Source organism: Eptesicus fuscus, chromosome 6 (genome assembly GCF_027574615.1).
Source record: "Eptesicus fuscus isolate TK198812 chromosome 6, DD_ASM_mEF_20220401, whole genome shotgun sequence".
Taxonomy (NCBI): Eukaryota; Metazoa; Chordata; class Mammalia; order Chiroptera; family Vespertilionidae; genus Eptesicus; species Eptesicus fuscus.
The window spans coordinates 37,758,913-37,831,001 of NC_072478.1; the positions used below are offsets into that span (position 1 = coordinate 37,758,913).

Consider the following 72,089-nt stretch of genomic DNA (forward strand, 5'->3'; position numbering starts at 1 on the left):
CAGAAAAATACAGCTGGCCCTTGACCAACACAGATTTGAACTGCCCTGGTCCAGTTATATACAGATTATTTTAACAATACACTAGGCTCTTCATAGCCACACACTGGGGATTCAACCAACCCAGATGGAAAACAATAATTTCATATTCCCAGTCGCAGTTTCCCAACCCAGGATTCCCAAAATGAAATGGAAAAGACTGTTTAAGACTGTTTTCTATCTTCAGTTAGCTGACTCTGCAGATTTGAAGGGTCCCTGTAGATGCAAAAGTTATATGCAGAATCTTCCTTCCTTCCTTCCTTCCTTCCTTCCTTCCTTCCTTCCTTCCTTCCTTCCTTCCTTCCTTCCATTAGTGAGAGAGAGAGAGAGAGAGAGAGAGAGAGAGAGAGAGAGAGAGAGAGACATTAATTTGTTGTTCCAATAATTTATATATTTATTGATGATTCTTGTATGTGCCCTGAAGGGGGGTCAAACCTACAACCTAGGTGTATGGGGACACCTTTCTAACCAATGGAGCTATTTTGCCAAGGCCAGTTAAAGGCCGACTTTTGACCTGTTGGGGTATCAGAGCCCTCAACCCCTATGTTGTTCAAGGGTCAACAGTAAATCAATTCCAGCATTATATAAAACAGCAAAATACATCGATGGTATGTATACTTTATTTCCAGAATGTAAAGCTTGAGTTTAATATCCAAAAATAAATCTATACAAGGGTGGGCAAAAGTGAGTATGAGAAACTCAGTTAGTTCTTATATTATTATTTATTAATTATTGTATTATTTTACATACTAACAACTATAAATTGACTTTTGCCCACCCCTATATAATTTACAGTACCAACAGTCTAAAGAAGAAACATCAATAATTATAAAAATTCATATAGAAAAGGCATTTGGCAAAATTTGATACCTGTTCATCATTAAAACTCTCAACATATTACAGTGCTACAAAATTAATTCAATGAAGTATAGCATTTTCAACAAACTGTTGGAAGAATTGAAATTAAGAGGAAAAGCAGAAAACCAAAACCAAACAAAAACACCTCGAACCTTACAAAATGTAAGTAAAAAAATATAGATCTTATATAAAAAAAGCTATACAATGTAAAAGAGCAAATCAAAAAGTCGTTGCTTTGTGATTTATCAATCTTTAGAATAAGCATTAGTACTTATATTATAGAAACAAATCTTACCACTTTCCCAATATTATTGAAGAGGCATTTCCTCACTGAAGTTTTCCTAACATTATACTATCCTATCTAATAAAAGGGTAATATGCAAATTGACCATCACTCCAACACACAAGATGGCCAACCCCATGTGGTCAAAAATGGCCACCACAAGATGGCCAGCAGGGGAGGGCTGTTGTGGGCAATCAGGCCAGCAGGGAAGGGCAGTTGGGGGTGACTAGGCCAGCAAGGGAGGACAGCTTGGAGGGACCAGGCCTGCAGGGGAGGGCAGTTGGGGGCAACCAGGCCTGCAGGGGAGGGCAGTTAGGGGGGACCAGGCCTGCAGGGGAGAGCAGTTGGGGGTGACTAGGCCAGCAGGGGAGGGAAGTTGGGTGGGACTAGGCCTGCAGGGGAGGGCAGTTAGGGGGGACCAGGCTTGCAGGGGAGGGCAGTTGGGGGCCACCAGGCTGGCAGGGGAAGGCAGTTAGGGGCAATCGGGCCGGCAGGGGAGCAGTTAGGCGTCGATCAGTCTGGCAGGAGAGTGGTTAGGGGGTGATCAGACTGGCAGGCAGAAGCGGTTAGAGGCAATCAAGGCAGGCAGGCAGGCGAGTGGTTGGGAGCCAGCAGTTCTGGATTGTGAGAGGGATATCCCAGATTAGAGAGGGTACAGGCTGGGCTGAGGGACACATACCCCACCCACCCATGCATGAATTTCGTGCACTGGGCCTCTAGTCCTATATATTAAAACCCTAATATGCAAAATCAACGAAAGGCAAAATGATGAGTTACTATGACTCACGTTGACCACTGGGGGCAGAAGCTCAACACAGGAGCTGCCCTCTGGTGCTCAGTACACTCCCACAGCGGGAGTGCTGCTCAGCTAAAAGCCAGGCTCATGGTTGGCAGCTGGTGAGCGCAGTGGCAGTGGCAGGAGCCTCTCCCAGCTCTGCAGCAGCACTAAGGACCCCACGGGAGTCCTGGACTGTGAGAGGGCGCAGCCTGGGCTGAGGGACCCCCCACCCCAGTGCACGAATGTTGTGCACCAGTCCTCTAGTACCAGATATATTCACTTATCTAAATTATTGGTTCAATATACAAAGAATATTTGTGTTTTAAGTTCACAAATATTCCATATCTGTGTGCCGACATCTCTATTTTAATTAGTTTGTCCTCTGAACCATGGTGGGACTGTTGTGCTGTATGTGTTTGTGTGTGTGTGTGTGTGTGTGTGTGTGTGTGTGTTGTGCACATAAATGTGTATTTTGTGTGGTGAAGCTTAACAGAGGGTAAACAAAACCAAAACACTGATGGTGAATAACTAAGAAAAAGGAATTGGTGTTTTCTTTTCACTTTCACAAATATTCTTTTATGGGAAAGACCATTACTGTCTTTTTTATTATTTAAAAAATTGTGCTTTACTCTTTAAGACATAAACTTCCTGATAAGAAAGTCTTTTTCAAACTTGAAAATGTCTGAAGTGTATTACAGACAGTCCTTGAACTTTATGTATGTCATTTCGTGGTTACATCGCCATCTCCCATTTATTTATAAAAAAAAAAAAAAAAAAGTTCCATCATTTCGACGTATATACATGTTTTTTATTATTTGTTTACCACAAGTAAAGGTCAGGAATTGTTATCTTTCTTTTAATTTTTTTTACTGTTTCACTTCATTACTGCTGTGGATGTTCTCCATGTGCGTGACACAGGTGCTTATGTAGGTGGGTTCTGACTTACGGTGAAAATCGCGTTACGTCGCGCGGTAGGAACCTACTGTACTTTGTAAAGACTAGACAGTTGCACTTACAGGGCATTAGCTGTTTTTAGTCAAGCAGCTCACTATCCTGAGAAGCTCAATAATTGCTGAACTCATGGAATAAGTGCTCCTTACATTCTCAGTCATGGAAAATCAAATTTACATCCAAACTACAAGGCATCTTTGACAATATCACCAAATAACATTACAAAGATATGTCTGTTGAAGATATGTTTATTTTCTATTATGTTGAAAAAAAGGTTAATATTTGCACCTGAGAGTAGGATACATTAATTACAGTTCCATGGTTGGTATTTTCTTGCATTCTTTAACAGGGAATAGAAACAAAGGAATGATAGATGTACATAGATAGATAGATAGATAGATAGATAGATAGATAGATAGATAGATAGATGATAGATAGGTAGATACTAGTAGATAGATACAAAATATGAATATATAACAAACTACATATATAGTTTAGTATATATATATATATGTATAGTTTGTTAGTTATATATTTAAGTATATTATATAAATATAGGAAGGAGGGAGGGAGGGAGTGAGGGAGGGAGGGAGAAAGGGAGGGGAAAGGAGAAAGTGAGAGAGAGGTCTTTTATTGCTACCACTAAGGTTTCAGCAGAATGTAGCTTTATAAGCACAACAGCCGAGAGGGAACTATCCTGGACGATTCTTAGATAGTTATTATACAGAATGACCCCCATGTCAGGTCAGTGCAAGTAAGGAAAAGCTTGGCTAGTCTTAACCTAGAAAGCTATAAAATATGTCGAATGGATGCCTCTCAAGTGTGCGATAAAAATGCATCTTCACTGCCGCCAGCAATATTGTCCCTGACCTCAGAGCATTATTGAAGAGACACCCATTGAAGGCTTTAATTTCCACATAAACTGCTGATCATGATGGTTCAGGCATGCCAGATGGCAGCCAGAGTGATAAATGATGTTGATGCCTCAGGAGAAATGAGCTGCTAAAATTATATTATTCTCAGCTGGGATTTTAAAACATGCAATATAATTAAAATTGTTATTCCATAGCAAAATGTTACACTTCTTTATTTAATAGAGTGCTAGATGAGGAGACAAATGTGTGTCTGTTTTTGCAGGCGGCGTTCTTTCCTGCTCCTTGATACCACGGAAGCGTTCCGCACAAAGGGGAAGGTTTTGTCTGTAAAACCTGGAGCAGGCCTGTCACAGCCTGGAGTTGAGAGCAGAGGAGGAAAGGACAAGGAATTATGGGTGTATTCACAGCCTCATTCAAATGCAATAGAAAAACAAATCATAATAAAACCACTTAATAGAGCAAGACACATTCTTTGAGAAATGCTGAGATAATTTCTCCCTGATGGTATTGTGTGATCATGATGTTGACATTAAAGATCTGATTGCTGTGATGAAAAATTCTATCTAACATGCAGATACGCATTTCTCAATGAATGAAATAATATGCTTTATGTGTTTACTTTTGTTTCGATGGAGACATCTCTTTGAAAGCTTATGGTAGTTGGAATGGCCATTTTGTTTGATTCCCATTAAGGGAATGAGTGCAGAATTGCCTTCTTTACTTTTTCCGTTAACCCCCCTCTCCACCCACTCTTTTGTTCCTATTAGAAATAAAAGTGAATATATATCATCCAAACATTTCTGGAACAGCTTTGTTTCCTCTTAGGATTATGAGTAAAGTCTAGCAAATCAATAGCTGGCAGTTTGGAAAACAATTTCTTCTTAGATTCATAAAAACTGGTGGACCAAAATGCTGGCTACATAGTTTTTATGGCCCAATGCAAGAGGAAAACACAGGCCCCTGGTTCATAAAGGAGAAAAACAAAAACGTGTAGTTACAAATGTGCCAGTGAGCTCTGGCTGGTGTGGCTCAGTTGGCTGAGAGTCCTCCCGTGCACTGAAAGGTCTCTGGTTAAATTCCCAGTTGGGGAGCATGCCCAGGTTGAGGAAGCTGATTGTTGATTCTCTCTCTCTCTCCTCTCTCTCTAAAATCAATAAAAACATATATTTTTTAAGCATGCCTTTGAAAGAAATACAAATTTTTTTCCTATATTTCATGGTCTCTTTACGACATGGCATTTGCTATTTAATATTGTTTTCCTTGCCCTACCTGGTTTGGCTCAGTGGATAGAGCATTGGCCTGCGGACTGAAGGGTCCCAGGTTCGATTCCAATCAAGGGCACATGTCCAGGTTATGGGCTCGATCCCCAGTGGGGTAATGCAGGATGCAGCCAATCAATGACTCTCTCTCATCATTGACGTTTCTATCTCTCTCTCCCTCTTCCTTCCTCTCTGAAATCAATAAAAATATATTAATAAAAAAAAAGAAAAAAGAAAAAAAAAAGTATTGTTTTCCTTGGGCATAGGAATTCTCACAGACTCTCACAGATATAATGGGCAGAGATTGTGGGCATGTGGCTTACCAGCTGCCAGGTTCCCCCGCCCACCAGCCTCCAGACCCAGACTGTCCTGTCCAGAGGGCAGGGAGGTCATTGCAGGCTTCTCTGCTCTCCCTCTGCTCTGCTGCTTAACCCACCATGGCCAGATCACCCCCAGGGAATGTGACCTCCCAGCAGGAACTACAGCATAAAGGGCTTAGAGGTGAGCAAAAGTGCTGGAAGCTACCCATTGTCAATACTATCAGGAAAGTGCAAACAAGGAACCCAGAAGGCTGATGGACCTTGAGCTTTGGCAAGGGCTAAAAGCTATGCACCAATTGTTCTGTGGAAACAATGGTGTCTCAAGCAATTTCCTGAGCTTTTAGTCTCAAAGTAAATCTTTACTAATATTTCCTGACCTTTAAGATAGTCTGTCTGCTGTGGGAATTGCCTGCCTGACTAAGGGCAAGATGTGTATCTAAAACTGAATAAAAAGCTGGCAGGGACTGGGCACCAGTGAAGCCTTTCCTCTTGAGAAAGACTCTTGGCCTGGCCCTCTGTAATTTCCAAATTCATATTTCTTGTCTATTCTCTTCATTTGTGCGCAGCCCTTCTCTGGGCCCTGAACCCAAGCCATGCAGGTCGTGGCTATCACAATTTTCACACAAAAGGGTCACCCTTGCTTAATTGCTCATGAATGCCCCTTAGTGATGCCAGCCTCTGGGCAAACAACCACTGCCTTGCACCACCCTGAGCCAACAGGAGGGGGTGGGGCACATCTGCATCCATGTCAGCACCTCCTACACCTGTGCTCAGATTCCCCTAAAAAAAAAAAAAGAGCACAGTGGCAGTTTTCTGCAGGGTCAGGGGAAGGGGCCAACTGGGGTTAGGCCAACTGGGGTGGGTGGGCATCTGAAAACCCTTCACAGGAAGCAGGTAGTGAGGCAGCCTGAGGCAAAGCTCTAAGGCCCAGGGTTAGTATTCTATTGCTCCAATACATAGATATTTCACATGTACATGTATAATTTTTAAAATTTCCAAGGTGATGATCACGGAGCCTTATTATACCTCAGGCAAGTGGCCCTTCCAGCCTGAGATTCTGTGCCACTGCCCTGGTTGGTTGCCTATGTAGCCCAGTGGATACTTGCTTCATTAGAGCTTTGCAATGGTTAATGTGAATTTACCAGATTCAAAATGTTATAAAATGTACTTTTATAACCCTCAAACTTTCAACTTAGCAATAAGATTTCAGACTGTAAGATATCCTATATAATAAAAGAGAAACATGTAAATTGACCGTACCTCCACTACGCTCACCAGCCAATCAGAAGTGAGTATGCAAATTAACCTGCCAAAGATGGCAGGTCAATTTGCATATGCAGGTGCCAGGCAGAGAGCAGAGAGGGAGAGCTGGGGTTTGAAGGACTTGGCAGAGCGGAAGGCCATGGGATGGAGTCAGGGCAGGAAGGGAAAACCCAGAGCGTGGGGAGCACCAGGAATGCTGGGAATCATAGTTCTGGTGGCAGACGGATCTCCTAGACAATAGAGCAAAGTGAAACTGGAGCAAGTTACTGTTGCGGTGGGGGATGGTGGGAAAGCAAAGGTGAGAGACATAAGTAAAATCAGAATGTCTAGAAAAAATTAAAGGGAAGCTATCCTAAAACTTTCAGGAAATCTCGAACAATGAAGCAAAGAAAAAAAATGCCTCTATTATTCTGTGAGCAACAAACCAAACTGGGTTGGGGTCTCAGACAATTCGCTTATATGATTGCAAAGACAGACAGAAACTCCCAGATTGGAGAGGGCTCCCAGATTGGAGAGGGTGCATGTTGGGCTGAGTGACCCACTTCCCATGCATGAATCTTCATGCACTGGGCCCCTAGTAATTTTTATATTTTCGCTGTATTCAACAAATTTAAAATTTCAGACTATTTGGAAAAATTACATCATTCCCATGGTGGATATTACTAGCCTAGAAACTACAACTCAGACACTTTTTGGGGGGATGACAATAATAATAATTAGCATTTAACATCTACCAAATATTAAAGCTCACACTCAGACCTAACACTGTGGTTTCATTCTATTTAGGTAATTAATAAGATATCTTGAGTATGTGAGTCAAAAAAAAAAAAAAAAGAAAAAAAGAAAGAATGAAAAACAGTTAGTTACCTACAAGGGAGCTCCCATACGATATCAGCTAATTTCTCAACAGAAACCATGCAGGCCAGACGGGAGTGGCAATATTCAAAGTGATGAATAGCAGGAACCTACAACCAAGACTACTCTACCCAGCAAAGTTATCATTCAAATTGAAGGGCAGATAAAGAGCATCACAGATAAGAAAAAGCTAAAGGAGTTCATCACCACCAAACCAGCATTATATGAAATGCTGAAAGGTATTCTTTAAAAAGAGGAAAAAGAAGAAGAAAGATAAAAATTATGAACAACAAATACATATATATCAACAAGTGAATCTAAAAGTCAAGGGAATTAAAAATCTGAGGAAGAGAATAAACTGGTGAACTTAATAGAATCAGAGGCATAGAATGGGAGTGGATTGATAATTCTCAGGGGGGAAGGGGTGTCTGTGTGGGGAGTATGGGAAGAGACTGGACAAAAATCATACACCTATGGATAAGGACAGCGCGGGGGGAGGTAAGGGAAGAGGGGAGGTAGGAACTGGGTGGTGGGGAGATATGTGGGGGAAAAGGAGAAACAATTGTAATCTGAACAATAAAGATTCATTAAAAATAAAGAAAAAAAAATTCCATTTATTCAATCTTGACGTTGTTCTATTCTGTTCATCTGGCTGTGACGGAAGATGCGTAAGTACTCTTTCAAATAAAGATTCCTCCTGGCTGTGATCTTCACCTTCACTGCACCACTGCCCAGGTGATATGAATCATATGCAGGAACAATGCAGTGTAACTGAAACGCAATCAAGTTATCTGAAATGCAAAATACTGAGTCCAAAGAAAGGTCACTTAATCATTGAAAGTATCACTTTAAGCTGCTGAGCACACAGCTAATTATAGAACCCCTTCATCTGGAGACCAGTTAATGTGAAGAGCTGGTACTCTCCAACAAGAGTAGAGTAGTTTAACTTTGAATGCTCCTGGAGGTGTCCTTAAGTTATGCATTTCAATAACTAGACAATTTTAAAAAGAAAACAGGCATTGGGGCAGGTATAGAATTAACTCTAATAATCAAATATTGCTTCTGGCAGATTAAAACACATTTAGTTTGTAGCAGCTTCTGCCTTAAAACAAACAAAAAAGTTTCTAAAGAGTAATTTGGTATGATCACTCTTTCTGCTTTAGGATAACATTACACCTATTAATGAAAAAAGTATGTCTATGCTTAAAACTTCAGATATTATTACAATATATGTAATTGATTTATAATAGTTGCAAAAGATAACTATTGTCAGTAAACTTCTAAGTTTATCAGAAGTCCTTGGAAGTAACTGTTTAATTTAGAAATATATTCTTATTAACGAAAATTAAAGATGCCTAAATTTTGTCTTCTAATACCTTAGGCAGGAATAAGAAAAATGACCAGAAATTTTTTTCACTCAGTAATTTTGATCTTTAAGCTAAATACATTATCTTTGTTTTAATATTCAGATGCAATCTTAGCAATTTTTTTTTTTTTGGATATAGGCTAGTGGCCACTCATGGACTAACTTATATATTAATAAATAATTACTAATGTAACTTTTTAAATTTACTTTGTTAATGTTGTAAGTTTTACTGATTTCTGAATGTTAAATCCAAACTTTAATTCCTGGGATAATCCCATTGGTCATAAAGCAGTATCTTTTTATGTATTGCTAAGTTTATTTTGCTAATGTTTAGTTTAGGCTTTTCCATCTATATTTATGAATATTATTATAAGTGATTTCTTGTAATGTTCTTGTCAGATTTTATAAGCATAACTAAAATAAAAGTGCTGAAAACTCTTTCCTCTTATTAATAATATGAGGCAATTAGTGCAAACTGGGAATGAGTTCTTCCTTAAATATTTAGTAATTTTTACTAGAAAAGCCCCACAAATCTGGAGTTTTTATTTTTGTGGAAAGGTTTTTATATATGAATTCAATTCCTTTATTAGACAGAGGAGTAGTCATTTTTTCTGCTTTTACTTTGATCAATTTTGGTACATTGCATCTTTTTAGAAATTAACTCACTTTCTTTATATTTTTAAATTTAAGTGTTTATTTTATTTTTAATATATCTTGAGTATTTAAATTGTCTGATATTAATTTCTAATTGGGATAATTTGTACCTGTCTTGCACTGTATCTTTTTGATCAATATATCCAGGAGTTTGTTAACTTTATTGCTCTTTTTAAGGAATTAAATCCATTTTTACTTTCTCCAACACAAAATGATTTTGGATGCCATCAATTTTTTGCTTTTTCTTACTTTCTTCTCTCTTATTTTGGTTAGACTTTAAATGTTCTTTTATAGCCTTCTTTTTTTAAAAAAAATATATTTTTATTGGTTTCAGAGAAGAAGGGAGAGGGAGGGAGAGATAGAAACATTAATGATGAGAATCATTTCCTCCTGCACACCCCCTAATGAAGATCAAGCCCACAACCAGGGCATGGAATTAAAACCGGGACCCATCAGTCCGCAGGCCAATGCTCTATCTACTGAGCCAAACCAGCTAGGGCTTTTACAGCATTCTTGATTTCTATGGTCAGATCTATGTTTTTAAATCTTTATTCCTTTCAAGTTACACATTTAAAACTACAAATTTTACTGTGAGCACAAATCTAGCTGTTTTATGTGTCTTAATATTTTATATTTTAGTATACAGAAAATATTTCCATTGTAATTTCTTCTTTAATTCATGTCTTATTTTGAAGTATATTATTGATTTTCCTCATGTTGGGATACACTTGTCATTTAAATATATATATTTTTTAAAAATATTTTTTTTTTTTTTACAGAGAGGAAGGGTGAGGGATAGAGAGTTAGAAACATCATTGAAAGATAAACACCGATCAGCTGCCTCCTGCACAACCCCTACTGGAGATATGCCTGAAACCAAGGTACATGCCCCTGACTAGAATCGAACCCAGGACCCTTCACTCTGCAGGCCGATGCTCTATCCGCTGAGCCAAACCAGACAGGGTATAAATAAATATTTACTTTTTACTTAATACCACTGTAGTGAGAGAATATCCTCCACATGGTTTAATTCATTTAAGATTTGTGAGACTTTTTCATGACTCAGTATATGGTCAATTTTCAGAAAAATAAGTGCATGTTAGATTGGAAAGAATATGTATTCTGAAGTTATTGGACATGTGTTTCATACATGTTAATTAAGGAGTATTTGGGGTTTAGTTCAAATGTTTATATTCTTTTCATTTGTTCTTCTGTAAGTTACTAAAAATTTTTCATCATAAATACAGATGTTTCCATTTATACTTATAATTTAAATGTTATTTAGGTGAATACAAATTCAGGATTATTTTATTTTCCTGATGGATTTATCCTCTTATCTATATGCAACATATTCATTTATATATTTTATTTCTTCTATATTACTTTATATATTTTAATTTCAGCATTTAAGTATATTTTTTTCTGTTTTGCCCTTTACTAGACATACATTTTAAGCTGTTTTTTTAAAACAATAATTTATCTGAAAATCCTTGTCTTTAAATTATAATAAATGTAATTAAGAACATTATTTGATATAGATCTTCTATGTACTAGCAAGTATTTGATTTTTATTTGTTCCCTTCTCTTTCTATATACTTACTTTCTTTCACTTGTTTCTTTCCCTTATTTTACTTAGAGTTCTTTCCTATCCCATTTTTAAAAATATATATATTTTATTGATTTTTTTTACAGAGAGGAAGAGAGAGGGATAGAGAGTTAGAAACATTGATGAGAGAGAAACATCGATCAGCTGCCTCCTACACACCCCCCACTGGAGATGTGCCCACAACCAAGGTACATGCCCTTGACTGGAATTGAACCTGGGACCCTTCAGTCCGCAGGCCAATGCTCTATCCACTGAGCCAAACCGGTTTCGGCCCTATCCCATTTTTTAACCTCAACTAGCCTGTAAGTCATATATTCTTTATCCTATTTAATAAAGAGAGAATATGCTAATTGATACTCACATTGTCACAAAGATGGCAGCACCCACAGCCAATAAGGAGGGAATATGCTAATTGACTGCCACACCCTCAAAGATGGTGGTGCCCACAGCCAATAAAAAGGGAATATGCTAATTGACTGTCATGCCCTCAAAGATGGTGGCGCCCACAACCACAAAATGGCGGTGCCCCGTCCCCTCAGCCCCCCAGCTGCCCAGGGCCAGCCTGAGGCACAGGAAAGTCTCGGATATCGGCTGCCCAGCCAATGCCCGAGGTGCAGGCAAGCCTCAGATGGTGGGTGCCCAGCCGCCCAGGGCCACCCAAGGCTCAGGTAACCAGAGCTGGCCAAGGCTTACGCTGCCGGCAGTGGCAGCAGCAGAAGTGTGATGGGGGTATCACCTTCCTCTGATTGCCAGGTTGCCTCCTGCCCCTGAGGGCTTCAGGACTGTGAGAGGGGGCAAGCTGCGCTGAGGGATATTCCCTCCAGTTCATGAATTTTCATGCACCAGGCCTCTAGTTATTTTATAAGTACCCTAGAGATTGGATTAGGCATCTTTGACTTATTGAACCCTAATACATCATTCTTGAAGCATTTTAACTCTATCCCTTAATGCCGTGTTTTTTTTCTCTATTAAAGTTATATATTTTAAAACACAATATTATCAATATTACATATTTATCCACATACATTTTTTCCATTACTTTCTATTCCTCCTCACTTCTCTGTGCTTTCATCTGGTATCATTTTCCTGTTTCATGAAGTTGCTTTATTGTTTCCTTTAGTATTATTTTGCTGTTATCAAATTTTCTCAATTTCTGTTTGACTTAAATGTTTAATTGTGCTTACATTTTAAGGTTTATGGAAGTTGTTGATTTTTCTTAGCACTTTGAAGCTATCATTCAATTTTTTTAGGCCTTCTCTCTATATTCTTTTTTGTCGACGAGTAAGCTGCTAGACGGATTGCTCTTCTTTGTTTGATTTTCTGATTGTTCTCCCCAAGATTTGCTCATTATGCTGTCTCTAGATACGTTGTGTTTTATATTTATCCTGTTTAGGGTTCATACTGCTTCCTGATTTAGTGACTTAAAATTTTGGCAGCATATTGGCCAATATCAGTGATTATATTGCTTCTGCTTTATTTTCTATCTTATCTTCTCCTGGAGTTCTAATTAAATATATTCAAGGATTTTTCACTATGTCCCAAATTTCTCTTAAGCTTTTCCTCTATTTTTTGTCTTGTTGATTCTCTCTGAATGTTTTATTTACAATTTTTTAAATTCCCCATCTGCAGTATTAGACACATCTGAGTTTTAAATTTAAGTTATTGTGTGTTACAGTCTGAACATTTATAGTTGATTTTTTATAGATTTGTACTCTGCTGAAATTCTCCATTTTGCCTGCTGTGGCCACAGGAAATAATTTCTTTAAGGGGCCACACACATAGACTTTCTTAGTCTCTACCCATAACTGGAATTGGGAATTGAGGGCTATACATTTATTTTATTGTTTTCTTCTTTGAGTACCTTTCCCAGGACAAACAGACAGATATTTTAATTTCCATTATTGCTATAGTAATTAAGTGCCACAAGCAATATCTTTCTAGTGGTTTAACATCAATGAGCATGCTGTGCCAAAGCAATATAGCTTATGATTTAAGTAATCACAATGCCACCTCATGTAATGAATTATTAAGGTCCCATTTCTCCTTTACAATGAAGTAATCTTTGAGTTCATAAACTATATTAGAAATGCAACGCCAGAATCTCAATTTGAGGGACTAATTTCTGGTGCTACTCTCATTTCCAATTAGTTAAGCTTAATGGGACATACATGGCCCATTTGAAAAGTTTCATTGAAGACTTTAATAAATGATATATTTTAAGAGCTGTGGGCATGGTTAAGAAAACAAACAAGTAATGATTAAGTACCTAGGTCCAGCAATAATGAAAGACCACTGAGACTGAGGGGGTCAGTAAATGCTGTAACTACAGGTGGATGAAGAAACTGAGGAAAGAATAAGAAAACACATAAAAACTTTTCAGACAAGGTTTGTCAGTGAGTGAGAAGGCACAGAGAACTGGGCTGCAACAAATACCTTAATCTCACTTCTCTCATTCTTAGATATTCCAATACCTACCATTGATACATTTAACAGGGATACAATCAACAAAGCAGGGCAGAAATGGAATGATCTATTTGGGCAAATGAGGACAAACCAGGATATATACCAAAACAGAAAGATAAGGTATTATTATTATTTTTAACCACATCATAACTTTTATCACTTTTAGTGAAAATTAGTTCAGAAATTGCTAAACAGATATTAAAACTATTTTTCTCACTTGCATTTGATTTCCTTCATCTTTGCCATCTCTACTTATCCTCCCCACTTTTTAAATTCCATTGTAGGCACATATGTAAAAAACAAAAAATTACTTAAAATGATGTCACATTTACGCCTACTTCTGGGCTATTTTTTAAAATATATTTTTATTAATTTCAGAGGGGAAGGGAGAGGGAGAGATAGAAATATCAATGATGAGAGAGAATCACTGGTCAGGTGCTTCCTGCATGCCCCCTACTGGGGATTGAGCCCGCAACCTGAGCTTGTGTCCCCAGCAAAAAACAGGAAAAGGACCAGGGACCTCCTGGTTCATAGGTGGCCATTAACCACTGATCCACACCAGCTGGGCACTTCTGGGCTATTTTCTTCCTTTACACATGAAATGTCTTTTTTTTTTTAAGTTAAATTTATTGGGGGTAACATTGGTTAATAAAATTAAATAGGTTTCAAGTGTACCATTTTATATATAACCCTAAACACTCTACCTAAAAACTATTAGAACAAACACACAAACCAAAAAACAAAACAAAACCATAACAAACCTTTTGAAAGCATCATTTATATCACTGTGATCAGCTTCTTACCACATATTAATTTCTGAAATCTCTAGTACTGTGATTACAAATACTGTAGCCACTTTAGGCTACTTATATTTAAATCAATTAAAATAAAATTAGAGTAGGGATTAATTTCCTCAGTGTCACTAGCCACATTTCAATCCCTGAAGAACCACGTGGCTAAGGCTACCGCTGTGTCTATAGTGCACTTCCATCTCCACAGGAAGTTCTATTGGAGAGCTGTTCCAAAATATAATGTCGACCCTTCAATTGCACTAGAGTTTCCCTTGTTTGTTATTAACATTTTCCATATTAATAATTCTATACAGAAACATTATAATTTAAATCTTTATTTTGTTAACCTCTACTATATTTGATAACATAGAGCATTAACCTCTTAAAAGTCCTTACTCCTCTTTCTAACCATGTGCTGTTTCAGTTTTCCTAATATGTCTCTAGAGATATACTTTGGGATCATCCCAAACTCTTAGGGTTCCCTGATATTTATTCTGTAATTTTAACCTTAGTAAGTATATAATTTGGAAGGAAACAATGATATCCCATTTGGTTGTAATGCACCATTTTTGTCTTGAATACCAAAATCAACCTCAAAAACCATATATCTGCCTCATATGTTTTATCTATCAACTAGAGGCCCCATGCACTGGTGGGGTCCCTCAGCCTGGCCTGCGAAGATCAGGCCAAAACCAGCTCTCCAACATCCCCCAAGGGGTTTTGGATTGCAAGAGGGCAGTTCTCGGGTGACGCATCCCAGTATTGGGCTCCCTTCTCTCTGGTTCTGGGTGCGTCACCTGAGAACTGCAGCTGCCAAGTCACAACTCGGCAGCTCCTGCATCGAATGTCTTCCCCCTGGTGGTCAGTGTGCATCATAGCTACCAGTTGGAGCATCGTCCCCTGGTGGTTATTGCACGTCATAGCTACCAGCCAGTCGGCTGGTCGCTTAGGCTTTTATATATAGAGATTTATCATTTATACTGTCATCGTTATAATCTTTTCACTAGAATTCATATTTCAAAAAAATGTATCAGTATTATTTTCAATTAGGAAGAAAGGTATACATAAATATATTTATAATTTTCCTAGAAACAAACAACTATTTAATAAATATTTAACTTATTGTTCCTTCAGCTTATATTTGGTTTTGTCTGAATCTTTTGTGTTACAGCTCATTCTTTGAGAGAAAAAAATAAGAACTATTTGTTCAGATGCTGAAAGACTCAGAAGCAGGTTGTTCACAACTCTACTTTATGTAAATAAAAACTCAAAGCTGTATTTTATGTAGTTGTTCAAAATTATACATATCAGAGGTTAATACATTAAAACAATTTAATGGATATTTTCAGGCTTAAATGACTAATAAAATTAGAGCTTTTTTTGGTGTGTGTTTTTTTTTTTAATTTAAATTTTGTTTTTTAAGTAGTATTCCCCATAATGTAATGTTGGTAATTTCCAAATTCATAATAAAGTTTATCATACTTCATTTAAAAAAATTCTTGCTTTATTAAACTTGGATGATCCAATAAACATTTTACTTCATTTTTGAGATCTGATAGAGAAATAAATGCATATAAAATTAAGTGATTGCAAATAAAGGTTTGAACACTATACAAAATTTTAAAACTATTAGATTCACTGCCTGATATCCTGTTACATATTTAGATTCATGACCCTATAAATCAGCATCAGCTACTCTAAAATTATGATGAAGTTTACCCTTAGAGAAAAATCAAGACTTGATTTTTTGGAACCTTAATAGGGAGTAGATAGAATTGGGAAAAAAACTAAATACATTTCTGTTTTGTACAGGTGATTTTATTATAACAATACTTAAAGAAAAATGTTCACCACTGATATTGGGAGACTCTAAGTCAATATATTCTATTTAGTGTTTAATGAAAAGCACCTCTATTTAAATGACTTCTGTTTATGTTTGACCTTGTAATTTATTTCGATCCTCCTTAATGTGAAAGCAAAATGCAAATATTGGATGACCCCTTTACCATATTTTTACCCTCTCTCTAGATGTGCAGTTTAGCATGGGTAGAGAAAATTATAAGACCTAGAAGACTGACTTAATTATATTCACCAAGATTACATTATGGGAAATATTACTGACAACTGTAGAACATTAATGATGACCCATCTATTTTATTGTTTTTATCTATTAAGTTTCACACCTTCTCAAAATTGTCACACATAGTCCTACTGCATACATCATTGAGAAAATAGAAGCCATAAGATTAGGATTTTATCATCTTTCTATTGTTAAATTTATACACCTACATTTTTCTAGATGAATTCATTTATCTTATTAGAATATGATTTTCCAAATTTGCTGACAAATAAACTAATACCTGGAGAAATCAGTACCCATAACATACTACTTTAAGAGAAATAAGAATTGAACTCACATCTCTTGGAACCTGGAAACCTTGGAACCTCATAATCAAACCACATCATTTTACTGACCTTTGAAACTTCATGTCAACCCTAATATTACGTATATTTTAAAGTTGGTAGGTAGAGCATTAGGTCTGAAAACGATTGACGTGCCTTCTTTTACTTCCTAATATTTTCAAAGAAATTATTGTTTTCTTTAGCTTATTATACATAAGGCCAGGCAAAATTAAGAACTTCTCTCTTTTCTGATAAATGACATGTTTTAGCCCTTTTAATTGCATTAAAATAGAATTTGTAGATAAAAATAGCAGGAAGGAATCTGACAAATTTTGTTATTCTTTTATTCCTTCTCACATACAGTGGCAAAAAATACCTTGGTGACTCCTGAACTGGTCCCTCCTCCTCCCTGAAGGTGGGATACTTTCATTGCCTGAAGGGCACAGGGCCACAGAGCAGGCTCAACTAGGTCAGAATTTGAGGGTGCATACTTGGGAGGTCACCTGCACCCTTCATCTGGACATCAGTGAGCATGATCAGATGTCTGTGTCAAAGGTATCTAGTTTACCTCGCTTGAGGTAGAAAGGCAATATAGCCTTTTAGTTCTGTAGGTCAACCATGATAAATCAGGATTATGAAATGTGGTGTAAATGAGTCAGGTTCTTTCAACACACACAAACACACAGTTATTGTAGCCTCTTTAGACAAGTCAGTGCACTAGGTGTGTAGGTGTGTAATAGTGTACTAGTCTAGTTTTGTCATTCATATTTTGTACAATGAACATATTACTTTGGTTGTTCAGAAAATTTTAATGACTATTGTTTTAAATACTATATGGTACATCATCAAAAATAGAGATTCCACTAATGAGATAGTATTTTAGATTAATCTTAAAGAGTAAATAAGGTTTGGATATGAAAGTAGAAAGAAGGGCATTGTACATAGACAGGAAAGCTAGAGAAAATATATACCAGTAATAGAGCACACAGAGATAACTGTAAATACACCTCTTGGATCAGTAATTACAATTCATCTAAGGAACAAAAAGAAGAACAAAGCACAGCTGTGATGTCATGTGGTTGGCTAAAATTTTATCTATTTGCAAGTAATTGCTTTAGCTCTTTACGATAAATTGTAGTGACTCTTCATAAATTAGACTAGAGGCCCAATGCACGAAATTCGTGCAAGGGGGTTGGCCCTTGCAGCCCCGCTGCCACCTCGGCCCTCGCAGCAGCCCTGGCTGCCTTGTGGCCCCACCCCCCACCCACAGGTCGTTCTGCGTCCGGGCTAATTAGCATATTAGCTTTTCATTAGATAGGATATCTAGAAAGCTGCCTGAAGTGAAAAGCATTGGTTTGCATTCCTAAATTTACCACAAAATAACAAAACAATAACCAAGCATTGATAGATTCCTGCTGCTTGTTCTATTATTAGCTTACATAAGAATTGTTCAAGACCCAATGTAATATAACCTTACTATATTCTGCTCTTTATCTTCATGTCTCTTATAACAAAGACTAGTAGCCCATTTGCAGGAAAATCCTGCAAGCGGCTGTTGCGGCCGCGTGCGCTGCCGCTGCTGCCGCCTTTACGGCCACCGCGCCTGCACCCGCTCGCCACTGCTGCCCGTCCCGCTCCGCCCCGTTCCACCCTGCTCCGCCCAGCCCCGCCTGGGCTTTCCCTCTGGCAGCCACCTTGCTTTCCGCTTTTCCTCCCTCTTCCTTCTAAGTTGTCTTCAGTCTTCACTCCTCCCTCTCTCAGCGTATGCAAATTAACCACCATCTTTGTTGGGTAATTTGCATACTCGTCCTGATTGGCTGGCGGGTGTGGCTTTGGCGGATGGGCGTGGTTTGGGCATAGCAAAGGTGCGGTCAATTTGCATATTACTATTTTATTAGGTAGGATAGATAATATTTATATAGTTCTTTAATACTTTTCCTTTTACTCAACTGCAAGCTTCCTGTAGACAGGGGCCTCATCCATCTTTTTATTGCCATGTCATCTGAGGCTTGTATTGTGCCTAGCATATCATGAATGTGCAATCATTATTTGCTTAATAAAGGAATTTAAATCCTGATCTCTATGTCTGTCTAGAAAAATGTAGTACTACCTGACTTGGTTATATCCTGTTACATCTCCACTCTTGGCACCTTGGTGAGCATGAGCTGCTTTTTGGTATTTTGTTGCCTGCCTGACTTAATTATGAGAGGATTTTTTAGCAACTTCACTCACTGAGACAATGGTATTCCATTGCTGTGAAACAGTTTATTCCATAATCTGGCTTTTATTTTAAAAACATCAAGCACTCCTTAATTTTTAATATTTGGACATCATCTTAGAAACAGTGACTAAAGATTCCCCCCCAACCCCTGTGTTGTGTTTAAACTATTTAAGCTCCCTTAGATAGAGGTCTCTCCGAAAAATGGAACCAAGTCTTTTATAAAAATCCACTGACAATTGATAGAATTATAACGAATCCACTATTGGTGAAAGTTTACAAATTAATTGACTAACTAATGTAAATAAAATAAGGCAATCATGGAAAACAGAATAAGCTAAAAAATAAATCATACTGCCATTTTTGTCATTTCTCATTGTAGTTATCCAGTTTCTTATAAAGATGCCTGTTTTCAGTTGGTTGCTATGGAAATACACACTTTATAAATCATGTACAAAGGCTGTCTTCAGTTCCAGTGTGTCCCACAATAATAACGAAGATTATTAAAGTGGAATCACAAGTGTCTGTAAAAGAGTCTGGTGAGAGTGAAACAAGGAAAGGCGTTAAACGTTAAAAGCAACATTTCAAAAGATCCTATGAAGATCTCATTAAGTATTTGTGGTAGCTGGGGGTCATTGCATCATATTTAGGACAGCTTTCCAAATCTTGCTAAGAGATAAAATGTTGATGATTGATGGTAGAGTGTTCATTGATATCTGACAGCACTGACAGTTTACCTGTGTGATTTGGGATTATTTTCTTTCACAAGAAATGAGTGAGAGAATCTCTGTGTTAGAATTTCAAACATGGTGTATCCCTTAAGGGATTGAGCACTTCTCACATTTTCTCTCAATCTTTACCACTTTGGAGCCTTGCATACACCATGTCTATTTCTTTAAACATAAAAGGAAATGATTTCTACTCTGTTTTACAGTCAAAATTATTCTGACTGACCCCAGGTGGGGAGTAGCCACTCAGAGGTGTTATAAAACATGTCATCACTTCAAAAGTCATTATCCCTTGTATGCACATTTGCCTCAAGATCATGTTTTTGTTTTTCACTGTGATCATTGGGGGAACAAGGTTTCAGACTGCAGCGGTTAGATACATTCAGCTAGGAGCAGCAGGAGAGTCTTTCAAAGGAGATGCTAGAAAATTAATAGCAGGGTTGTCCTCTATCCAAGAGTTTTCATCAGACGGAGCCCCAGTGCAATTAAAATTGCTTCAACTAGGACAGGCGCTCTCTCTGGATAGGCATTTTAATTGGACGGTACTACTATGGCTCTATGATCTATCACCTATCTGTCTACACTATGGAATAAGGGCTGCCAATACATTTGCAGAAACCAGGAGTGTTCACCAAAACATAAATTAGGATCTCACAGGCAGTTCAGGGACAAGGGATTTTAGAAATCCTAGAACTGATCATTTAAGTCGAGGGCCTTTGCATCTCTATTTCAGTGCTGATAAAATCTGTACATGAAAAATCTTATTGGGGGAAAATGGTAGGTACTCAGTTTCCTATTTTTAATACATATATTCAAAAATTCATATTCTCTAGCATATTTTAATTTTATTCTTCCACATATTATATTAGGCAAACTGTTTTTTATATTCACATGTATGTGTTATAAATATATAGATAAGTAAATTAGTATGGTTATTTAATTCTTCCCTATCATTTTAGAAAAAGTGTGCTGCTGTTAACGAACTAATTGTATCTGAGAGAGTTTATCTTTTTATGAATTGTGTGATTTTATATTAATGGGTTTAGTTTTAAGGGTGGTATAAATGTCAAATATGATTATCTATTTGTTGAGATAAAAATATGTGGCAACACATGAAATTCCTTTCTGTACATGTCTTCTTATATATATCAAACATGGATAGGCATCTGAGGCTCTTTTTTAATGGGTTAAAAATGACTCAAAACTTTCCTGGAGAAGTTCTCAAATAAGTGATGTTAAGCACAACCATAAGAGATTGCCCATTTATAGACTCCTAGAGGCCTGGTGCACGAAATGTGTGCACAAGTAAGGTCCCGACATCTGGCCGGCGATCAGGGCCGATTGGGGCCTTCCTTCCCTGGCTGCCAGCCAGGGCCTTCCTTCATTCCATGCTGCCCCCTGGTGGTCAGTGCATGTCATATTGAGTGATCTAACTCCTGGTCTCCTGGTCAAACTCCCAAGGGGACACTGCATATTAGCCTTTTATATATATAGATGATACCACTACCTTGTACTGTCCAGTGCATCTCTAAGTCCATTTGTTCCCTTCTTCTCTTCTTTATATTCAATAAAAAGGTTTTTTTTTCATGAACTGTAAGCAATTCATTATATCAGTAGAATAAATTCCTTGTACTGAGTATTGCATTCAGGCAAATTGTTTTATTTCATTAGAACTGTTTTCTGGAGATCAAATCTGATCCCTTTTGTTCATCAGAATTATAGAGTCCTGCTTTCCCTTCTGAGTTAATTAAATAAAACATTTAAAAGAGTTTTTTAGATTGTTAAAATGTTTTACAGATAGAAGGCAATCATGTGTTGCATAATTGAGGAGGACTGAATTCTTTAGGTTGACAATTCTCTGGTAATTGCACTGTTGCTATTTATATTATCTTAAACCAGAGGCCCGGTGCATGAAATTTGTACACAGGGGTCGTGTCCATCAGAACGGCCTGCACCCTATCCAATCTGTGACCACTGGCTCCTAACTGCTCGCCTGCCTGCCAGCCTGATCACCCCCTAACCATTTCCCTGCCGGCCCGATCACCCCCAACTGCCCTCCCCTCCCAGCCCAATTGCCCACAACTGCCCTGCCCTGCCAGGCTGATCACCCCCAACTGCCCTCCCCTGCTGGCCTGATCGCCCACAACTGCCCTCCCTTGCCATGACCCGCCTCCTCTGCTGGGACCCGCCTCCTCCACGCAAGGCAGCAGAGACGCTGGGACCAGCCTCCTCCATGCTGTGAGGAGCTGCAGGACTCCCAGGCCTCATTGCGTGAAGCAGCCACTGGGCCACGCCTCCACTATGCACGTGGCTATCTTGTGGCAACCATATTGTGATGGCCATCTTGTGACGGCGTCGCACACGAGGTCGTAACACCACCTAGGCTTTTATTAGTATAGATGATTATTAGGTTATCAGATGAAGTTTGATATATAAATTGTCTTTTTTATTTTATTTTATTGATTAAGGTATTGCATATGTGTCCTTATCTCCCCATTGTCCCACCCCCCACTCATGCCCTCACCCCCCTGTGTCCATTGGTTAGGCTTATATGCATGCATACAAGTCCTTTGGTTGATCTCTCCCCCTTACCCCTCCCCTCTCCTACCTTCCCTATGAGGTTTGATGGTCTGAAAGATGCTTCTTTGTCTCTGTATCTGTTTTTGTTCCTTTTTTCTTTTCAGTATTGTTCACCAATAGGATAATTTGCTGATCATCAGAAATTATTTTTATGCTAGCCTCTATGTTTTATTATATTATAATTTTTCTACTCTGATGACTGCTCAGAAATATCACACAAGTTTTAGGGGCTTCTTAGGGGCTGAGCTATTCTCTCATGTACAGGGAACACTTTGGTAGCTGCCAGAGGATATGTTTGCTAGTGATCCAACCATTTCTCACTTGATAACCATTTTCTACACTCCTCCAATACGATGTATTGTCAGGATTGTCTGTACTTCATAATGTTGAAATATTAATTCATGTTGAGCCAAATGACTGATAACACTGCTCTAAACTTTGTAATAATCAGAACTAACTTTTCTTATGCTATCTATTTTTCTCTTTTGGTCTAGCTTAATGGTTTCCCTTGAACTTAATTAATTCCCTTGCAATATGATTCTTACATGAATTTGCATTTTATTATTAAGAAAAAAATAGTTCTCTTTTATGTTCTGTATGGAGAGATGTGAGTCTTGGGTCCTATCTTCAGCCTTCACTCTAACTCGATGAATGTTTTTAGAGGCTTATGTTACCTCTGTGAACGTCCCTTTTCCTTTCATTAAAACCATACTGACAGCATATTTTCATCTCAGAGCTCTTAACAATTCATTATTTATGAATTGCTTTGAGGTATCTGGGAGAAAGGTTTATTATTTGTAGTGCTGTTGAAAATAATATAGACTGTATTATTTAGCACATTTTGAGCTGTCTGCTTTTTATGTATTATATAAAACATATCAAAGTACACATTACCTTGGGCAGATTGGCATGGATTTAGGAAGTGCTAGATTAGCAGGCAAGGGAATAGTAGTGATGCAGGAAAGTTTATTGCACTTTAGAAATGTCTGACCACTTCTTTTTCCCTTCAGGAGTTTATATATCAAGATGACACAATTCGAGGATAACTTATAGTGCCTAACTGAAATTTTGTATGCATTAGAAATATGATAAAATAGAAAGAACTAAATTGCTTTATTATTCTATCAACTAAAGCTTATATACAAACTCTTCTGATAGATTTATCAAATTTTCATAATATCCTGGCACTCAAATAATCAGCTACATGTTCCATTTAATTTGTGGGTAGTATATATCCCATTGACATGTGTAATAAGCTTCAGTGTTGCTGTAATAAAGTAGATTGATAATATATTTTTCCCCTTGTAAGGCACGTGCCCTTTTTTCCTAGGTGCTCCCAAAATATATATGTAATTTAAAAACATTTTTTACTTGTTTTATAGTCAGGATTTTGTAAAAATTACAGATTTTTGTATGTACTCTATTTTCTTGCTTTGGTTTTCTTCTTCTGTGATTCTTATTAACTGTATGTTAATTTCCCTTGTCTATTTTCAGTATCTTTCCAATTTTCCTCTTAAATGTTTTTATCTCTTCAATTTTAATAGTTATTTGAAATGCTTCTATTATTTTACTTATTATTTGACTTAAGACATTATTTTCTTGTTGCTACTGTTTTTGTGTTCTTTCAACTTTAGTATTCCTTTCTGACATAGTTTTTCCTATTATTTCTAATGCTTGAGTTCTGTGACCTCAGTTGTCAGTCTAGTTCTGGTTTACGTAGCTCTTTCAAGCTGTGTATTATAATATTCATGCCTTATGGTTCATTTTAACATAGTAGGCTAGAGTTTAGATTTGTGTGTGGGCATCTCTTCCTGGCTTGCTCTCTTTGTCTGCAGGGATATTATTCTGTTCTTTATTCTCCTAATACCCTTGTATGGGATTTGACATCCAGATTTTCTTCCTCTCACTGTTAGATAAACTTAGTCGTCCTGGACTTGATAATGAAACAGAGTTCAGAAAAGCTTTTCTGTCTTCCCAGAGGTTCTGCTTCCAAAGTTTTGTTTTTGGTACAGTGTTCAGCCATATGGCGACTTGTTTTCTGTGAGGTTCTGGTTCTCTTTCCCTCCCTGACTTTGGTCTGGGACTACTCCTTTGTTCATCTTGGTTCTCCCAACTCTGGTGCAATTTTGACTTCACTGTCAGTAGTTTTTCCTTAGTCAGTTTTGAGAGCTGACCAGCACTGGTGCGCTGCATCTGCTTCAGCCATCTTGCTGCAAGTCCCTCACTGACTTCCTAATGGAGAGGGCAAAAGTCCATGGTTACTTTTATTTTTATACCTTTGATCTTTTTTCTTGTTTAAATATTTTCCTTAAATTATTTCCATAGAGATGGTTCATAGATGTCATGGTTTCTAATTTTGTGCATGTTCCACTATGTCTTTCTATTGTCTCCTAATATGAATATGAATTGGACTCATGTTTGGCTAGTGGATCATAACCCTTTGTTCAAAGCCTATCCATTTTGTTCCCCTATCAAAGATGATCCTGCGATCAGACTGAAAAAAAGATACTCATCTAATTATCTTCGCTTCTAAAATAACTGATTTTTCCACCTTAAAACCTGTGTCATCTTTTTATGAAAACAGCTCAAAAATTTTGCAAAGCTATGTCTAGTTCTCTATTTTTTTTAGTAATTCTGCCTAATTTCTATTTCCCTTTAATCTTTTCTAATCTTCAATTTTCCCGAAAATAAAGTCCTAGTTAAACTAACACATTTTAAAATTTGTGTTTTATTATTTATTTTTTCTCTCCTCTTGCACATTTATTATTCAAATAAATCATCTGGACTAGCATTCATGTATTTTATATTTTCAGCTGTAACAGGTTTCTTCACATATATGGTTTATGTTTTCATGAAGTGATGCGAACAGATAATCAGCGGTATCCAAAATGCAGTATATGCACCCCAGAAGTTGTGCAGATAGTCCTTGGGATGAAGAGAGAAATCAGGCTGAATTTCAGTCACAGACCACACATTAGATGCTTAGTGGGAGTTCTGCAATGTGGAGGGCTGAACAGTGGCATCCTCGATGTCCTGCTCAGTTCCGTGTATTGCACCCCATTTTTAGGTTATGTTTGCACAATTTCAGTTCCTCTATTTCCTTTAATTTCTGATCTGACTGATGACATTCTTCTCCAGAGAGCTCTAACCATAGTAAACATTGTCATTGCCATTTTAGCTCTCTGTGGCTCAATTCTGCGTCAGAATGAATGAATAGTGAGTGGTAAAACTGTCCCTGGAAGATGAGGAGAACATGGCAGCACATCCTGTGTGAATCCAGAAATGATCAGCGCAGTATTTCTGACACCTGCTTGAAAACAGTGCCAGGACTATTAATCCCTAAACTGGACCTGTGTTAGCCCAAAAAGTATAGATCAAATTTGTCAAAATCACAAGCAGAAAATAGAAAATAAACGTATAACTGTTTGAAAGGCAAATTAATTCTGATCTATATCTAATTCCCATTTGTTCATTATGTTAACTAATCATTAGAGTAAAACAACAACAACACAATTTTAAAAGGGAAGAACTTAAACTTAATAAAATGTAGTTTAAAGTAAAAGCATTAATATACATCATTATCTGTGAAGGGTTTCCTTAAATATAATCAAACAAATAATCTTCTACTAGTAAGCCATCACTGGGATCACAGTGCCTACTGCTGACAATCAAGTAACATGAAAATGCTGTGCAAGTTGCGGTGCCTTGCATTATTCCTCTTTCAATAGAAACAAGCCTTCTTGAGGAAGAGGCCGTTTCCCATGTGTGGGAAATAAATGCACAATGGGTTTGGAACATCACATTTTTGCTAAGATTCACTTAGTTTTAGGGACTTCTATGGTTGAGACATATTCTTATTTTAAGGCAGTGCATCCAAACCTAAAACTTAAAAAAAAAAAAAATCACTGCAAATTAGCTTTGCCACGAAAGCCACATGATGAGAGTCAACAGAACAGAGCATCAGGGTTTCAAGGTAAATGCTTTCAAAAAGGCTGAATGAGGGAGAACAGAACAGAAGGTGGGCTAAAGAGATGTTTTGAGAGCTTAAAGCCCCCTTTGAGAGCAATGAGATGCAGTCATAGCCAAACAATTAGACACGGATTCTATTCAAAGAAAAGCAAGGTGTTATCCATAAGGTCACAGAGCTTCAGATAATGGGACCCCCCCAGGAATGGCTGAGGCCAAACACCACAGTCCTGTAATAGCACTTTCAGATACACACATCTTTTCAGAAAATAACACCATTAGCCTCAGCATCTTTAGCTAACAGGCTCAAATCGCATAAACATTTAATGTTTTGAAGCACAGACTAAATCTTATCTACTATGTAATGATTTATACCTAGCTACGGAGGAATCCTATTTACCGATTATCCTTATTATTGCCTGCACTTCTTAGATTATGTTTGTAATGCATTAAAAGTAATTCATACTTTTAGATTTTAAAATGTCTGTACACAGCCTTAACTGGTTTGACTCAGTGGATAGAGTGTCGGCCTGCGGACTGAAGGGTCCTGGGTTCGATTCCGTTCAAGGGCATGTACCCTGGTTGTGGGCACATCCCTAGTAGGGGGTGTGCAGGAGGCAGCTGGTCGATGTTTCTCTCTCATCGATGTTTCTGGCTCTCTATCCCTTTCCCTTCCTCTCTGTAAAAATTCAATAAAATATATTAAACAAACAACAACAACAACAAAATGTCTGTACACAAACCTTTAAAATGTCTATTTTTGAGGCTATACTTTTACTCTAAAAGCTGAACATTCTCTGGCTATATATACTATTTTGTAATGTAAATAAAGTCAAAGAGTTACCTTTAAGAAATGAATTGACAAACATAATATCACTAGAGGCCCAGTGCACGAAATTTGTGCATGGTGGGGGGGAAAGGGGTGTGTGTCCCTCAGCCCAGCCTACACCCTCTCCAATCTGGGATCACTCTCACAATCCAGGACTGCTGGCTCCCAACCGCTTGCCTGCCTGCCTGCCTGCCTGATTGCCCCTAACTGCTTCTGCCTGCCAGACTGATCACCCCCTAACCACTACCCTGACAGCCTGATTGATGCCTAACTGCTCCGCTGCCAGCCTGATTGCCCCTAACTACCCTCCCCTGCTGACCCGGTCACCCCTAACTGCCCTCCCTTGCCAGCCTGGTTGCCCCTAACTGCCCTCCCCTGCAGGCCTGGTCCCCCCAGCTGCCTTCCTCTGTAGGCCTGATTTCCCACAACTGCCCTCCCCTGCCGGCCATCTTGTGGTGGCCATTGTGTGTCCACATGGGGGCGGCCATCTTGTGTGTTGGAGTGATGGCCAATTTGCATATTACTCTTTTATTAGATAGGATAACATTAACATAACACAATACAAATCCTGGATTAATATGGCCTGATTAAGCCGAAACTGGTTTGGCTCAGTGGATAGAGCATCAGCCTGTGGACTCAAGGGTTCCAGGTTTGATTCCAGTCAAGGGCATGTACCTCGGTTGTGGGCACATCCCCAGTAGGGGGTGTGCAAGAGGCAGCTGACCAATGTTTCTCTCTCATTGATGTTTCTAACTATCCCTCTCTCTTCCTCTCTGTAAAAAATCAATAAAATATATATTATAATATGTATATATATATATATATATATATAGCCTGATTAAGGGATGGAAGAAACACACTCTAGAGAGGGAGCCTGTCACATGGGACCTAAAATTCCATCAGCTCCTCTGGGACAGCACATATAAACTGCTAATTAAGTAGAATTCTCCTTATCATTCAAACTAATCTCAATAACCTTTTATTTAGCTTGCCCTCTTATATAACAACTGTTATAGTGATGGTTATTAAAAATTCAGTTCTCAGCATTTATTTTTTTCTTATTAGTGCTAAAAGTTAAATTTTATTATCTGGTTCTATGTATTTCTTTTATTTCTTATTTTTATCCTTACCCAATTATATGTTTTTATTGATTTTAGACAGAGAGAGAGAGAGAGAGAAGAGAGAGAGAGAGAGAGAGAGAGAAACATTGATATGAGAAACATCAATACGTTGCCTCCTATGTGTTATCAGTGTGCCCAGTCTGGGGATGGAACCTGCCTGCAACCTAGGTAGGTGGCCTGACCTTTTGGTGTATGGGAGGATGTACCAATCAACCGAGCCACTGACCAGAGCTGATTCAATGAGTTGTGGGACAACTTTAAACACACTAATTTAGGGGTAGCTGGGTCCCTAAAAGAGAGGAGAGAGGAGGAACAGAAAAATTACTTGAAAAAATAAAGGCTAAAAATTTAAAACTTAATGAAAACCATAAACCCATAGATGCAAGAAACTCATTGAAATCCAAGCATAGGAAGCATGAGGAAAATGATACCAAGGTACAATACAATTGATAAAAATAAGTTATTAAAAGTGGCGCTAGAAAAACAGATTTGTTACATGCAAAGGAACAAATGAAGGTAATACTAGATAATACTTGCTATAAACAGTGTAATCAAGAAGATGGGAGAGTTACATCTTTAAAACAAATAAACAAAAAAGATTAACTTAGAATTTTATACATGATAGAGATATCTTTCAAAATGGTAAAATAAAGACATTTTCAGATGTAAAAATGTTGAAAGACTATCACCATCATCCCTGCACTACAAGAAATGTTAATGGAAATCTTTCATACAGAAAGAAAACGATAAGAGACAAGTATTTGATTTATTTAAAGAAATGAGCACTAGAAATAGTTATGAGTAAATGTAACAGTATGATTTTCTTATTATGTAAATCTCTTTGAAAGATAAGTGACTGTTTTCTTAAAATACTAACAATAGCAATGCATTGTGAGGTTTATAACATATAAATGTATAATTCACGTGTTCACTATAGTAATTACAGCAGCATGTCATTGACATGAAAATAGACATATAGGAAAAATAGAATAGAAAGTCTAGAAATAACTCACACTTATATGAACTGATTCTTTACAAAGACACAAATGCAGTACAACAGAGAATTATATTGCCCTTTCAACAAATCTCCTGGATATTCGTAAGCAAAAAGGGGGTGTGTTTTTATACTTTTTACTATGCAAAAACATTAATTCAAAGTAGATAATAGACATAAAGGTAAAACTTAAAGCTACAAAGCTTCTAGAAGAAAACTTAGAAGAAAAATCCATATGAAATTGGCTTAGGCAAAGATATCTTAGATATAACACCAAAAGCATCATAATGAAAAAAATAATTGTTTTCTAAGCTTTTAGACATTTTAAAACAATATATAATATTAGAGGCCCCATGCACGAAAATTATGCAAGAGTAGACCCTCGCAGCCCCAGCTGCCTCGCTGGCTGCCCTGTGGCCCCGCCCCCCGCCCACTGGTAATTCTGGAAGATTGTTCCGCCATCTGCTCTAATTAGCATATTAGGTCTTTATTATATAGGATGATGAAATAGACCATCATCTTGGTAAAATACTTTCACAGAAACCTCCATGGCTAACTACTTCATTTCCAAAATTTCACTCAATCACATGCATTTCAGTGAGACTCACCATTTTTAAATTGCACACAATATTTTATCCCCTTTAACCTGTAATAACTGTACCTGCCATGTTTTTTCCATAGTCCCTTTATCCTGTAGTGTAGTGTTTAATTTTCCTATTAACTATTCATACCACTTAATATCTATTACTCCAGTAGGCTGTGTGGTTCATATGGAATGTTGCATGGTAGATGCTTAACAACTATCTATTGAAGGAATGAAGAGAATCAGTTTTCCCCCAAATATCTAAAATGTCATAATTGGATTCCTCAGGGGAGCAGGAGCTTGGGATAGAAATGGTAAGGCAGTGTATTGTCACTATATGTATATGCATTTGGAGAATCATTGATGTTTAGATTACATTATTCTGATATTTTGGAAACTTATTTTCAATCAAATAAAGATGACATATTATTATTTTAAAGTAAGTCAATATGTCCCACACAACTAAGTCTCTGGGCGTGCCTTGTGGCTTTAGTCCTCTTATCTAAGTTTTGCTGAGGAGAGAGATGCTTTCCAAAATGCCCTTTAACTACAGTGATCATATAATTTATCCTCCGAGCTGGGATCTATAAAGAGTACTAAATACTAAACAAGGTAGGACTCACAGATGATAGAGAAAACTGAGACTTTGCTATGCAAAACGTTCTTTTTATCACCCACTTGAAATATTGGGATACTCTGTACTTAACTGTGAGTATGGAATTCAAACAGGTGTGGTTTCTAATAGGGAAAGAAATAAAGGAACATACTTATAAGGTTTCAAGTCTTTTACCAGCAATTCTGAATTAAAAAAAAAAAAAGATGTTGTGCAAACTGGTAAGGGTTTGAGCCTATATTGTGGCAAAAACTATAGAGACCTGAACTCATTTGTTGCCAAAACCTTCAAAGCCATTATTCATTTCACTCACTGTAAATATTCATAAACTTTGCTGCAAAACTATTAATGTACAGGCAAGATATCATGCAATAAGTGGTATAAGTAATGAGTTATCCTCATAAAATTTGAAAAATTCAGAACTCTGAGATCTCACCCCAAATGTGTGTTAAAGAATGTAGAACCCATATATATTTTTCTTAAGTACCCTTTTATTTTATCATTTATTTTCTAAGTAGCATTGGCTTGAAAAAGACGGCAAAACATTTAAAAAGTAATGGCAGCATATAGTGAAAATAAGCCTTTCATTGATTAGGACATGGGTGGAAGAGAGGTTATTATTTAGCACTTGATCGTATATAAGCAAGTGGAGGCCATCAGGTCCCTAATGCAAGGGAAACTATGGCAGCACTTCATCTTCACAACTAAAAGCAGAGTTTCTCCAGGAATTTATATTTACAAACCTTTATTTTTAACAATAGGACACTTTTTTCTAATATAGAAATTCAGAAATAATTCCTATAGCATCAAGCTGTGAAATATGTACAATGCAATAAACAACATCTGGTTCTCAGAAAAATTGGGTAACTTACTCCTGAGTAGAAATAAAAATGTCTTTGTAAACTAGACAGGATGATTCAGTGAGTATAAAGTTTAGTTTTTATGTTGGTATTCTCTGAATTTCTAATATTTTCCACATTATTTCACTTCTCTCTGGGGCCTGTTACTGTCAGGTTTTGGCAGTAGACCCTGTGATTTTTACAACTGCAAGCATTCCATGAGTTTTAACACCCAAGGCCACCTCATTATATTGGCACACCACCTACAGATCAAGCTGTCAGGTGGTTTTCACATGAAGGTACATAGCCTGTTAGTAAGCCAGTTCAGCTCTACAAGCAAGAGCATGCTTCCAAATATGTACTCTGAGTTTCCAAGACCGGATTTGAGAGAGAGAAATAAAACCAAATTCTTGCAGAACGTAGCTTTGTGGTTATCGTGCATTTTTCTATTAAGTATTTTGCTTTGGAATTATTTTTTTCAGGTTCACAGATAGGTTGCAAAGATAGTGCAGAGTGTTATCCTGCACCCTCAACTTCCTTTACCTCCAATGGTATTATCTTACCACAGTGCATGTGTCAAGACTAAGAAACCAACTTTAATACATCACTATTAACTAGACTCCATACTTGACTTGAATTTCACCAGTTTTTTCCATCAATGCCCCCATTGTGTTGCTGTTGTTCTGAGGTTTAATCTGGATACCACATTGCATTGAGTTGCCATGTCTCTTTAATCTCTTCCAGTCGGTGAGAATTTCTGTTTGTCCTTTTTTTTCATGATCTTGACAGTTTTGAGGAGTACTGGTCAGGTATTTGGAGAATGCCCTTCAAATTGGGATGTCTGATGTTTTCCTTACAAACAGACGTGGCTTATGGGATTTTGGAAGGAGTTATCATTGAGATGAGGTGCCCTTTACATTTGCCATCAGAAGGGCATCTGATATCTACTCGTGGCGTTAACCTTGTTCACTTGATGAAGGTAGTGTACATGAGGTTTCCCCACTGTGAATTTTCTATTGCCATACTCTGTTCTTAGGAAATGAGTCACTAAATACAGCCCAGCATCAAAAGGAGGGGGGCGGGGGCTAAGCTCCTCCTGCTGATGGGGAGCAAGTGCATGTACTAATTGGAAGAAAGGGAATTGTCTATTGTCCCCATTTACATGTATTTATTTTATATCAATATGGATATGTATTTCATACTTTGGATTATAATTCAATATTATGTTCGTGTTTTGTTGCTCTTTTTTTTTTTTTTCCAGCTTTGGCTATTAGGAATTCCTTCTGTTTGGCTCCTATGTATCTTTTACTTTAAAAACATGTCCTTATGTTCTGATACTATAAGATGCTCCTGGATCTTCTTATATTAGCCTTACTATATGTCATTTCTCAAAGGAGTCCTGGTTCTTTTACTTGGATTTATATGGTGTTTAGAAATCAAAATCTGGGCACTGGGAGTACCTGCTGTTCCTGGGTGTCACTACTTCTTGGCCTGCTCAGCAGATAGACTAGGGAAAGAATGTGCTGATCCATATATATTCACATATTCATGATTTTCCTTAACTATCATACACTCTATATGAGTGTATACTGACTCTAGTCTAGTACCTCAAGGTTCCATTTTGCTTACCTATAACTTTGTACTCTTACAGAGAGAAACCTAACCACCACTCTTCACTGTCCATCTACTTTTCAATGCCAGTACATGTAAAGCTGATTCAAAATCATTGACCTGAGCCCTATGGGGAAAAGTTGCCAACTAAAGTACAGTGATTATGCACAGTTACTTTTGTATTTACCCTTATAATTTTCAGTCAAAACACCATTTTGCAGTGTTGCTTAAAAGCCAGCTCCTTTATTTACTTTTTCAGTGTAGTTATCCCACACATTTATAACAGTCAGATTTATTTATCACAGACTACATTCCATCCATAGATCCCTGAAATCTTGGTTGCTTTTTTGAATGTCTGTACATTGAAACATTTGTGATGTACAGTTGTATTGATGTTAACAAATGCATTGAGTCATGCATTTTCTACTTCTGTTAGTGTTTTAAAACAGTTCCATCACCCTAAAATTTCCACTGTGTATCCCTTGGACTCAACCATTTCCCCCCTTTTCTAAACCCCTAGGAAACTACTGATATGTTTTCTGTCATGATAGTTTTGCTTTCCATTTTGTCATATAAATGAAATGATATAAAATGCAGTCTTTTGAGTCTCCCTTCTTTTACTTAACAAAATGCATTTAAGATTTAGCCATTGTGTTGCATGAATCAACAACATACTTTCCACTTATTTCTGAATACTTTTTTGTTGTATATTTGTACTATAATCTGTTTATCCATTCTTCCAATGAAGGATGCCTTGATTGCAATTAATTATTCATCAATATTCAAAAATATTTAAAATATTTTTGGAGAAGGAGAAAATGGCGATGGAATAGAGTCGGGTTTGGAGTCTGTTCCTGGGGCGGAGAGTCGGAGCAGCAGAGGCTCGCAGAGGGAGTGTATGTGGGCGAGCCAAGGGACAGCTAAACTCCAGGAGAAGGCGGGGGAGTGCTGGGCAGTGTTCCTCTGACCGCGCAGCACCCACAGGGGCTGGGTCCCCTTCCTGAGCTGCCGGCTCGCCGGGCGCCTCGCCATCTTGCAAGGAAAGGAGGATTTTAGTGGAAACCTGACTTTCCGCGACAACTGCAAACACTGAACTGCTGGGAGCACCAGACCACCGGTCCCCTATCAGCGCAAACATTCAGATTCAAAGAAACTCTTCACTGCACCACGGAAAGGTCAGATTTCCTCTGAAATGAGGGGCGGTTTCTAATCCCCGCTGTGGGTGAGGGAAGCGCTGGGTGAGGGAAGCGCGGCAGCCGCAGGACCGGCAGGAGCCGGGAGGTCTGTGCCTAGAAAAATCGGCGGCAGTTGGAACTGCCTTGATCCGTGAATGAGGAGGGGGGTCTTCTGAGCTGCTAACAGAAGTGACCTCTTGAAAGCAACTCATTTTAATCTGACGAGGAGGGTCAGACTGAGAATTTTCAAAGGAGTACAGGCTCCTTAGCCTGGTGCACAGACCCACGGTCCGCACACCTGGGCTCTTTCCGACTCTGATTGCTAAGCCCAACACATAGAAAAACCCAGGTGGAAACCCTGAAAGACTGCAGGGGGAAGGTGTTTTTTCGGAACCTGGAGACCAGAGCTGCATGTGACCATCAGAGAGGCAGCTCTGAGGCGCACACCTCCACAAGCTCTGAGGCTCACACCTCCACAAACCGGTAGTGAGTGCCATAGAGGGGAGAAAAAAAAAAAAAAGTGCTAGAGAGGCCCGGAAGTCAATTCAGAAACACTGCCACCCAGGGGCTGAAATGCTAATTGTCTCTGGTGTAATAAAAAATAAATACGAGAAATTAAGACACGGCTGGCTTAAAAAGCAGGACTGGCTTCCAACACTGAGGAGCCCTGGAATGAAGCTGAACTGAAATACCGCCCAGACTGGGAAAAAGGCGTACCAAACAGAATAATAGAGGAAGTGAATGACAGCCGCTACTGCACATTTTAGTCTTCCTATTTTTTAATTTTCAATTCTTTTTTCAATTTTTTAAATTTTTTATTCTCATATCTTTTATTTTCATTTTTTGCATCTTTTACTTAAGAAACTAATTTTTTTTTTCTTTTTCCTCACTCGATTTTCAACTTTTTAATTATTACATTTTTATTTTCAATCAGCACTATTATTACTATTATTTTACTTTTTTTTTTTTTAATGTCATTTGATTTTCTCTTTCTTTTATTTTTGGATTAGTGTCCTACATTTGATTTGCATCTTTCCCTTACAATCGCTTTACCCTATCTCAAAGCTAACATTATGCCATCACTCTCCTCCTAACCTTTCCCCCTTGGTCCCCAGTTTATCTTAACCCTTTCTGGCTTTAGATTTTCCCTACTTTTTCAGTTTACTCCCTGCTAAAACTTCACCCTACTTATATATCTAATTCCCAACCCCCTGCTCCAAATCCATACAAACCTCTCTCTACGCTACCTTAAAAAAATTATTTTTCTCTCGGGCCTTTTGTTGTTGTTTGCTTGAATGTTGATTAGATTGAATTTTTATGCTTTTTTATGAGATTGTTTTGATTATTCTTTTTGTTGGTTTGGTTGGTTCTTTTGTTTGCTTTGTTTTTGTTTGTTTTTTACTTTTGTTTTCCCTTGCCTCACTTGATATTAGCTGCTGTTGCAGTTTGTATCAACCTCCAGGCTCGTGTTGCTGGAATTTGCTGGGAATAGTGGTTGTTCTAGTGGAGTTTACTCCCCATATATATAGTTTGTTCCCCTTTTCTCTCTTAGTATCATTCTTGTCTCTCTTACTTTTTTTTTTCTTTTCTTTTTCTTTTCTGTTATTTCTTTTTCTTTTCTTTCTTTCTGCTCTTTTCCCAAGTTCAGATTCACACTCTTTGTTTTTTTTTTTTTTTCGTTGTTGTTCTTTCTTTTTACTCTCCCTCTTCCACTCCTATTCCCTAATTTGTCTTTCACTGGTGGTTACCTTTATTGGAGGTTATTAATATCGTGAATACAATTCTGTTCAGTGCCTTGTCTGTTGTGCCTGGTTGTGTTGTATCTTATACCTTTAAATCAACGCCAGAGAGAGAAATCTATATAACCAGACATCCGGAGAAGAGAGACCATGAGGAGACAAAGAAACAGCCCCCACAGGAAAGAGAAGCAGGCATCACCAGAAAAGGAAGTAAACGATTTAGAGGCAAACAACCTATCAGAGAAAGAATTCAGAGAAATGGTCATAAAGTGGCTGAAAAGGATGGAAGACAAATTCGACAATATGAGTAAGAACCAAGAAGAAATGAAGAAGAACCAAGAAGAAATGAAAAATGACATCGCTGCTGTAAAGAACTCAATAGAAAGCATCAAGAGTAGACTAGATGAAGCAGAGGACCGCATAAGTGAGCTAGAAGACAAGATGGAAAAAAATACCCAATTACAACAGCTTCTAGAAACAAAAATTAGAAAGATTGAGGAGAGCGTAAGGGAACTTCAGGACAATACAAAACAAAACAACATCAGGATAATAGGGGTGCCAGAAGGAAAGGAAACTGAGCAAGGAATAGAAAACCTGTTTGAAGAAATAATAACAGAAAACTTCCCTGATATAGGGAAGAAAAAACCCACACAAATCCAAGAAGCTCACAGAGTTCCAAGCAAAATGAACCCCAAAAGACCGACGCCAAGGCACATTATAGTTAAGTTGGCAAACACCAACGACAAAGTAAGAATCTTACAAGCGGCCAGAGAGAGACAGACAGTTACATACAAAGGAACCCCCATCAGACTAGCAACTGATTTCTCAACAGAAACTCATCAGGCCAGAAGGGAATGGAATGAAATATACCAAGTCATGCAAAGGAAGGGTCTAAATCCAAGAATACTGTACCCAGCAAGGCTATCAATCAAAATTGAAGGTGAAATCAGGAGCTTCACAGACAAAAAAGGACTAAGGGAGTTTATCACCACCAAACCAGCAATGAAAGAAATGCTAAAGGGTCTGCTGTAAAAAAAAAAAAAAAGAAAGAAATAGGAAGCAAAGTAGGTACACAGGGGTATAGAATAAAAATGGCGTCAAATAAGTACCTATCAATAATAACTTTAAATGTAAATGGATTGAATGCCCCAATCAAAAGACACAGGGTAACAGACTGGATAAGAAAACAAAACCCAGATATCTGCTGTCTACAGGAAACCCACCTCAAAAAAAAGGATGCATACAGACTGAGAGTAAAGGGATGGAAAAAGGTTTTCCAGGCAAATGGAAATGAAAAAAAAGCTGGGGTTGCAATACTTATATCTGACAAATTAGATCTCAAAGTGAAGGACATAACAAGAGATAATGAAGGCCACTTCATAATACTAAAGGGAGAAATCCAACAAGAAGAAATAACTCTGGTAAACATATATGCACCCAATACAGGAGCACCAAGATACATTAAAAAACTCCTGGAAGATATCAAAGGAGAGATTGACAGTAATACAATCATAGTAGGAGACTTCAATACCCCACTATCACCATTGGACAAATCCTCTAAACAAAAAATCAGCAAAGAAACATCAATCCTAAATGACTCACTAGAATAGATGGAATTAATCGACATCTTCAGAACATTTCATCCCAAAGCCACAGAATATACATTCTTCTCAAGTGCACATGGGTCATTTTCAAAGATAGACCATATGTTAGGACATAGGCAAAGTCTCTCCAAATTCAAGAAGATAGAAATCATATCAAGTATCTTCTCAGATCACAGTGGCATAAAACTGGAAATCAACTACAATAAAAACAACCCAAAGAAATCAAACACTTGGAGACTAAACAGCATGCTATTAAACCATGACTGGGTTACCAAAGACATCAAGGAAGAAATAAAAAACATCATGGCAACAAACGACAATGAAAACACAACAATCCAAAATCTATGGGACACAGTGAAAGCAGTCCTGAGAGGGAAGTTCATAGCTCTACAAGCCTACTGCAAAAAACAAGAAACAATGGTAATAAATTACCTAACCCAACAACTCAAAGAGTTAGAGAGAGAGCAACAAGATAAGCCCAATGTAAGCAGAAGGAAAGAAATAATAAAGATCAGAGCAGAGATAAACGACATAGAGACCAAAGAAACAATACAAAAGATCAACAAAACCAAGAGCTGGTTCTTTGAAAGGATAAACAAGATTGATGGACCTCTAGCCAGGCTCACCAAGAAGCAAAGAGAGAGGACCCAAATAAACAAAATCAGAAATGAAAGAGGTGAAATAACAACAGATCCCGACGAAATACAAAGGATTGTTACAAAATACTACGAACAACTCTATTCCAACAAACTGGACAACCTAGAGGAAATCGACATATTCCTAGAAAAATACAACCTTCCAAAACTCAATCAGGAAGATTCTAAACAGCTCAACATGCCAGTAACTATGGAAGAAATTGAAGCAGTCATCAAAAAGCTTCTGGCAAACAAAAGCCCGGGGCCAGATGGCTTCACAGGAGAGTTTTATCAAACTTTCAAGGAAGAACTAAAACCTATCCTCCTCAGACTATTCCAAAAAATTCAAGAGGAAGGAACACTTCCAGGCTCCTTCTATGAAGCCAGCATCACCCTAATACCAAAACCAGATAAAGACAACTCAATGAAAGAGAATTACAGGCCAATATCCCTCATGAACATTGATGCCAAAATCCTCAACAAAATTCTAGCAAATCGGCTCCAGCAGTACATCAGAAAGATCATACACCATGACCAAGTAGGATTTATTCCAGGAATGCAAGGATGGTACAATATCCGCAAATCAATAAACGTGATACATCACATAAACAAATTGAGAGATAAAAATCACATAGTCATATCAATAGATGCAGAAAAAGCATTTGACAAAATCCAACACCCTTTCTTGATAAAAACTCTCAACAAGGTGGGAATAGAAGGCTCATACCTCAACATAATAAAAGCTATTTATGATAAACCCACAGCAAACATCATACTCAATGGGCAAAAACTAAAACCATTTCCCCTAAGAACAGGAACAAGACAGGGATGCCCACTCTCACCACTCCTGTTTGACATAGTACTGGAAGTATTAGCTATCGCAATTAGGCAAGAAGAAGAAATAAGAGGCATCCAAATTGGAAAAGAAGAAGTGAAGCTGTCCTTATTTGCAGATGACATGATATTGTACATAAAAAACCCAAAAGATTCCATCAAAAAACTAATAGACTTAATAAATGAATTCGGCAATGTAGCGGCATACAAAATTAACGCCAAGAAATCTATGGCTTTTCTATACACCAATAATGAACTTACAGAAAGCGAGACTAAAAAAGCAATCCCATTTACCATCGCACCAAAAAAATTAAGATACCTAGGAATAAACTTAACTAAGGAGGTAAAAGACCTATATGCAGAAAACTACAGGACACTGAAAAAAGAGATAGAGGAAGACGTAAACAGATGGAAGAACATACCATGTTCCTGGATTGGTAGAATCAACATCATTAAAATGTCCATACTACCCAAAGCAATCTACAGATTCAATGCACTCCCCATCAATATACCAACAGCATATTTCACAGACCTAGAAAGAACTCTCCAAAAATTCATCTGGAATAAAAAAAGACCCCGACTAGCCTCAGCAATCCTCAGAAAGAAGAATAAAGTAGGTGGGATCTCAATACCAGATTTCAAGCTGTATTACAAAGCCACTGTTCTCAAAACAGCCTGGTACTGGCACAAGAACAGACATATTGATCAATGGAACAGAATAGAGAACCCAGATATCGACCCAAACCACTATGCTCAATTAATATTTGACAAAGGAGGCAAGAACATACAATGGAGTCAAGACAGTCTCTTCAATAAATGGTGTTGGGAAAACTGGACAGATACATGCAAAAAAATGAAACTAGATCACCAACTTACACCATACACAAAAATAAACTCAAAATGGATACAGGACTTAAACATAAGACGGGAAACCATAAAAATACTAGAGGAATCCACAGGCAACAAAATCTCAGACATATGCCACAAGAACTTCTTCACTGACACTGCCCCTAGGGCAATGGAAGCTAAAGAGAAAATTAACAAATGGGACTACATCAAAATAAAAAGCTTTTTTACAGCAAAAGAAACCATCAACAAAACAACAAGAAAGCCCACTGCATGGGAAAACATATTTGCAAATGCTATCACTGATAAAGGTTTAATCTCCAACATCTACAGGCAGCTTATGCAACTTAATAAGAGGAAGATAAATGATCCAATAAAAAAATGGGCAACAGACCTAAACAGAATATTTTCAAAAGAAGACAGAAGAAAGGCCAAGAGACACATGAAAACATGTTCAAAGTCACTTATTATCCGAGAGATGCAAATCAAAACAACAATGAGGTACCATCTCACACCTGTCAGAATGGCTATCATCAACAAATCAACAAACAACAAGTGTTGGCGAGGATGCGGAGAAAAAGGAACCCTCGTGCACTGCTGGTGGGAATGCAGACTGGTGCAGCCACTGTGGAGAACAGTATGGAGTTTCCTCAAAAACTGAAAATGGAACTCCCATTTGACCCAGTAATCCCACTCCTGGGAATATATCCGAAGAAACTAGAAACACCAATCAGAAAGGATATATGCACCACTATGTTCATAGCAGCACAATTTACAATAGCTAAGATTTGGAAACAGCCTAGGTGCCCATCAGCAGATGACTGGATCGGAAAACTGTGGTACATCTACACAATGGAATACTATGCTGCCATAAAAAAGAAGGAATTCTCATCATTTGCAGCAACCTGGATGGAATTGGAGAACATTATGCTAAGTGAAATAAGCCAGTCAATGAAAGAACAATACCACATGATCTCACTCATTTAGGGATAGTAAAGAACATTATAAAGTGGTGAACAAAAAGATAGATACAGAGACAGTAAAGCATCAAACAGACTTTCAAATTACAGGGGGAAAGTTTGGGAGAGGTGGGGGAGTTATGAAATCAAACGAAGGACTTGTATGCATGCATATAAGCATAAACAATGGACGCAAAACTCTGGGGGAGAGGGCATGTGTGGGTGTGGGGTGGGGGGGTAATAGTAAGATATGTACACATATAATACCTCAATAAAAAAATAAAAAAAAAAACAGTTAAAAAAAATAAAAAATAAAATATTTTTAAATTTGACAAGGGCATAGATGAAGTAGATAGATATTTTCATTAATTACAAATAAATCAACATTCCATAAATGCATTACATTACACCTACTTTTAGTTCTTAAATGCCTTTTCAGTCATTTTCATTAAATTGACACAAGTAGCAATGGTATTGGCACACTGCCAGGCCACCAGTCTATTTCTAGACCATTTCACAGTTTTATCAAAAAGCATAATAATATAGATATATTCAAGTAACTACTTACTTTACATTTCCAGACTGAAAAATAATGAACCATAATTTCAATTTAAGGGAGCATATTGAATCTCATGACAAACTTTGCTTCAAAAAAATAGTATAGATATATTGTTAAAGTAAATGGAAATATTAACTTAGCCATTTTTAAACTTTAATATTTTAATATGTTTTAACTTATAATTCAGATAAACACAATAAGATGCTTAAGTAAAGATAAACACAATAAGATGGTTGCTTTTGAGATCTTTTCTCTCCTCTCTCACGTTTTCTCTCCAAATATATAATTTCCTAATATTAAAAATACAAAGATGCCTCAGGTATTCATAATTTAGTGTGCTTATTTGATTACTATTTTCCTAATATCTCTATATATTTTTATAATAGAAGGATCTTCAAAATTCAAAATCAGTTTTTGTGTAAGTAAGAGTTTTAAAGGTGGTAAGGACCTTTTGTGTTCATGTATGTGTGTCTGTGTGTGTATGCCCAATGCTGCCCCTCCACTATAGTTTTTAGTCATAACTGAATGCATATTTCCAACAGAAGAAATAAAATGTTTTAAAATACACATATGCATTTTCATGTACCCCTTTTAAAAATATAATTTTTCAAGTAAAACATAAAATAAAATATTTCTGAATGTTACCCATTTCACACACAGCATATCTATATAATAAATTAAGAATAATGCAAAAGCTGAAAAACAAGTTTCAGAATATTGTATTTTCCTTAAAGTGGCAATATGGTAGAGGAGTACTCTGAAGCCCACGGAAATGGCTTGCCCTTTATTAGGTTTGCAATTGTGTAAACTGCATGAACTTGAGAGCCTTCTATCTTCATAAATACACAAGCAATATATACAGAGGTGTGAAAAACTAGGTTTACAGTTGTGATTATCTAAATCATACAATATATAATAAATAATAATGTAAGAATAAACTGTCCCTCATAATCACAATTGTAAACCCTTGTATATGCTGATCAATACGCTGTTAAATACGACAGGAGAAATATCTGAAGATCTCTGGATTCTCCCTCTATGCAGTTATCTCTTCTCTGGTATACAGTCTCATCCGATCAAGCCACCTTGATTGACCCAGACTCTCAGCAACATCTTCCCAATCCGAGGAGACTATTAGTTTCCTTTCCCTGCACTGATTCCTGGAAGTTCTCTTAGGCCGGGTAGGGAGAATGCTTCAACAATGTAGGGCTCACGGTGTATTAGCCCTGTCTTTCAGGAATCACTATCATTTGTTCATGTCAAGTGTTTTGCAATACATTGATGCATGTATTTTCTTGGAGATTGTTTCAAGTTTCACACCCAGGATAATTCCATTCTCTGTGCTACATCTTGGCTCTCACTACTGTGTCATCACCAAAGACCACCGACTGAGTGTTAGGGGGAAATTCCTCAGCCCTGAGCCTGACTAGTTCAGCCTGTCCAATCATTCTGGGTGAAAGAAGGATCCTTGATTTCCAGTGGGGTCCATAGTCATGAATTACAAAATAACTTACGTTTTTCTCTCTCAGATTTCAAGGAAATACTTCCAAATGCTAAAATAAAAAGGGGGGAGCACTACCTCCTTGATGATAATGACAATATCACAGTAAATCTGGGACTCTGTGCTGTTTTTTATTTTCTGTGTAGGAAATTAAGGTGCTTATCTGTCTAATGTACATGCTATGCTCAAAATCTTATCTAGTATTACTATGTTTCATTATAAGGGAAGCTTTCATATTTATTTTCCCCATTCGATCATAAGGGAGTTCACCTACATCACTTTAAAAATTCTCCCTCTACCCTCCATTGTCATACTTTTTATTGACAGCTATTTAATGCAGTTTAAAGATGCCTCCATGAATTTATTTATGCGCCAAGTTGTTTTATGCGACTGCCTTCATAATAGAGGTTGAAGAATCTGTACCAAACAGTGATCTCTGAAGATGGAAGGTTTATTATTCTAGTTTTTCTCTTTTATAAACAAACAAAACTGAAAAAGCTAAATTCATGGAAAATAAATATTTTTATTATAAATAGCATGTTAAAATAAATCATGTTTTCAAAATGTATAATTTTATATAGTAAGAGGATATAATTAATTTTACAAGGTAACTAAACTATTTTAACCACCTTTAGGATTAGGAGGCAGGTTATGCAACTTTTCGGTGAAACCAGAAAACATTTACAAAGGTAAGCAATAAAATACATTATGGTTCACTGGAAATGCCAAAATTATCACAGGAAATCCCCACAGAAGGTGTTCCGCACTCTGCATCAATTTACTCAAATGTAGATCCTCAAAAGGAAGAAAAATGAACTGAGTAGAGAAAATACCTTTCTTTACCTCATTTGAAACATGTCCACTATCATTAAAAATCATCTTTCTAGAATACATTATACAACCATGTTAAATGTACTGCTAGACTTTAAGAGAAGAAGCAGACCCACGTTAAGAACCAGGTAAAGATAAACTCAGAGTTCATTGTTTTGCAAAGAACATTTACCCCCTCCAGCTCAGCAATCAATCCCTGAAGAGCTTCACTCCCATCACATTTGGCAAAGTAAAAACATCCAAAGGGACTAATGGGTTAAAATAAATGCTCACAAAATTCTATTCTGTGAAGAGTTCCCATTCACAAAATTTATGAGAAAGGTACTTTTCTTGGTAAAATGAAAAATAAATTCGTTATGTTTTTATTATTGAGGGTGAGCCAAATTCTTGGAGTTGGGAAGTTTGATTTTTCCTGTACCTGAAGGAAAACTAACAAGGATTAATGACTTGCCATGCTTGACTTACAGCTGATTTGTTGAAACACCTTGAAAAGAAAACCACTGTACAGTAGTAATTAGGTCTTTTAGATTAGAATAACACTAACTTAACGCTCTTACATTTTTGTATGCACTACAGAGCATGGAAGTTAGAATTAGCAAAGATATACACATATACTGTAAAAACAAACTTAATTCACATCTAGGGCAATGCACAAATTTCCTGAGAAACTTTATTTCCATGAACTCAGGATGAGTTAACACATTCCTGATTCTATTCAGGTGTGTAAGACTGGGCACTTAGCATAAGATATCAATATAAATACTATAGGTAAAAAAATAAATATTTTCAAAGAAATAATACATGGAAATTATAAGTTTCTATAACTATATTTACTAATACATTCCAGACATGCATATTATGTTCCAGAATTTGATATAAACAAGCATCGATCTAAAGTATATATCAGTGAGAAGCTAGTATAATGAGTGAATGCAAGTGCTGACTCTGATGTTTAAAATGCTGTTTGACCTTGGGTTTGAGAGCATATCTAATACAATAATTAAATGGTTAGAGATCACTGGTTAGAATAGGACCAAAATAATTTTTGGAACAGGAGAACTTTTTCTACGGCTTTTCAGGTTTAAGTGATAGAACAAAAACTTTAGACTTATGAGATCTGAATAAGAAAATGCCCTAGAATTGTAAAAAAAAAAAAAAAAAAAAAAAAAAAGATACTGTCATGAAATTCAGGAACTCAGTGAAATTATCCATACAGTTATTTTCTTAGACAGTACAGAAACTATGTTTTTATACCCAAATTATAAATTCATTGTTTTCCCTCTATGTACAGTATAAATTCTTCAGGTTTGATTTATCATGCTGTTTAAATTATATGCAGTATTTGATTTGTAATATATAGATAGATATGTTACAAAATATAATAGAAATAAATACCCATGACCACATTACCATATTTAAATTGAATGTTACCAATAAGATTGACTATAGATGTACTAGTATGTTACTTCAAATTTTGTATCCCTGTCGTGGTACTAAACAATTTCATTGAATTTTGGGTCCATGGCCTGCACTCAATAAGTTAACATGTATAATTTTGGATGTTTTTAAAATAATAGTTTATTAATTTTTAGAGAGAGTGAGAGAAACACTGATGTGATAGTGAAAAATGGGTTGGCTGCCTCCTGCATGCCCCCTTCTGGAGACCGAGTTTGAAACCCAGGCAGGTGCACTGACCAGAACTGAACTGGCAACCTTTCTGTGCACAGGATGAGGCCCAACCAACTGAGCCACACCCGCCAAGACTCATTTTGGATTTCATATATAAAGTGTAATATGCTAAATCTTGCTTTTGGGGTCCACATTTATTTGTCTAAGATGCACTCACATTAATGAGTATGCCTTTAGTTTGTTCAATATCACAGCTATAAAACATTTATTTAATTCAATATTCATATTACCTCTTATCAATGGACATTGGGGTGACACTTAGTCTACTTCCTTATAAGCAGCATTGCTGTTAATAATCGTCTGCATGTCCCCTGCTGCATTCTTGTGTGAGGGAGGAAAAACAGTCTCCCCTCTACTCTTCTGAGTTCTGGTTTAGACCTCTGTACTGAAAGACAGATTAATAAGAGAAAAGCAAACAGAAGTTGCTTGACATGTATGCCTCACATATGCATGAAAGATACCCAGGTAGAAATGAATAACTCGCTGAGGTGGCTTAGAATTCAAGCTTAACAGGGAAAGGGGATGTACACAGCTGAGCGGGGAGGAAATTATTTTTAGGGAAGCTGAATAGGCCCTTAGAAGAATAGACTGGAGGTCTGATAGTGTGTGACAAAGTTTGTCTGGGTGTGGAGTCCACGTTTAGTCTCCTCTTCTGTGATAAGTGTCCATCTGCCCCGAATGATGAAACTTGCAGGTAGCCCTATGGCAATGGGACTACTTTTGGAGCATTTGCCTTTAAATAGAAAAGAGGAGTTCAGGGAAAGCTTCCCCATCCACTAGCAGTTTTCAAGTGCCTACAGATCAAAACAATCAATATGCCAAAGGGGCATATTTTGGGGTGACATTCTTGAAAACATCTACAGTCACATATTGAGCGGTATATTTTGCTAGCCTTCATTTGCAAGATAACGAAGTAATACAGTAGTTCCCAGCACCTATCCATGGTTTCACTTTCCACCTTTTGGTTAGTTACTGCTGTTAATCTCTTACTGCTACTAATTTATAAATTAAGCTTTATCATAAGTATGTATGTATAAGAAAAATCATAGTATATATAGGGCTTGGTACTATCCATGGTTTCAGGCATCCACTGTGGGTTTTGAAGCTTATCTCCTGTGGAAAAGGGGAACTATATTGTATAAAGTATTAAATGCTATTCTGTTCCAAAGTGGGGCTTTGGTTTTTTTTATCAATTTATACTTGAAGCAACAAATCATGCAATTTTCCATTGTTCCATATCTTATCCAAAACTGGGTATTGTCACACATCTTATTTGTGGCCAAACTAAATAGTGTAAAATCTTATCCAATTGTGATCTTATTTATAATTTCACTAATTATAAATGAAGCTAAGACATATTTTATGTGCGTGTTCAATATTTTTCTCCTATTTAAAATGACCAAGCCTTTCTTATGCATGTTTCCATTTTGTTTTTTATTTTCTTACTGATTCACAAGAACTCTTTACATGTAATTGATACTAAGTCTTTATTAGTATTAGGTATAACAAATATTTTCTCTAAGTTGATGGCTGTTAAGAACTGTGAAGGGCCCTGGCCAGTGTGGCTCAGTTGGTTCGAGCAACTATTGTCCCATAAACCAAAAGGTCCCGACTTTGATTTCTGGTCAGGGCATATATCCAGATTGCAGGTTCAATCCAAGGTCAGGGTGAGTATGGGAGGCAACCAATCGATGTTTCTCTCTTACATTGATGTTTTTTCTCTTTCTCCCTTTGATTCCCTCTAAAATCAAGAAAACATAGGATTTAAAAACAAAACAAAACTGTGAACACTCTGAGACTGCATCCTACTTACAAGAGAATATATCCTTGCCAGTGTCATGAGTTTGAAGAAGACAAAAACTTATGAATAAGAGAGAAAAGACTATTATAGCACAACAGCGAAGAGCATAAGTATCAGCATATTTTCACCAGTTCCCCTTGCCCTCAGTTCCACGAAAGTGAAGAGATGGGTCAAGGCTGGCAAAGATTCTCTCCTTGACCAGAATCTTCTGGGCCCTGTTCTCAACCAGACCTCAAGCTTGGCCTATAAAATCTTGAACAAAACACTAATATGGTTTCCAACAGCGCAAGGCCACATTCCTAGGATAATGCCAGCCCGTGTTAAAGTGCCTGCCTGTCGACATTCAAGGCTACCAAAACAACTCACTGCTTGTGCCAGCCAACCTGAAGATAAGGCCTCTGACTCCCAGCCTCTGTGGGAGGATCTGAGCCTAATTTCCATGAACAGCAGCTAGCACATCCAGGTGGTTTTCACAAGGACCAACAGTCCCTTCTGACTTTTGTAATTTTTTACTTCACTGATTCTGCTGCGCCCCGGCTCACCCCTCTTCTTATTCCCTCATTCTCCCTTTAAAAACAGTCACCTCTGTACAAATTGAAATTGAGTTCAGTACAAGCTGAACTATTTTCCTTATAGCAACAGTATATTATGATTAAAATCTGTCCTTACCACTTTACCTAGCACCCGGCATTATTTATCTTTGACAGGGTACATGCTACTTGCAAGGTAGATATTATTCACAGGTGAGATACCCAGGGCTAAAGCCCAGCATATGTTAACCAAAGAGCTAACATTGTACCACACTGCAAACATGCCAATGTATCTCATCCTCCTTCATCCCCTCCCCATGCACCCAGGGGAGCGAGCAGTTACACAGCAGTCATTCTTTGAACTGCATAGTTACCTATGTGACCCCCGATAGAAACCACTCAGTCAGGAGAGCTTTCAGCCTGGCACACTCAGCAAGAATATGCAAGGATGCTCAAGACCTGTGGCAAACTGTTTCTCCTGCTGACTGACTTTCCCCCAACCTTTAAAGTATTTTTGGTAAATGAAGTTGTTCATTTTGCTGATCAGATTTAAACATTGTTATATGGTTAATGCATTTAGTAATAATTTCTGTTACTAAGTCATAATGATTTCTTACCATACTCTATTATTTATGTTCTATTTTCTGAATATTATCATGTTTTCACTTGTTAAAAAAAAAAATTTCTGGCTGAGGAGAGACTGGCCATTGAGGGATGGCCAATTCTCTGAAACAGCAAAAGGCTCAGCTGAAAGTATACTTTACATATGCCAACTAATCGATCAGAAACACTTCTCCTCTCATGTGGCCTGTGCACTCCAAGAGGCGATAGACCTGAACCTTAATCACCTAAGACCAGGTACTACTCAACTGCTGTCTACCCCTATTTCCAAGACCCAACAAAACTATTTAAACTAGCCCAGTGGTCAGCAAACTCATTAGTCAACAGAGCCAAATATCAATAGCACAACGATTGAAATTTCTTTTGAGAGCCAAATTTTTTAAACTTAAACTTCTTCTAACGCTACTTCTTCAAAATAGACTCACCCAGGCCGTGGAATTTTGTGGAAGAGCCACACTCAGGGGGCCAAAGAGCCGGATGTGGCTCACGAGCCATGGTTTGCCGACCACTGAACTAGCCAATCTTCAACTGTTTATTCTGCCCTGCCTTGCCTTTCATGCAGAAACCTCATTAAGGCGATGCCTGAGACTTTTCCCTCACCAGTGTTTTCTGCTTTCTCAGGTGGCTCTGCATGGTTTGCTGTCTCTAGAAATAGTGAGTATGATAAACTTTGTTTTCCTGAGCCTCTTCTCTGTCTCCTCTTGTGGTATCATCTGACTAACCATCTCTAACAAACAAACTGTGGAGAGTGGTTACAGCGCTTGGACAGGTTCAAGCCTCAAACCAATGAGAGGGCACGGTCCTCTTATGGCAAAGCCAAGTACAAGTCCCAGCTTGGAGAGCAAAGCCCTCCCAGCACAATTGTAGCCAAAGGCTATAGTTGTAAGCTTGACCTTATGGTCCAAACCTGTGGTCCCAGGTGGCTAAGTGATATAGGCTGTGGGATTGCAGCAAGTGCTGCCAAAACAAAGCTTGATAGAGTTCAGGTGCATGTAATTGAGTAGATTCAAAACCCTTAAGAACATTGTAAACATCTTGACCATGCCTTTACTTTTCTTCATGGAATGTGGCTATAAAATAAAGACTCAGCTTGCAGGCTGTGGCACTATCTCTCCATCCAAGAGCAGTGTCCCACTTTGCCCCAGCTTTATTCTCTTGTCTGTCTTATTTAATCCTTCACCGCCCCCCCCACCCCCCTCCTCAGGTTCATCCCTAGCCATGCTGAGTTTGGCACACAAACAAACAAACAAATAAACAAACAGCAGATGCATATTTACTTCAGCTTTAACTTATTGGTCATTTAAGGAAACCTGAAGCATCATTTTGATTCTGTTGGTTTCTAAAACACTCTTTTTTGCCTCTAACTCCATCATCCTGATTGATACAGGAAGGGGCTCTTCTCATACCTAGTTTTGCTCTCTCTTATTTATATGGTTTTTTACTTCTCCTAACCCAAGTTTGTAATATATGTCTGTTTATGTCCCTTGGGGTTTTCTTCACCTTGAATTGTATTATAAAAGTTCTATGTGGATGATGGGATGCCCCCTAAAAACAAATAAAATATTCTGGGTAAGATGTAATTACAATAAATTAAATAAATAAAAAAGATTTAGACTCAGTAATGTATTCCCTTTGAGATTTTGGATAAACTTATTTATAATTTCTGAATCTTTGTTTTTTTCCCATATGTATTTGCTTTCTATTACTGCTTTAACAAATTATCACAAACCTAGGGGCTTAAAACAACTCACATTTATTATTTTATAATTCTTGAGGTCAGAAATCCTAAAGTCAAAGGTGTTAACCAGACTGCATTCCTTCTGAAAGTTCCAGGAGAAGATCAGTTTCCTTGCCTTTTGCAGTTTCTAGAGGATGCCTACATCCCCTCACTTGTGTCCTTTTCTGCCTCACTCCAACCTCTGCTTCCACCATCACATCTCCCTCTAGGGCTCTGACACTCCTGCCTCCCTCCCATGAGGACACTGTGACTATATCGGGCCCAATCAGTACCTATAACTTAACCACATCTGCAATGCCCCTTTGTTATGCAAGGTAACAGTCCCAAGTTCTAGGAATTAAGACTTGGGCATCCAAATGGGGGCAGGAGCATTTTTCTGTCTACCATGCCATCTTCTAGAATTGGGAAAATAACACCTTCCCTACTTATTTCCATGTTTGTCATGTTTAAATGACATAAGCCCTGGGAAAGCTTGATACAATCAGTAAAGGTATCATTTACTATACAAGACCCAATTTTATATATATATATATATATATATATATATGTGTGTGTGTGTGTGTGTGTGTGTGTGTGTGTGTGTGTGTATGTGTGTCTAAGGGACTGTCTGACTATTCAACCATCCGACCGGCCAGTACCTATGATGTGCACTGACCACCAGGGGGCAGACACTCAATGCTGGAGCTGCAGAGCTGCAGTAACCTGGCAACTGCGGTTCTCAGGTGACACACCCAGAATCAGAGAGGAGGGAGCCCGATTCAGGGGTGTGTCATCTGAGAACCTCACTCTTGCAATCCGGGACCCCTTTGAGGATGTTGGGATCCGGTTTTGGCCCGATCCCTGCAGGCCAGACCAAGGGACCCCACCGGTGCACGAATCCGTGCACCAGGCCTCTAATAGTTGTATAATTTTTTAAATGGAGAGAATTTTCAACAGAATTGTTAAAAGCACACAAACCACAAAACAAAAATCTGTTTCTTGATTTTCTATGAAGTTATTATTTTATTTATGCCTTTTACTCTAAGTTGCTAACAACATATTCTCACCCATAGGTTATACATTCTCAGTGTAACCACCTAATTCTAAGCCCACTCAAATCTGGTAAGTTGTTTTTTTTTTGTTTGTTTGTTTTTTAATCAGAACTAAAGACAGACTAAAACACCAGCAGCTTCTTTTCAGTTAATCTTATGTTGTAAATTAACACAGTTTTATACTCAATTGTTCTGGATATTTTTTCTCTCTTCTCATTCTGACCTTGATAGATATGTTAACATTATTTTGAGAAATGTGTTTTGAAATACAATTGCTCATAGGCACTGGGATAAGCTTATAAATAATACTTGGTCCTCACAATTTAGGAGGTAATAATTTAGTGAGTGAGAAATATAAAAACTTATCACATATGCTGAGTTCTATACTCAAAGTTTATACCAAGATGATTCAAAATGCCAAAGATGATTAGTGAATGCTTGCACAAATGAAGTGATAGTTGATTAGAGACTGACTTAGAATACCATCAGTGGTAAGAGTCAGAACAAATGGATTAGAGAAGCCCTGAAAAATAAAAATCAACAAACCTGGAAAGTGATCAAACATAAAAATAAACATTTAAGGGAGAATTATTCCCAGATTTTGCTTTGGACAAATAAAGTAGACCATAATGACACTAATGTGAACAACTTAAAGTAGAAAAAGATACACCTACATATTATTTTTATGATAAAAACATTATAGTATAAAACCCAGAACATTTTGTAAAATATTTAAGAACGTGTAAAATATTTCATCAAATTTTAGGATACAGTATATTATTTGATTTTACATTATCTATATATATAAAAGCCAAGCGACCGGAAGGACTGGAAGGACCCGAATGATCAGAAAGACTGGTTGCTATGATGCACACTGTGGCCGGCCAACAGGCCAGATCGGAGGCCGGGCAGGCTGGCCAACCTCCCACGGCCCCTACCCCTAGCTAGCCCAACCCCAATCGGCCCCCACCTTTGCATGAATTCGTGCACCAGGCCTCTAGTTTATATATAACTATCTCTCTTTTATTTTTAATTCTTCTAATTCATAAGTCAACTATTCTAGTGATTTCAGTGGTAACCCAAGCTCATTTTTATTTAACTCACAAAATGCTATATCTTTTGCAAGATTTTTAATTTAACATTAATTTGTTTTGATTTTTTGCATGATCACAATACCTACTAATTAAACAATAATCACAAGAGTGAAATGCACATGGATTTAGACTCTAAACTTTAGAGAGAATAATTTAATAAGTGTCAATGCATTAGTGAATATTTTTTTTATTATGAGGATTCAGTTTCTTAGGCTATCTTGATGTGACAGAAACTAATTAATGCTTTATGTTTGAAAGAAAGGCCAAGTTTGCTCTGTAACTTTGCATGCTAGTTTTGGGGAAACACCACTATGTCATCTTCATGTGAAAAAAAAAATCTTCTATCACTGCTCTACTGAAGAGGGTCTAGAGCAAGCATGTCAAACTCAAAGGCTAACACGGGCCAAATAAACGAGGCATGTGGCCCATGGGCTGCAAGTTAGACATGCTTGGTCTAGACTCATAAGAGACAGATGTAAATCTCATCTGTGAATAGGATATTACCTTAAAAACACACATTGAAAAAGAAAGGATCTAAAATGAATAAATTCATATTGACCCTGGTGAAAACTACTCTTCATTATATTAATAATAAGCAAGTTCTACCAAAATATCAATAACCAGTAGGATAAGGGTAAGGCACACAGAACATCAGCATCTCAAACATAACAATCACAAAATGCAGATTTTTTCAAAGTTAATAATAGACATAAACACCCATAAATTATTCCAAAGAAGTTTCTCCATAGGATGCCAAAGACTTTAACAGTGATCAATAGTGAATTAACGATCATTTAACATAATCCACTCCTCATGTAGATCATTGACCTACAAATCCAAATTTTGCAATTAATCAGGAAAGCCATTGGCATGTGTTCAAAGTGAAGGTCTCGTAGTAGACTACTATAGGTATAGGCTTAACTTGTTTAAGAGTATAGACTACAAACTTGATGGAACTGTATCTGTAGATTCAACAAATTACAATCTTTGGTGCTTTTGAGGCCAAAAAGTTTAGAAAATGTACGTTAGTCAGAACTTGAAATAGATGTGCAGCGATGCATCTCTATTTAAATATACCTCCAGAGAAAGTATGTACTTCTTGTAATAGCTCTGGCCCAAATATCCATTATGTCTAAGCACTTGGACCAAATTTCAACCTTTGTCTTTGTTAAATGAAAGGTAACATACTGAAGGGGTGAAAACCACCAAGACTGTGATTATACAGCCATTCAGTAGGATGGGAAACTTCTATTCCAGCAGTGTGAGCATATTCGTGGGAATGTTCTCTCTTTGAGACCTCTCAATCAAACACAGTATCTAGGGACCCAGTCCTCTGTTCACTCTGTGGTTAGTGCCTCATGCAAGAGCTGGGTGGGGGGATGAGGGGAACATTTTGACTTGATGTCTTAGTGAAAAGTGTTTTCCACTTCATTTCCCAGGAGACCTGTCACCTCCTGTCAAGTTCCTTTCCTGAAGCCCCATGCTCCCCCTGACTAGGCTTTGATAGGCAAGATGTGCTTCTCTGCAATATAAGTCATTCCTTCATTTCTAATCTCCATATTCCACCACCAGCTCATATCTTCAGTGTGAAAATACCCACTTTTTAATATGTAAATGATAATTTCATCTTGCATTGAAGCAGCCTGAGTCACTGAGTCCTTGTTACTACTTATACTTGGGAAATGGCAAAATAGCAGTGAGATAGGAAGATACACACTCGTAGTACACAGAATATAAATTAAATGTCTAACCGTAAATATAGAATTGCAGAGGTCCTCTGTAAAGAGTTGAAACAAAGCTTTACAGGGCATCACAATGAAGATCTTGATATTTACTCTTCTTCACTGCAATCCCCCACTCCTTTTGTACCTATAATACATTCTGAGCCATTGCAAAAGGCTTACAGTAGCTTATTCCAACTTCCTTCTAGTTACTCCCACATGCTGCTAACTATGGCCAAAGCTGTTTTATCTCTTACACTGTCCTTGGTTTCTATCAGAGTCAAGTCTCCCTTTATGAAAATGGGAGAAAATGATGCAACACGAATAGGTATTATTTTGAATCTCAAAATAGAAACAAAATATATAACGAAGGCGAAAGCCATGCAGAGTTGAAGGTGTATGTGTGATAAGGTACTGGCAGACACCTGGTCACACAGCCCTTGATAGTTTATATCTTCAAAATTGGTGTCTGGAGTGTAGTGAGAGGACCAGTTGCAGTCAGAGCTGAGATAGCTGACACATTGTTTATAATCATCACCTACCATCACCCGCATAGCAAACCCACACTGGGCTTCTGTATCCAGGGACAAACATCCATATACCTCGACAAAGCCATAGGAAGTCATTACACAATAAAACTCTTTCCTCTTAAACTTTAACCTTTTGTTTTCTTTGACTAAAGCCTATTTACCACTGGGAAAAGAAATTCAGGCTTACCATTCTCATTTTCAGGAATATTTAGAGAAAAACCATCTACAAAATGAGAAGTAAATTACCAATGCCTGCTTCGAATCAAAGCTTATACAGCAGCGTCACAAGGAAAGTACACAAAGGTAAATCCATTGTGTTTGAAACAAAGGTGGAAAGCCGAGAATCATGCTACCCAACTCCCTACACTCCCACCCTCTACTGCCACCAGGGCCCAAAAGGGACACCACCAAACATAAATTAAAAACCCTATCTAGTGCAACCTCACTCCTCATATAAGGGGGCCCATGTAGCTCCCAATAAGCAAAATAGACGACAGACCTGCAAACAATCCTGAAAGTGAAATCCAATGCCCTTGAGTTCTAGTCCAGTATCTTTCAACTAAACTATGAAACAGTTTGCATTTTAAGTGGCTCAATCGATAAAAAAAAAAAAAGTAAGTAAATTATTTAAAAGGGAAAAAGAAACTTGGGTAGAGTAGTTGTCTCTGTTTTTTATTTCTGTGTTTTGTTGTTCATCACTACTTCAAAGTCAAACATCGCCAAGTTAAAGGTGATAATTAATTGTTAGCTTTACAGTGTGTCTCTTTGTCTGAGAATAATTTCCCATTGAGAACAGTTTGTATTTGTTGTCTTGCTTTTTCTATAGCATCTTCTGACAGGAAGTTGATCTTGAGAATATCATTAAAATTGACTAGAGCTTGGAAATGAGATGCTCAGCATTTTCCTAATGGCAGCTGAGAACTGATGTTTGCTATAGGATTTGCTCAATGATTTCTATCTCATTGGCATGAAAACATTACTGATGAATGCCATGTTTATTTCTCCAAACTTTGAAACAATGTATCTACACGATTTTGAATTAGTCATAAATAATTATTGATACATTCTCCTGTTCCACTAGTATCCCTTCAGTGATTCATTACCGCATTAGAATGTAGAAAGTTATTCTTAAATTAATTCAAAAGCCAAAGAAAAAGTCTATTGTTCCCAAAGGTCAAACACTGTGATATAGGGGATTAGTATAAGACTTGAAAAAATGGTTTTTAAGGTATAAGAGCAATTCGGACTTCACTGTGTCAAATTTTAATACCAAATATATAGCAGTTTTGTTAAAAACACAAAGAAACCCAGAAGTAAAATAATGAGAAAATATTAACATTAACATTTAAAATCTTAATAAATTCTTTTGTCATTACTTAAATATTTTTATGAGTTGTCAATATAATTTGTCCTGAATGACAAAAATACATGGAGAAATATGCACTTTACAAATATTTTGGTAAATTTGACTTTGTCATAGCTTCATTTTTATAATTTTAGACTAAGTGATATTTGGAGACTTTTGAAATTTAAAAAATCTCTGAAGCTATTTGAGATCAAGTGCTTTGAAAGTTTCAAGTACAGTTGCTTTGATCATAAGCTTAAATAAATGCTAAAGAAAGGATATCAAATTGCTCTATCAATCGCTAAGGCTTTTGTCTAGAGCTTACTGACTTGGAAGAGTAGAAATGTGAGACCAAAAATAACGCAGACAACGACGGATCTGTAAACTAGACCTCTGTTTAATAACAAAATGCTGGGGATGGCAAGTAAAAATATCGACATCCAGTTGTAGAAACACTACCTGTCTTCCAGGCTTCCAACGCCCTGAATAAAGACACTGAAAAAATGTCCAACATCTACCATCTTGGGATGCAATGCTGGTATACGTGCTGGGGATTTTTATGACTTGCTCAAGATCACATTTCCCTCCTATTCATCCCTGTCCGGTAGATAGCTTTTTGATGCTTATAAATAGGCAATTTGCAGTATTTGTTATCCCACACTTTCATTTTCATATAAAATGTAACACAATAGTGTCTACAGAAAAAAATACTCCCAACTCTTGGCATTTTGTAAATTCTTGGTGGTGCTTTTATTTTAACAGCTCCAGTAGGTTGTGCGATGGAGTTGGTGTCCAGTGATAAGGTCCAATGGGCAGTTAGCTGCCCCCGGTCCTGCAATGTGAAGTACTCTATACTGTCCTGCACTTTGTCAATTGTTGCTTGTTCTGCCTGAGATGTGTGGAGTGAAAAACTTACTTTTTACTTAATCACCTCAGGCTAGAGTCCAGCTGGAGTGCACATAAAAGAAAAGTGTCTTAGATCCAATATAGTGTGTTGACTTCTAGACTCTAGATTTTGGATCTGTCACTAACTGCATGGCCCTTGGCAGGTTACCCTCCTGCACAAGTTCCCCCTGTTGGTAAAATAGTGATGATCAGGGATGTTGTGATGAGTAAAAGGTAAAGAACCTACAACAGTGCTTGACAGGCAATAAACACTCTATAAGTCTTAGCTATTTTCAAACAGAAAATTAATAGGTAAAATTTTTCTTCAAACTTTATTAAACGTTATTTACCATTTCAAAAAATCCATACCCTCAATGATAAAATAGTGGCTTCTAGTATATAAATAATCAACAATAGACAACTTGATCTTTTTTTTTTTTTTTTTTTAATGTGGCCACCTAGACTCACCTGCTGATACAGGGACACAACGTCTCCCGCACCCATGATTTATGAACCTGGAATCTAATGATACACAGGCCCCCCTGAATGTGAAATAAATTGTATTACTCGCATAGTAAACAGGAAGTAGATTCCTCCAAGGAGGAAGGCTCAGGTTATGTCTGTAGAGAAGCAAGAACAAAAAGATATGGGTAGCTTAGAGTTTTTATGATGGTTATGGGATAGAGTGAGTGGGTTGCTCTACTGTGATGTGAATTTCCACCTCTGACCTGAGACAGAGGGTGCAGGCGTGAAGGGGGACTAAATGGAGGAGTTTCTGGTCTGATTACTCAGATGAGGAGGAAAGTGAGAAACAGCAACTTAAAAACCGTCATCTTGTGAACTTCAAAATTAGAATCTATTAAAATATCTTTCTGTGTTTGCCTCATTCATTGTGATTTTATATTGAATTGTAAACATCTCATGAGTTCATTACTTCTAATGTAATTATGTCTCAAGTTAAACTGAAAACTATTATTTATTATTGTTTTAATATCCAACTTATATTTATGGCACTGCATTGGTTTGTTTTCCTTTATTTAGGTAAGCTACAGAATCTATAAATTTAATTTTAGTATAGAAAACTTAGTTATAAAATTTTTGTTCTTAAAAAGTGTTATTGGGTCTTAAAAGTTTGAGAATTGCTGAATCAAAATGTAGACTTTTCTGACACTTAGAAAAATGGATAAGGAGGAGTAGGAAAAGTGAAAGAGACACTCATAAAATGACATTTTCCCCTCAAGGATAACCTGTAATATTATTCCCCAAATGAAATCTATTATCCTAAGTTTTTATATATATCCATACTTACCTACATTTAGATGGCTTTTGGAGTGAGATTCTATGTCCTGAATCTTTCAAGAAAAGACCTTGATTGAACCATCTATGTTGCAAATTTTAAAAAGAAAAAAAGGAAAAATCAGTATATGCCAGATGGCTTCCATAAACCCAGCTGGTGATCCATGAGTTTGGAGGCCTTAGGCTGGATTAACTGCCTTAAAGTTTTAAATTAATTGCTTTAAGGAATTGATTTATAACCACTGAGAACTGCTGGGTAGCAACCAAGAAGTTATTTCACAAATAACTACAGAAAATACACACTGGGAATCAACAAACTGCAAAACACAGGTGAGAAAAAACATCAGTAAAGACATTCTATTTACTCGGGAATTTAGAGTGATAGAATTAAATGGTCTCCATAGTGAAATAACAAGTCTGTATAATTGAGTTCTTAAAAAAAAAAGCTCTGTGATCTGTATATAAACTTCACTTTGGTTGGATGGTAGGCAAAGATGATGACATTTTTGCAGCTTGCAATATTTTGCTTATTAAGGATAGGCTCCAATAAACTGGATTATATGTGGTTTTTCATTGACCCCATCATTTACATTTCTGTTCCATTAAATCTCTACAGGAAAGGAATATTATTTCTCAATGAATCTGATTGAGCCACAGGGTGTTCTTTATTTCCTGGTATACTGAAAGTGTGGAGTCTCTGTAGGTTGGCATTCAGTTATTTGCCTTTTTATTTTTATTTCTAATCATGTGATTGTCCTAAAAAAATCTGGATGTGTTATGGCATGTCATTGTTTTACATAAATATAATTTTTTAAAATATCCTATCCCTACTGCTAATTTCTATGCTTCTTAAGGACTGGCCGATTCAACAAAGAGGTGAAAGTTCCATAAGGTGATGTAAAATAAAGCTGTAAAAATATAGATACAAAAATGTAACTAAAAAATGTTGACCTCTGTCCTGTGTTATATATATATATATATATATATATCCAATTCCCACAAGTCTCTCAGCTTTCTAATTATTCCATAATTTATTCATACACCTCCAAATAGTTCTTAACTACCAATATCTTTTGAAAGATTTACAAAACATATGGAGAAAGGAGGGTGTAAAGTTTAGGTTGAAAATAGCATCTTATATAAGTCCCTGATGAAGCTTCTCCCTAATTACTAATAAGTTACCCTAGAGCAAGAAGATACAGCATACATAAAAAGAGAAACTAGAAATAGCAGAAAAGTCTAGGTCTAATTTTCTAATGTTAGCAACAATTTATATAGAATTTTTAAGAATTAATGAAAATGTATCGTGCACTAGACAAGCAGGCTTGTGATTTGATTAGTGCTATTATTGCTGACGATGCTGTGCAGTGTAAGCCTTGACAATTCGTTCCATTCTTCTTTATGGAATGCAAGTACCTGACGTAAGCTTTGATTGCCAATGGATCCGTTTCATAGAGGCATGGACTCACAGAGGACTCTCTCCAATGAACACACTGCCAACTACTTGACTTGATAAAAAGTCAGGCCACCTAAGGCGCCTTTGTTTTGTAGAGATCTTGGTTTATTTTAATAACTGAGCATTTGGCTTCTTGTTTTTGTTTCTTTGTTTTTTTTCCTTTTTACACTTTAAATCCCTGTTCCTGCACTCATGTTTTAAATACACCAATAAGCAGTAAACCCACAAACTCTAGGTCCTCACCCTTGACCCAAATAAAAGCAAGGCCTAGTCTCTTCCTCTCCTTCTTCCACCTTTCTTTCTCCCTCTTTCTCTCCCTAAACCACCCTCTTTCTCTTTCCCCACTCCTCCCTGTGTGGTCCCTGGTATGCAGTATAATTTCCAGGTCTGGTAAGTAATACACCTGCATCTTTTCAAATTTCCTGATGGTTATTGCCAAAGGATCTTTCAATCGTAATAAGAACCACAGGGACTGGTGTTGCCACAACTTTGATTATTGATAGGCTGAGACCAGTACAAAACAGGGTAATAATTCTGCTATTAGAAATGTACAAAAAAAAAGTAGAGGCTTGGCTGGAGAGGTCAATATATATTTGATCTATCTTAGCCTACCCTTTTTTATCTTAGACATATATACTCTGCCACAGAAAACTGGGTAGTCAGGTCAATTAGTGGACATTTGGTCTGTCCCAAACCTCCATAAAGACATCTGACCCATGCCAAATGGTCCTTGATATTTGCTCCTGTCAAAATGTCCAAACTTAGGAAACATCCCTGGTTTCAAACAGCCCATAACAATTATGTATACTTCTGGTGTAGAGGACTAATACATAAAAAATACTATCATCTTTCTTGGTCCAATAATTGTGTGTGGATAGGTCAGTGTGGACCAAATGTTTCCAGGGACATTTTGGATAGGAACAAATGTCCTGAAAACAGCCAGGTCTATATTGCATAGCAAGTGCTTTTATGTGAATATTTCTTCCCAAAATAATTTACTTTGGAGAATGTGAAGAGCAGTTCTAGTCAATGGAACCTGGACTGGCATGATCAGCCAGGGCTTGGTGTTGCTGGCCTGGGTATCACAGTTACACATAATACTCTACAATTGAACACCAATTTTTTTCATTCAACACCAAAAGAGACAAGGCCACTCTGTGACTGAATTAGCCAAGACAGAAATAACACAAATCTATATTCATATCAAAGCCCAAACAATTAGCAGACAATGAAGATGACCAAACCTTTCCCTTTTCTGGCTAGTAAGACTGATGTATGCCCTCTTTCGAAAAGTGTCTATTTAGGTCCCTTGCCCATTTTTTGATTGGATTGTTTATCTTCCTTTTGTTAAGTTGTATGAGTTCACTGTAAATTTTGGACACTAAACCCTTATTGGAGATAACATTGGCATATATGTTCTTCCATGCAGTGGGTTTTCTTGTTGTTTTGTTGATGGTTTCTTTTGCTGTGCAGAAGCTTTTTATTTTGATGTAGTTCCATTTATTTATTTTCTCCTTAATTTCCATTGCCCTAGGAGCAGTATTGGTAAAGATATTGCTACGACATATGTATGATATTTTGCTGCCTGCAGTTTCCTCTAAGATTTTTATGGTTTCCCGTCTTATGTTTCAGTCCTTTATCCATTTTGAGCTTATTTTTGTGTATGGTATAAGTTGGTGGTCTAGTATCATTTTTTTGCATGTACCTGTCCAATTTTACCATCACCATTTTTTGAAGAATATGTCTTGATTCCATTGTATGCTCTGGCCTCCTTTGTCAAATATTAATTGAGCATACTGCCTTGGGTCAATTTCTGGGTTCTCTGTTCTGTTCTATTGGTCTATATGTCTGTTCTTGTGCCATTACCAGGCAGTTTTGAGGACAGTGGCTTTGTAATATAGCTTGATATCAGGTATTGAGATCCCTTCTACTTTGTTCTTTTTTTCTCAAGATTGCTACATCTATTCGATGTCTTTTTTTATTCCATGTGAATTTTTGGAGAGTTTGTTCTAGGTCTGTGAAATACTAAAATATTGGTATTTTAATGGAGATTGCATTGAATCTATAGATTGCTTTGGATAGTAACAGACCCCACAGAAACACAAAGAATTGTAGAAAAAATGGACATATTCCTAGAAAAATACGACCTTCCAAAACTCAATCAGGAAGAATAAAAAAATCTGAATAGGCCGATAACTATGGAGGAAGTTGAAGTAGTCATCAAAACTTCCAGCAAACAAAAGCCTGTGGCCAGACAGCTTCACAGGGAAGTGTTACCAGACATTCAAAGATGAACTAAAACCCATCCTCCTCAGACTATTCCAAAAAATTCAAGAGGAAGGCACACTTCCAAGCTCTTTCTATGAAGCCAGCATTACCCTAATCCCAAAACCAGATAAACACACTACAAAGAAAGAGAATTACAGACCAATATGTCTGATGAACATGGATGCTAAAATCCTCAACAAAATCATAGCAAATTGGATCCAGCATTACATTAAAAAGATCATACACCATGACCAAGTGGGATTTATCCCAGGGCTGCAAGGCTGGCACAATATCTGCAAATCAATAAACGTGATACATCACATAAACAAATTGAGAGATAAAAATCACATAGTCATATCAATTGATGCAGAAAAAGCATTTGACAAAATCCAACACTCTTCCTTGATAAAAACCCTCAGCAAAGTGGGAATAGAGGGATCATACCTCAACATAATACAAGTCTTATATGACAAACATACAGCCAACATCATACTCAATGGGTAAAAACTAAACCATTTCCCCTAAGAACAGGAACAAGACAAGGTTGCCCACTCTCACCACTATTGTTCGACATAGTACTGGAAGTGCTAGCCATAGCTATTAGACAAGAAGAAGAGATAAAAGGCATCCAAATTAATATTTTTAAATATAAAACTGATATAAAACACTAGTCACTAAACATATTTTAATTTACTCTTAATCTTAGAGTAAAACACACAAATATCTTTGTATGTTTATACACATACAATTTAAATATAATCTTTCTTTTGTCACTTAAAATAATATGAAATAAATAGAGTAAAGAAATAGTTAAACTGCATTCTATTTTTTTTTCTATGTCTGGAAAGAAAATATGTTGGTTATTTGGTAAAGAATAATAATTAATATAAGTGGATGATTATACTCCATACAGTACTTAAAAGAAATACAAATATAGTGTGTGTATGACTTTCCAATTTGTTTTTTTACAAAATATATTGCAGTTTTTTAAGATGGTAAATTTTGATCATTTTTCTGGAAATTGGGTGGTTATAGGAGAGCAAAGAACAAAATTCCTGACAATTACCCTAGGAATTGCATATATTCATCCATCTCCAGAAGTATAACCAAAAAATACAGCTGTCTAAAATAAAAGCAGCTAGCAAATGAGATAAAATCCATAGATTAGAATGAGTATCCTTGTGGAGAGAAGAAACCACACAGAGGAAGCTGGACAAAAATAAGCAAACCAATAGGAAAATATATTTTGCTACTCAATAGATCAATGACAATTGAGTTTTAGATTGTGGTAGAAAACTTACTAAGTATGTTAAATTGCCTTGACTTATATATATTATAGTGCTTATTTAGGGGTTCCCCAAGACTACATGAATTTGATAAGGGTTATCTAGCTAGCTTAATTATGCATACAGGAAGAAGGGTGGGGGGTCCAGGAAGGATGGAGGCATTTCTAGCCTGAGCAATTAAAATGACCACAAAGGTATCTCTGGCCTGATCAATTAAAGTGACCATAAGGTAAATCAAAAGCAGCCCTGACCTGAGCAGCTGGGAGAGATTAAAAGCAACTCCAACCTTGGGATGGGAATGGGGGATGAGAACAAATATGTGATATCTTAATCAATAAAGAAATTAAAAAATAATAATAAAAAAAGCAACTCCAACCTGAACAGATAAGATGAATAATGTTGCAAAATAAGGGGGTGGGGGAGGAGGGGGCACCACTTGGACTTTGAACTTTGAAACTAATACTATGTAGCAGAGTGACCAATGAGAAAAGCACAGGGATTCTAAGTTAAGGAAAGGGTCCAATCAGGAAGGTCCAGACAAAGAACTGCAGCCTTTATAATCATGGAGACAAAGAGACTCAGCAAATTTCAGATTCAGATTATTTAGATTTTTTTCCCATTAGAGAGAAAGAGAGAGAGTAGGCCTTTCCCATTTGGGGTCCCCTCCCAGGGGGTTCCCTTTGGGGACACCCCTGATGGAGTTTGTATATGCTTCCAATAAACTTCCATATTTTTTATGAAAGAAGCCTATTTCTCTGCAAGTTTATTCTTCAAACTTCATAGGGCAAGGACCCAAAGAAGAAAAGTCTATACCCTGAACCCCATGTTTCAAATTCAAGAGTCCATGCAATGTAAAATTTTTGAGGGAGGCTGCTATAGTCAATGAAAATGACAACTATAACTTCCCAAAACATAGGTAAGTCTGAAAAGGTAATATTGAGCATAATAAGTTAAAAAAAAAGAGTATATAGTGTATGATTCCATTTCTATGAAGCTCAAAAACAAGAGACATTATTAGTCTTTCAAGATAAGGGTCACTCTTGAAGGGAATAACACCTGGAAAGGGATATGAGGAATCTGCTGAGATCTTTGTCTATATGTTTTATAGATTAATCAGATATGCACATTTGTTGACAATTCATTTAGCTATACACTTAACGATTTGTGCACTTTTTATGTGCTGTATATTAAACATCAACAATATTTATGAAAATAAACATACGAACACAAACATGAATTTTGTAAGAGCACATTCAAATAATAAAAACATTCAGTATCTTAAAATGTTACCTTTCTGGAGGGAATAACGGAAGTTTTCTGAAGATAAAAGGGAGTAAGCGAAGGGAGAACAACTAGCTGACCAGTGATTTTACTGTAGTATGAAACTGAGTATGACAATCTGATCTCTCTGATTAAAAAAACAAAAAGCAAAACAAAAGAAAAACTCTTCAGGATTTAGCAATGATGCCAGAAGTAACCATTATTTAATTTAAAATGCACGCATTTATTCCTGGTGGTACAAAGAGTAAATAATAGATGTTTATGTTCTTTGGTTCATATGTAGCAAAATCACGAACCTTTGCTTACCCTGTAGATAACCTGCAAAGATTCCTAAAATGGTAGATCTCAAATATCATGTTAGAAATCATTTTGTACAAGGCAATAACTTTTATAGCTGAAAACACTATGTGTAAATTCCATAAATATTTTCTTATTCTAATGCTGTAATAATTTTATATTCATGACCACTTTATTTCTGTCACCATGAAACACCTTATTGATTGGTGTGTGCATGCATGTGTGTGTATGTTTTCAGTGGACATATTTAGCTAATCAAACTCTAATTAAAATCTGCATCCCAACTGTCTCATTTTTCAACTATCTCTGCCCCCTAGGTCTGAAATCTCTCAGGAAACTAAAGCCATTACCTTATTCCGCAATGTGTAAAACGAATATGATTTGCCTATTTTTAATTAAATCTAAAATAGCTATGTTGTACGTATGTGGCTATATATAAAAACGAGAAGAGCCGTATGGAATCATGAATTCTATTACATGTGAGAGGGAGTCATTATCTGCAAAATATCCTCCCGTAAGCCAGCAGCCATCAACCCCAGCTTTGGCAGTGAAACAACAGGCACCACGTTGTGGGGAATCAGCTTCAAAACTAAGAGTGAGAAAAATCCCTAGGAGTAATTTATGACCAGACACTCTTTTATGGCCACTTCAGATATCTGATCCTTAGACAGTAGGGAATAGATACAAACAAATAATTTATTTTGCCCCTTGCTAGTGCACTGAAATGCCATAAAACTACAGACACTGGTGCTAGAAGAAACTTAGAAACGTCAGCTCATCATTTGATATAGTTTTTAGGAAGTGGCTGTACTGATAATGGAGCAAACCTCTCATGTTGCTGGAAAAAGTAGTGAAATTTAGAGTATAACTGACTTCCCAAGGATAGCTTTAAGGGTAAATCTAGGATCCATGAATCCTGATACTGGCCGTGTTTTTTATACTACATAAAGGGATGTCTATTATAAGGATATCAGGAAAAAGCCTCTCACATTAGGAACACTGATCACTTATATTCATTTTTACACAATCATGAACAAACTATCTGTAACTTATACTCTAAAGATTTTAATGTTGAAAAGAAGTTGTTTGTATCCTACATGAATTTCCTAAGATTAAAAAAAAATCTTTTAATTTTTATTTCTTTTCATTTTCATTGAATTTACTAGAGGCCCGGTGCACAAATTCGTGCATGGGTGGGGTCCGGCCAGCCTGCACTATTTGGGGCCAATTGGAGCTGGCCAGATTGGGGGAGGAGATATGGAAGGTTGGTTGGCCAGCCCCGCCTCCATCAGTCTGGTTGGCCAGCCACAGTGCATGTCATAGCTACCAGTCGTTCTGGTCATTCCGCTCCATGCAGTCCTTATGGTTGCTTGGCTTTTATATACATAGACTGGAGGCCGGTGCATGAAATTTGTGCATAGGAGGGTCCCTCATCCTGGCCTGCACCCTCTCTAATATGGGACCCCTTGGGGGATGTCCAACTGCCGGTTTAGGCCCAATCCCACAGGACCGCTGGCTCCTAACCGCTCACCTGCCCGCCAGCCTGATTGCCCCTAACTGCTTCTGCCTGCCTGATTGCCCCCTAGCCACTTCCCTGCTGGCCTGATTGATGCCTAACTGCTCCCCTGCCAGCCAAATTGCGCCCAACAGCCCTCCTCTGCTGGCTCGATCGCCACCAGCTGCCCTCCCCTGCTGGCCCTATCACCCCCAGCTTCCCTCCCCTGCCAGCCTAATCACCCCCACCTGCCCTCCCCTGCTGGCCCAATTGCCCTCAACTGCCCTCCCCTGCCACGACCTGCCTCCTCCATCAGGACCTGCCTCCTCCGTGCAAGGCGGCAGAGATGCCAGGCCTCCTCCACACTGCACGGAGCCGCGGGACCCCCAGGCCTCAATGTGCAGAGCAGCCACTGGGCCCCGCCTCCACTGTGCACATGGCCATCTTGTGGCAGCCATCTCGTGACAACATCATGCACAAGGGCGTAAGGACCACCTAGCCTTTTATTAGTATAGACTGGTGGTGACACTGGTTAACAAAATTATACAGATTTCAGGTGCACTATTGTACAATACATCATCTGTACATTGTATTGTGTGTTCACTATCCCAAGCCAAGTCTCCTTCCATCACCACTTATCCCCCCTATACCCTTATCCATCCCCCCTACACCCCTCTACCCTACAATCACCACACTGCTGTCTGTGTCTATTAGTTCTTTCTTTCCCCCCCCCCCATTTTTTTCTCAACCCTCCCCCCACACAGCCCCCTACCTCTGCCACACCTATCAGCCTGCCCTCTATCTTTTAAAACAGTATGTAATTATTTGTTTATTGACATGAAAATAATTTCTAGAGCTTCCTTCTTTCTAGAGACTCAAGTATTTCTTGAATAAATTTCAATCCCTCTCCTTTCTACCTCACCTCAGAAGCGTGAGTACTAGATACTTTCTCTAAGTTCAGTGCCCTGCACACAAGTGCTTTTTCTACCCAATATTTGGTAGTTCCTTCTTCAAGCCTTCAAATTATGACTCTCCACTGGCTAACTACTTTCCAATCTACTGATATACTCAGTCATTCAGTCTTTTCTTCTTTTACATTTTATTATTTTTGTTTGCATTTTTATTGAATTTATTAGAGCAACATTGGTTATTAAAATTATATAGGTTTCAGATGTATGTCATCTGATTATTGCATTGTTTGCCATTCAAAATCAAGTCTCCTTCCATCACCATTTATCCCCTCTTTGATGTCTTCTACCTCACATCTGCCTCTAACTAAACCTCTCTATACATCTACATCTATCTATATTTTTCTACATGTACCAGCACCCTAATCAAGTTTCAAATATATCATTCATTTTATTTTTAAAATACTATTTTAAAAATCTCAAAAGGAAACTGTTCCTCACTATTCAGTACTTCAATAAGCTGAGAAATGCAAAGTTCACCCTATGGTTCATAACATTCAAATGTTATTAAAAAAATAAAGAAATAACCTAACAAATGCAATATAGTGTGTTACAAGAAATAAAAATATTATACCAAATCCCTTTAATCAAGTATCTCAAATATTGCATCCACACCTAAACTAAAACATCTACCCCATATAATGGGCTCCCATATTGTACTTTGAACCTTCTACAGTCCCTAAAATCCTTTGCATATCACACCTAGCAGTTATCAATATTTCTCTCAATTCTGACCACAACTTTTTGCTTGATTTCTAAGTAGCATTTGACACTCCTCTTGATATACTGAGGAAATCATTCTCATTTTAATTTTAATTTTTTTTTTAAAATATATTTTATTGATTTTTCAGAGAGGAAGGGAGAGAGATATAGAGTTAGAAACATCGATGGGAGAGAAACATAGATCAGCTGCCTCCTGCACATCTCCCTCTGGGGATGTGCCTGCAACCAAGGTACATTCCCTTGACCGGAATCGAACCTGGCACCCTTCAGTCCGCAGGCCGACGCTCTATCCACTGAGCCAAACTGGCTAGGGCATTCTCATTTTTAGTTATAATATACCCACATCTCAATGATGATACTGTCCATTCACAAACGAATTTAGGTCATTTTCTTATTGATTTAATTAACATTTGTTCCATTACCTTTGCCCTCCTTGTTCCTCCCCCATGTAAAATGCGTGCCTTTAGTCTGGTGCCCTTCAGTGTTCAAACTAGTACTATGGTGTACATATCAAAATGTGGGTTCCTGTAGGAAGCGGTTATAGGGTTAAGCCTCGGTCTGACCTGCTGGCAAAGTCACAAACAAGTCCCAAGCTTGGAAGGGCACAGTCCTCTAAGCATAATTAAGCTTGATCCTGTAACTGCTCCCTAGATCTTTCCTGGGAAGCTAGTGGGCTGTGGGAGGGGCAGCAAGTGCTGCCAAAACAAGTGAAACTTACAAGAACATTGTCAATTGCCTTGTTTGTCCCTGATTATAAATAAAGCCTCAGCTTTGCAGTCTGGATCGGTTCTGTGGCCTCAGCCAGGCACAGAAGATCCACCCAGCTCCCAGCTTCATGAATCTATTTCTGCATCTTGTTTTTTTTTTATTTCTATTATTTCTCAATCCCTGGCCGCCTCCATTTAGAACCGGTTCGTTCATTTCTCTTTCCGCGCGGGACGCGGAAAAGGGAGATCCCCGCCATGTTTGGCCCCCGCCGCATCAGGCCCCCGCAGGTTCCATAATTCATCCAAGAGGCCAACAAAAAGGCATGAAGTAAGTGTTAAAAATAAATAAAAATCAATGAGATTTATTCATAAAAAAGATTTAATAATGTGGTTTAATATGCAAGGGCATTTCAAAAATAACAGCAACATATGGTCCATAAGGTTTTATTAAATTTGAATACATAAATTCATTAGTATGATCAAAAAGTAGAAAAGGTTGTATTTCTCCTTCCCACACTAGCCCTTTAGGCACATATTTCCCACTTCAGAGACTATCATGTATCCTCCTAAGAAATGTGACAAGTTATATGTATATAGTGTCTAGGGCTTAGTCACACTATCCCTTGGTTGTCTCAGTATCCATTTAGTGTGACCATGCAGTCCATAGGGCTCAAACTGACGCTAGCCCATCCTGTGAATGCATGCCCTAGATTAATAATACTCAGAGTCACAAGCAAATAAATGTAAGATCCTAATACAGCTTTGCAAGCAGCCCTCATGAGCATCAGTATCCTCTGTTTTCCAGTGCCTTCCTCTTTTGTGCCCCTTATATAAGATCCCTGTGGGACTTACCAAAACTCTGCTTTTTCCTGGTTGGAATTGATCTATCTGATCTTAGTTCAGGAACCCCAAAGCACTCTACCCACGGACCCTAATAAAGGCATGTGCCTGAGTCCTGACTCTCTCTGCCTATGTACTGCCTTGCCTTCTCCATGTATCCCTTCAAAAAATGCCACATACTTCCCTTGTGATCACGGGTTGAACCTTGGCTCACCAACCGGCACCCTGGAGCTCTACTTAAGAGTTAATTTAACAAAAAATTGCATATATATATATGTGTGTGTGTGTGTGTGTAGATATATGCGTGTGTGTGTATACACACACACACGCATATATGTATCCATACATACATATATATGTGAATTTTTAAACTGTTCATGAATACAAGGTACCTTCTGTCAGTGTTTTTTAAATTCAAGAACACAGAAGTCTTCCATATGAGTATCTATAAAGCTGCCTCATTCTTTTTACTAGTTGTATAATATTATATTACTAGAGGCCCAGTGCATGATTGAATCATGCACATGTAGGGTCCCCTACACGCTTTCGCTTTTCGCGGTGGAGCTGGGTGCCTGTCCGCTGGTGCACCAGGCCTTTCAGAAACCTCCAGCTCGGCGGAGGCTTCTGAAAGGCCTGGTGCCGGAGCAGACAGGCACCCAGCTCCCCCACCCTGCGCCTCTCAACAGCAGGGTAGCCCCCCTCAGTGGCAGCGGATCAGTGCCTCTCAATGGCCCCGAGTCCCGCCCCCCAGCCTCCTGCCGCCCAATAGTGGGCGTAGTGGAGTGATGGTAATTTACATGTTACTCTATTATTAGATAGGATTTAGTAGTAATCTGGTCATCCTCTTCCTCTCCTCTATCATGCCCCCTTCCCCTTTTTCAATAATATTGCTATTAAAAATAATTCTACAGCCCTGGATGGTTTGGCTCAGTGGCTAGAGAGTTGGCCTATGAACCAAAGGGTACTGGGTTCGATTCTGGCCAAGGGCACATGCCTTGGTTGCAGGCTCCTCTCCAGCCCGGGCCCTGGTCGGGGCATGCAGGAAGCAGCCAATCTATGTGTTTCTCTCATATCAATGTTTCTTTGACTTTCCCTCTCTCTTCCACTCTCCCTAAAAATCAATGAAAAAAATCCTCGGGTAAAGATTAACATACATACATACATTCATACATACATATATCTGCAAAAAGCCCAAACCATACATATGAAATTCACATATGGTCAAGTATGTCCATTAGTTAAATCCTTAAAGTGTGGAATTACTGAATAAAATTTATACATATTAACTTGTGTAGATATTGCAAAATTGAACTCCATAGAGGATATCATTTTTCCCATACTCCCATTAAAATATGATTATCAAATCTTTTTGTAGTTTTTAAAAATGCTATAAAGAATGATATCTCAAAGTAGTTTTGATTTGCATTTTTCTTATCAGGATTGCAATTGAGCATTTAAAAATATATATTTAGAGTAATTTGTCTTTGCTTTTCTCAATTCATATTGCCCTCATATTATTATTGCATATTTTTACAAATTGATGTTTTAGGAACTCTTTAGAAATTAAGGAAATCAATCTTGTATGTGAGATGTGAGTTTCATTTTCTTAAATCAATTGATCATTTGTCTTTTCACATTAGTATTTTTTTAATATGTGATATCTGTGTCATTGTACAAATTCAATATTTCTTCACTGAACTTTAATAGCTTTATTCATACTTTAAATATTTGATTTGCCTGGAATAATTTTATTGTTAGATGAGATATAAAGATGTAACTGCATTTTTCCAGTGGCTACTGAGTATAACTACATTTATTAAATATTATACACTTCTGGTACTGATTTGAAAAGGCAACATTACCATTCACTGAATTTTTATATGCAATTGGGGTTATTGTTATTCTTTTTGTTTGTTCCTCTGAAAATACACAGTTTTAAATATGGCCTTTAAACATTTTAGAAAATACAATTCAGCAATATTCAAAAAGAATGACTAAGTTGATTTCATCTCTGGAATACCAGGTTGGTTTAACATTCAGAAAAAAATCAATGTTATTTGCGATATAAAAAGTAAAATGTGAAAAATCAATTGTAGGACTTACTATAAATCTATGGCAACTGAAACAATGTGGTATTAGGATAATATTGAAATAGTTCAGAGGAGGATATAGACCAGAAATTCAACCATACATACTAGTATATGGCTAACTGATTTTCAACATAGATGCCATGTTCATTTCATGTAGGGAAAATAGTATTTTCAACCACTAGTCCTGAGCCAACTGAAGATCCATATAGAGCATAATTCACCTTGCTACTTATCTCATACTATATACATAAATATTGACTCTACATGCATCCTAAATTTAATGGGAAATTTTGTAACTATAAAGCTTGAGATAGGAAAGGATTTCTTAGAGGACAACAATCATGAACAATAAAAAAAAAAGTGATAAATTGGAAGGTAACATATAAAAAAATGACTAATATTTGAAAGGTACCACTAAAAAATGGATAGTCAAACTACAAACTGAAGGAGAATACTTGCAATGTATATATCTGACATAGTATTTATATCCAGAATATGTAAGGACTGAATTTAATAAGACATATAATCCAACAAAAATTGGCAATAAATCTGAACAGATACATTTGAAAGTAAACATATGAATTTAACATATGAATGTAAAGTTTCTCACATAGTCAGTCATTGATAAAATTTAAATTAAAACCACAATGAGATTCTATTACACCTCCGTCAGAATAGCTAAAAATTAAAACACTGACAGGTCTTGATGTTGATAAACTGGAACTATGGTACATTATTGCTGAGAAAATAAAACGGAAAAAAAAACATGTAAGAAAAGAGCTGGACTGTATGTATTGAACTTAAATATGCATTTCCATCTGACCAGGCAATTTCACCCCTAGGTTTTTATCTGAATGCAATGTAAACACAT

The 72,089-nt window shown here is 37.3% G+C and overlaps 2 long non-coding RNA genes across 3 annotated transcripts; both read left to right on the plus strand.

Moving 5' to 3' along the window:
• Positions 1-830: 830 nt before the first annotated feature.
• LOC114227663 (uncharacterized) lies at positions 831-4,249 on the plus strand. The gene is made up of 2 exons (XR_003613737.2): positions 831-1,056; positions 4,044-4,249. It is a non-coding gene; the product is annotated as an uncharacterized LOC114227663 (long non-coding RNA).
• Positions 4,250-8,086: 3,837 nt separating this feature from the next.
• Positions 8,087-47,692, plus strand: LOC129149318 (uncharacterized). Of its 2 annotated transcripts, XR_008556233.1 has the most exons (6): positions 8,087-8,146; positions 10,278-10,379; positions 13,564-13,687; positions 15,530-15,591; positions 17,125-17,176; positions 19,362-19,408. It is a non-coding gene; the product is annotated as an uncharacterized LOC129149318 (long non-coding RNA). The 2 variants fall into 2 exon arrangements; XR_008556232.1 differs by lacking the exons at positions 13,564-13,687; positions 15,530-15,591; positions 17,125-17,176; positions 19,362-19,408 and adding an exon at positions 46,968-47,692.
• The last annotated feature ends 24,397 nt before the right edge of the window (positions 47,693-72,089 follow it).